Source organism: Cylas formicarius, unplaced genomic scaffold, assembly GCF_029955315.1.
Source record: "Cylas formicarius isolate icCylForm1 unplaced genomic scaffold, icCylForm1.1 PGA_scaffold_1__22_contigs__length_36826433, whole genome shotgun sequence".
Lineage (NCBI taxonomy): Eukaryota > Metazoa > Arthropoda > Insecta > Coleoptera > Brentidae > Cylas > Cylas formicarius.
Window position 1 is genome coordinate 32,369,329 of NW_026844264.1, and position 72,089 is coordinate 32,441,417.

Consider the following 72,089-nt stretch of genomic DNA (forward strand, 5'->3'; position numbering starts at 1 on the left):
GGGGACCCCGATCGGAGGCGTGTCCCCGGTCCACGTGCAAAAGAATACACGTGGACGGATCAGTGTAGCAAAGGACTCGCGGGTGGGTGGTCGCCAGGATCAAATCAACTGACTCCTCCTCGAAAGAATCCCTCGTGCCTTCTCGTGCGAGATCGACCTCGCGACAGCATCCCCCTACTCTGGATCCGATCGTGGAGGTCCACAAAGTAAATACTCGACCTCAGGTGGATAATATTGTTTATTTTTTGCTATCGTCCGTGTCTCATCCGCGTAAGTGATTGCGTGAGTGAGTAGTGGTTGCGTCGTTTTCGTCGGGCATCTTCGGGGCACTCACGATGATTTTTTGCGCGATAACGAGGACGGTGATAAGCGCCCTGATTGTACTGGGCGTTGTGGACCTTGTGACCGGTAACGTTGGTGATATGGTGGCCCACTCGAGGAACAAGAACCGGGGGAAAGGGAGCATGTGGTGGTACGTCTTAGTTGGTCTGAAATCAAAGCTTTAATTATTTCATTTCATGTACTTAAGTATAAGAATATTTTATCCATATCAAACAATAAACGAATGTTTTGTACCAAAAAAAAATTATAATAATAAAATATATTAAAAGAAATTCACAAATAAATAGGGGAAATTGTGCATCTAAAAAAGAATAAAATATGTGAAGAAGGAACACAAAATTTTAAATGAAAATTTAGTATTGGCCCAAAGTTAAATATATTTTTATGAAATTTTATTCTTTTTATTTCACTTCCACTTACTGGGTATTTTTGAAATTTGTCTTTTAAACGATGCTCTCAGTTATAATGACATAAATAATTAAATATGACTAATGTAATCATTATAACTGATAGTACAGATAACAGGAACATATGAAACCTATTAATGAATAAAAGTTAATGAATTTTTATCTATTTTATTCTTTAGCTGATGGCCAATCCATTCACTTATTTAATTACACCGATAACAAAAAGTAGATGGGTAAAAGAAATATCTGGAAAAGATAAAATATATGAAACCCGAAGAAGAAACACAAACAATTTTAATTAGTAATCAATGTAATAAGACAGGGACAGCAAATATGTAAAATATATAAAACGTACGTATAAAACGTCTGTATATTCCATTATTTAAATTTAAGAAATGTTTATAAAATTTCATTTAAAACGCAATATGTTTAATGTTTCTGTAATGGTTGTTAGATGATAATAATTTGTTGTTTGTTCATGCATGATGTTACCGCCCCCTTTTTGCACACATTGCAGCAGAGCTAGACAAGTCGACTGCAACAGGTGTTTGCACACGTTATTTAAACAAGGTGAAGACAAGTAGACAATGGCTGCTGTTATTGTAATCTATAATGACAACACTAGGGATGTATTAGAGGTGTAAAAATGACAATACAGCATTGGGTGTGTATGGGTGCCGTCAATTAAATCCTTAAGATTAACAACACCATCAGGCCTTTCCTGGTGACTAACAGCGAGAAACTTGCACTTTCAGGCCATAAAATCTATTTTAATGCAGATTAGTTATCCCAATATCCCTTGCAATAATGTCAAATGGTGCAATTATTTAAATTTGTTTTCCATATCAATAACGACCGAGGTAAATTCGGCATTAACCCAGAAGTAAGGGGGCAATAACACGGCTTTCTACAAAAGTATAATGCATTCCTTGTGCATTGATATCGTAAACTGAATTAGCATATTTAATGGTTTCACCTTTCCGATCGTTTAATCATTAGAAGTGATATCGCTCGATTTGGTAGCCTGAGTAAGCCTTGCAGAGTAAATTTGGCCCTATTGGAAAAGCAATAGTTGCATCTGGCATATCAATTTTTAAGAATATGTTTACTTTAGTTCATAAGTGTTTTCAATGAGCGATTTTCAATCAAAAGTGCATTAATGTATTGTATGTTTTTAGACTTATTTTTCTGTGAGTCATTGTAAAGGAAAAATGCAAAATTTAATAAAGGAAAATGGATTTTCGCGAATATCCACATACTTTTTTTTGTATTTGGGGTGTTTGCGGATGATGCAACTGAAAATCTATCTTCGCTTCCGAGATAAAAAATTAAAAATTCCTGTAAAAACCACGTTTTCATTTTTAACTCTTATTAGTTTATTTTAATCTAATTCTAATCTACTCTAAAGTCGATATGGTTTTTCAAAAATTTTGAGTTCCGAAAACAATGCGTTTTTTCTTAAAATTACTGAAAGAACATTCTGAAAATGTATCCACGTTTTTAATACCTAAAATCTTAATTTAAATACCTACTTTACACACTAGTTAGAATACATTAAATTTTCCGTTATACTCGATATCACATTGGCAAGATTTATTTGTAAATTAAACCCAACAAAAGCAGATTTGCTTTATTATATTGACTTATTAAAACAATTGCAAACAAAAAGTAAAAATATAGCTAAACAAATAGCAGTTAATGGAAGAATTGAAAGTTCTTCTTGATCTATGGTCTAGTAAATTTAAAGCGTGAAACATAACCACACGACACTTTTATTAATAGGAAAGCCGATCAATCTCAATAATGATCTAACGAATTTGCAACGATCCGTGTCAATGGTGTACTTAGTCGGCTTGCGATATGACGAATCGCTAATGACTTGAACTGCGCCCGTCGTAAATCGTAACAATTGTCAGGGACACAGCCGTTTTGCATATATTTGCATCGGGAATAGAGTTATAATTGGCCAGCGGCTTGTCGTTAAAAAGTCGAACGACCGGAGACAGATATTTCGCACAATTATGCGGGATGAGTAAGGAACTATGGCAATTAAATGATTGAAATAATGAATTATATACTCGGATGGCAATCATCTTATAAAAATCTGCACTAGTGACCCTGCCTATGTTTATATTCCAGCAACAAGAATTTATAAGTTTCTTTTTTAATTGAAGCACTATACAAGGTGATTTAAATGATATATCATGTTCCTATTAAAATATTAATTACAATGAAAAATTCTTCCATTCTCTTAGATCCTGAGGTTAAATATAGGCAATACAAGAAACACTTTTGACAAAAACAGAAATCCTGATCTAACTCTCATTTTATTTTTGACAGTTTGACAGAATAACGGTTTGACGACGCTTGGAAAATTGTGACATATTTAAATAGATGGCTCTGAATTTTATTTTGTTATTTTTCTCTATTTTTATTATTATTATTATTATTATCATTATTATCATTATACTATAGTTGTTCATGTGTTTGGTTTGTTTTTGGTTTCTGTTGGTGAGTTTTCTTTATTGATAAAATTTAACGTGTGTAGTTTGCCATGTGCCATTTTCGGGGAAACCTGTCACCTGTTTTTTTAAATTAATTATTTAAAATTAATTGATAATTAAATATAGAAAATCTAGAAAATTAGTTAATTAATGGGCTATTATTAATACATGTCTTGTGTTCAAGAAACTCATATTGGAGGGAAAAGTTTACTCAATTGTTAATTGACAATATTTTACACCATTTGAAAATATGAAATTTTAATTATTGGTGTTTTCACCGATATAAGGTCCGTGTATATTAAAGATTGAACTACTTGTCTGTAGAAAATTATTAAGACTTTCGTAAACCACAAGTTCAAATATGACTGTAATAAAGATTTTCTCGAAAACTGTTCAAGATATGTATAACAAGAATATTTGATTTACTTAACCTATTCCGGGTTAGAGATTCGCACTGTATATTGTTTTGCATTCTTTGTCGATTTAGGACGTGATAGTGATTTTTTTTGCGTGCCTTCAATTTGTTTTATTATTGTTGCCGCACAGTATGAAATACATATAGCAAAGCTTTTATTTTTAATTGCTTCATCCTTCAATATTGAAAATACAAAAAAATGTTCAAGAAAATCCAAATTTCGAAACCTTTTTCATTTACATTTACTTTTGCTTAATTCACTCATTGAAATCAAATTATTTGCTAAAGTTTGTGAGGTTAACATATTTTCAAAGAGCGATATTATTTATAAGCCAAAGTTTCTGGGATCAATTTACATTCTTGCTTTCCTTTTTAGCTTTTAGTCTAGCCGACCTTTAAAAAGAAATTAGCAATACATTTTCTCATGTTTCGTGTGTTTTTGAAGCAACGTGGAAACACCTTACACAAAGAAATTAACAATAGGTGTGGTTGTATAATGCCAAGTTTTCATTATTTCTTTGGAAAGTTCACACACACTATTAATAAACATATGACTCTGCAGAATTATACTATAACGCTTTTTTAAAATAAGTGTAGGCGATATAAAGTTCTAACCCCCCCCCCTCCCAAAAGGGATTTATTTGGTACTAACCAAAACTAAGCTAATAAAAATCGTTTCAGTAATAAATTTGAAGATATTTTTTGATTTATTTTTACACAAAACAAAGCAAAATATATGCTACTAAAATTATTATTGTACGTAAATCATAGGCAATCGGCATGTTCAAAATTTTAGTTGGTAAATTGGTTCTCAATTTTTTTCGTAAATAAAATGAATGTTATCTCATTCCAGCCTGCAAGTATTCAAAAAAGCACACAATAATAAACTATAAAGTTAATAACCTAATAACTTAGAACTAAAACTGGGATAAAGTTAAAGAAACCGCAACCTGGATAAATGTGAACGACTAATAAATTCTCGTGCGGTTTGCAGAACAATAACAAAATACTCCTCGGCGCTGTGTTCGATCTGCATAAAAGCGTATAAAACTACAGATTCCTGCGGGCACCTATTTAATACAAGCTTTTACGCCCGATATCTACTAGAATCGATAATTGCCATAATAAATCTCGCGCCTGTATAGGACAATGCGTTTTCTCATACAAAACTTTGCGGAAACCCGGCCGTTAATGACGGTTAAGGTATGGCTTCCACGGTAAATGTGACAGCGTTTAGCGACTCTGACTATGCGGAAATCGATGGCAGTTCGGGCGACGTTGCTCGCCTGCGCGTCTATTGAAGTCTCTCCGTTTCGAACTGTTACGTGCAAGATCGCTCCGCAAGATGTCATTCGCTTTGCCATGGGAAATTGATGGTCAAGTGTAAATGAGTTGTTGCGTAATTACCGGATCATTAAAAGTTACTTTTATGGCTCTATAGAGTAACGTGTATGTAAAAAGGTGCGCTGTAATTAAAACGAAATTAGAAATATTTGGTAATTGTTGAATATAAGAACACGATATCTGTGGGGACTGGGTTATCACAAGCGTACCTCAGTTATTACAGGATCCCAGATCAAAATGCCAAGCTTTTATTATTTTTTTTTTAGGATCTTCTTCCTTTTTTACTTTCAAATAGCATTTAAACTAGGAGCTCATTAAGAGTCGCAGAAAGCTCCTTGGAGCGAGTCCGTGCCTGCAAGGATCACGGAGCCTAATTAAATAACAATTTTTTTTTTTTGGTAAAAGATGATACATAACTTTAAAATAATTTAAAACTAATAGGCCATAATATATTTTTCTACCTAATTCTTCCCTATAATGTTTATTTCATGATGTATCAGTACCAATAATTGAAAAGAACCACCTATTTTAAAATGAGTAATAAATTACATAAAGGCCAGATACTCTCCAGTAAATTTTCAAAACTCGTTACTCCCACTTATCATGTGATATATTTCATTTCATATTATTATTAAAAGGAGACGAAACATTGAATCTGCCGTTTTTCACGTTGATCGACTAGCATACAGTGTTAAATTAAAAAATAAATATTTAAAAAACACTTGTATTTCCATAATTCTTTTTAAAATGACAGAACAACAAAATAACCTTAATATTTCTCTTGCCATGCCAAATTATTTTTTCATACAATTTTTCGCAAATTATTTTGTTTTACCCTTTAACGAATCAGTTCAGTGGTTCATTAAACCTCAATACAATAAAATCATTATTTAAATTAAATTTAATCTAATTAAATTACACGGTAGCTGGAATGAAACTCTTTTCCAAAAATTAATTTTTTTTTCAAAATTTGTGTGTGTGTGTGTGTGTATTAAATAAGGCCAGATGCAATTTCCAAAAATATAATCCAAATTGGATTGAATTGTTGTTTACGATGTACGGCTCTTAAATCGTTACGTCTAGTTTGCGTGTGACGTATTTCAGAAATGTTTTATTTCCGCAGATCCGAACTTCCCCTCCGACAAGATGTCGTAATTCGATAGCCATTTAGAAAGCTTCTTAAATGTACAGATTTTCATAAACCGCAAAAAATACGGTTCTTTCGCGCAGCTGCGCTCACGGTCGGATACTGTGACCATCGTGTGCCCTTTGACAAACTCAGGCAGGTGGTGCTTGTCAAATTGCCCTGTTGAATTTCCAACCCCTCGTCGACGTAGCAGTCAACAGTGCTTCGAAAGGACTACGAGACACACTGTTCGAGTTGTTGACATTTTAAACATAGTGCTGTTGTTTATTTTTGAGTAAACGGCATTGTGATGGAAATGTCGCCAGCTTTAACGCCTAAACTCCTCCACCGGACGGCCTCAGTGACGTAATCACTGATAATGGCGGTACTTCAACTGTCAAAAAAAAATTGTCTTAACATTCGTACGTAGTTTGCGGGACATTGAAATTAGTGACAAATACTTTGTTATTTTATAGGCATAAAGACTGTTGCTGGGACTCGAAAGAAGTGAGTGGCTATAAATTAAAACATTTTAAATATTTTCGTTTGATTCTGCTTTATTTTAAATTTTAGATAGCGGACTAAAATGCTTTATTTTAATGTCGATTTATCCAATACAAGAACAAAACTTCATTTTTTTTGTGAGAAAAACAAATCTGTATTAAATGTCAAATTCGGTTAGCTTAAAGTGTTTGGAGAAAATGAAACTGTCGATCTAGAAAATTAATAATTATAAAATACAGTACCTAAAAGAGTTTTATTATTATATTGTTGCAAAGGTGCTAAAAAATTCAAATTTGTTTTATTTCAAAAGAACCTCTGTATGAAACATGATAAGAATAAAATTATTAGAATTTTTAAATAATTTGCATTTGCATTTGCAGAAGTTGAAACTGCGACGTTCATTTTTAAAAAAATTCGTTTATTCAAAAATTCAAAAATTAGAATAAAAGTAAAAAGTTTCTAATTTTTAATTCGACTAACGATTTCATTTAAAATTATTTATTAAAATTTTATTAATCTTTGGGATTTGACAAGGATTATACGGTTTCTTTTTAAAATAAATTTTAAATTGTTCACTATGCTTATGATCTTTTTTGTTAATGCCTATAACAAAATGTTATGAAAAAAAAAGATTTACTCACTCATGAGAAATATTGTGGTATTTTTTGTTGCGCCATTTTTTTTTTAAATTTAAGTAGCTCATATCAAATTCTATTAACAAAAATGTCCACTTTACACTAGTGTTTTAGAGCGACAGGCGCCAGAGAAGTTGTTTCGTAGCCATTTCAATAAAAAAAAATACAATTTTTTAAAATTTTACCATAACTAATAGATAAGATTTTTTTAAAAAAAATTTCAAGGCCAAATATTTCTATCACGAATGTAAATAGTAGATAAAGCCGCGATCAATAATCAACTAATACTTGTTAGCAAACAAAAAATGCCATCACATAATCGACAGAGTAAGTCGGTGTAAGGAGGAGCACACCAGAACACCAATGAGATCGCTTGCAGGAAATAAGGTGCTTTATCATAATATTCAATACAATGGTAATTTACAAGTCATCATCTGACCGCTACCTGTTTTCTACCCTATTTTCTAGGGAAACGGCCATAAATATGAAGAAGTCTGTGAAATGCGTACAGCACAATGTTGAAGGTGTCATGAATGAAGGAATGAGGTAGGAGAAGAAAAATTATGATGTTTTATGCGCTCGAAGTGTGAACTATAACTAAAGCAACCAGCAAAATACTAGAAATCTTTGAAATGTGGTGAAATAGACCATGTTACGAATAAAACTATCATCAGAAGAAGGGAAGAGAAGAAGAAAGCGAAGTAGAAGAAAATTACAGTACTTGGGAGACTGATCATTATTCAACAACAAGGTTCTACCGTGTACACAGTCTGATTTTCGTAAATCTTTTGCAACTGTCACTGCGCTTACTACAACTGATGCCCTGTTTTGTCAGACTGTTTTGACAGATTACAGAGCTCTAGATACCGTTGATATCGAAAATCTTTGTCGAAAGTTCTTCAACAAAGATAAATGTAGTGCACTTTCTGCGAGATAGGTTTTCTTCATCTTCCTTTTGTTATGAAATATGTATCCCTTAATAATTAAGCTGATGACTCCCTACTGTCTTACATTTTTCAAACAAAAGTATTTGACGGAGATATATCGCAGAAAATCTTTGTGGAAAGTTCTTCAACAATATTAAATCTAGCACACTTTCAGCGACATAGGGCGTACATCAAAGCTCTATTCTTCCCAGCATACATCTCTGTTTTCTTCATCTTCCTTCTAATATGAAATATGTATCCTTAATAATTACGCTGATGACTCTCTACTGTCTTACATTTTTCAAGCAGAAGTATTTGATGCAGATATATAAAGGCATAACCTATAGCGTAATCATCTAAAATTAACAATGGTTGAGGATCATATAGAGTTTAAAACTGAAGCAAAAAATCTGGAGTTGTGGATAGATTCTAACCAACGCCCTTTAGTAGATATTATCCTTTTTTTTTAAACTGTCATGATTAAATTGTAAAGTTGTTTGCTTTTTGTATAATGAACACACCATAATTGGAACAAAAAAAACGAAATAAAACATAAAACTGGATAAAACACGGTATGACACGGCAATAAAGGCAAAGGAATAAATTCGGGAAAGCGACTGACAGCGACAAAAACGGACAAAGTGCACGTCCCCACCTGTCGTACCTTGTCCACACCCATTAAAAAGAAAATTTCGAATCCTCGTCTACGGACCCCAAGTGAGAATTGTCGGTAAATAATATACCCGTTTATTTGCGTTTGTCAAACAAGCGCGGAACGGAGCAAATAAAAACTTATCAGTTGGTTATTTGAAAAATCAATACGGCGTGTTTGAAATGTCGGGTACACTCAAACGCGCCTATAAAACCGGGCCCGGGGAAGCTTTAAAACTTTTTAATAGTCGCCGGTTCGATAAATCGACCGCCGTGACGTTTAAGAGAAAAAAACTGGTAAAATTTCGTTCAGTTGAAACGTAAAAAGAAAATAAGTTGCTTGTTCTTGTGGGATACTTAAGTATGTGACGAAACTTCGGAAGTGATTTTAAGTCCAAACGTACGCCTTTGTGTTTGTTCATTTTCAAATTGACCATTTAAAGATAATAGTTTTGAGCTTCTTTGCTATCGCTCATCGTTTATGAAATAAAAAGTATACACTGAGCAGCAGAAACTCAAAAGAATTTTCTTACATAAATATTTAGCATCAACGAGATACCAAAGGTCAGCGCCAAACAAAAAAATGTATTCTTGGTTGTTTCATCCTACAAATATAAACAATTGAGTAGAGCCCTTTTTTGTCCATGATGTATATAGTGCTTTGTAGAACAAAATAAATTAGAAAAAGACAACAACAATAAAAATACAAAAACAATAACTAAAGGAATAAACTTATGATCGACTGATAACAAAGACAAATAACATTAATGTGTCATTGAAATTGACTGGATGTCATTTTGTCATGGCCTACTCCATTTAAATGCTGAAATGTATTAAAAAGCCATTTTTCTGGATAAAAACATAAGTAACCGTATTGTATCGTACATCGTTGAATTCGCAATGAAAAGCACAACCTAATACTGTATGTACTTTTTTTCCGTCCCATAAGAAAAATCAAAGTTGATGGTGGTTCCATGGAATCGAAACGCTGTATTGAAAATTTGTTAACGTCAATTTGGAGAGATTAAAAAGTGCCAATGGAAAAGTGTTTTCCGTTTTTTCATATCTTTTCAAATAGCTTTAAAAAATAATAAAAACGAAATCGCAATATTTCGGTTTTTCTCGGATATTTCCGGAACGGCTTGGAATTTTCAAATTTGTAAAACGGGATCTTGTTCGGTATCAAAATGCGCAACTTTTGTCTAATTTAACCGACACTGTATCTCTTATAGTTTCCGAGATCCCCATGCTGTGCATCCTTATCTTGGACACACTGTATAGTGTTTTATGATTTTCGTTGCTTGTCTAATAATTTCAAGACTTTACAAAAATAAATATTACTTATACTTATGTAATTAAATGTTTCTTAAACAATTTTTTTTGTGTGCATTAATAAAGTATCTAAACCACTTATTAATCTGTTGTGAGTTGCCCTTACTAATAATAAAAAAGTATTGAGATACAAAAAAAATCGGTGACTTTTAGCAGAGAAAAATGTCCTCGTAATGTGTTTATCTACACAGCCATCAAGTTGGGCTAACCCTCCGGTAAACAGCCTGTATATTGGCTAACTTCTTCTTACCCTTTTCGATAATTGGTTCGTTACTGTTTCCGGTTCGCCTTATAAGAATAAGATTAATAAGAATAATAAAAGTCATGTATTGGGTAACAGGGCTATACAAATAGATAATGTAATGATTGATACTGAATCGTAAATTAAATACCTGGCTGTATAATAGTAATAATGATAATTTGATATATAATATATAACAAATAAAATTTCCAAAAAAACAAATATACTGGCACTGGTTTTAAAAGACCTAAGCGCCTGGACTAAACCGACATCATATAAAACCGTCATAGCTCCACATCTCTATTTTGATATTGATATTTTATAAAATAAGCACATTGGTATTCATACAGAAAATATTAAATAATTTATTAAACAAACATCTTAAAAATTGTATATTTGTTAGGGACATTGACAATTATGACACGAGGGCTAGGAACAATTTTTATTTAAAATTGTCGAACGTTAATTACAGTCAAAATAGTTTATTTCGTGAAGGTTTAAAACAATACAATGAGCTGCCAGAATATATAAAAACAGTAGAATCTTATCTCAATTTAAACAAAAATGTATAGAATATATTAAACAAACCATTATTCTGTAATATGGACTCAGTTGAAATTTGTTTAGGACATTTTTGTACTAAATTACCATTACTTATAATGTAATTGTAGTTTGCTTTTTTATTTTTAAGTTACCTGCATAATAAAACAATTGAAATCAATTTTCGAAACTAAAACATAATAAATGTTTCAAAAATTTCTTAGATGCAATGAACACGCCAAAAACTTCAATGGAACATCCAAATTTTAGATGCACAGGTTAAATAAAAACAAATAATAGTTTGTTTTATTAAAAAAGTTTAAACTTTCAACAAATAAACTTTGGGCAGCAAACGTGTTACCAAAACGGCCTTTTTCCGTGTTCTTCTTCTTGGCCAAAGTTTAAGATTGAATTTGTTAAAATTATATCAAACTTTAACAGTTTAAGCACAATATATTCCAACTTTATCAACTTTATTTATACCATATTAACTTAATTTTTTTTTAACCTAAATATTTTGAAACACTTAGTACGCTCGGTACGTCTTGCTTTGTTATATGGTTTGTTATTAGTGTCCTTTGTTTTATCATTGTGAGTTAACAGTCTTTTCAAGCAACTTTCTTACTTTTTTTGACTATATTGTTGTGTTTTTAATTGGACAAAATATATCCAGTATATGCTAACTTCTGATTGAGGCATGTAATTTTGTATGTACTGTGTTCTTTCGTCGCTGCTATTGATTTTTAGCCCTTAAACTGTGTATATAATTAATGTGCTTCGTAGAAAATGTCATTTGAATCCACTCGTTGCTGCAGTAAAGTGGTTGTGATTGCTATATATATAAGCGATTTCGGAAACTGCCATCTGAATAGTTTTCGTGGCAAATATATAAATCCGTGTAACTTTCTATCGAGAAAGGGGATCTATGTATAACGCCGCATCTCGACGAACTTATCGCGGTGAGAAAATAAAAACCACGGCGGAGCGCGCGATCCCCAACACTATCTGAATCTTAATTGCGAAAAGCACAATTCCAAAAATGACGAACCGAGAATAAGAAAACGGCGTGAGAACGTCGATCTTCGGTTGTTTGTTATCGCAGCGTGGAGGCCATACGTTAAGCCCTTATCTTTAGATTCCTCCGCCAAAGGTATGTCAGCAGGTCCGACAAAAACCGGCAAGGAACTACCGTTCAACAGACCAACGAGAGATTCCATCGGTGGAGGCTGACGTAAAACTTTTAGAAGAAAGGCCCACACAACTCGTTAATCCTCTAGGAATATGTTCTAAATACAACATATACAAATGCCTTTCCGAATCGTTCAAGCTCTATTTTGATATGATTTTAATTACTGATCATTATCCTAATACCCGAAGTTGAATCGGTTAAGTATATAAATCATTTAAAATTTAAAAGAGAGACTGAGCTTAGCTTAATATCTGAATTTAAACGTTTAAAAAAAAAGTAGGCTGGAGACTCCTAAAAATACTTTATTTTTGAATTACAGCTTAGCTATGGACTTCTCTTGATAAAGAAACAAATATCCTTGATTTACGACGGCTGTATTCCTTAAAACATCATGATTATTAAAAGCAATAAAATTAAAATAGAACCATACGGCCTCCCATACACCACTAAGTTACAAGACCAGGGCCTGGCAACTTTACTAAAAAAAGATACCAAAGGTCTTATGTATTACATACTATTAAGAATATTTAAACATCCACGTACGATTTATGTTTTATAAAACGTCTTTGATGAAAAAAAATGTTTTAATTTAGAACTATTGTTACTGTTCTCTCGATTATGGCAAAATATCTTAAGTACGAGGTGTGTTCATAAAGTAATGACTTTTAAGTTTTGTCAAAACGTATTTATTTATTTATCAAAATTGTCCCCTTGAATGTAATCCCCCCCTCAGCCAGATATAATACACTTGTACCAACTAATCCTCGAAGTACTTCTGGTAAGCACTTTTTGCTACAGCATTGAGTTCGTCCAGTGATTTTTTTCTTTATCTTCTCAATCGTTCCAAACCTCCATTTATTTATCCATGATATGGCACCAGTTATGACCTTTTCGAGCATATCAGGATCATCATTTACGTCGTTCAACAGCTTTTAAGCGGTGATCTTTCGACGGTCCTTTTGTTCAAAATTAAACAGTTCATTTTTATATCCATCTTAATTTTAAACGATCTGTATTGGGTCTGACCTTGTAAACTCTTAATCTGGACAGTTCTTGAGTTTTAGGAAAGATTTTTTGCAAATATTCAAAAATGGGTGTGTTTGATAAAGAAACTGACAAAAAAGCAAGTTAATAACATAGAAATTTGTTTTTATCTGCAGCACACCGCTAGGATCAAGTTTTGAATAATGATTTAGAACTCTCTCGCATTAAAAAGAGAACATATGCGATACAAAATCGAAGCTCCTCTTTGCAAGAATTGTAGCAAAGTTACATCAGCGGACTCAGAGGACTATAAGCGAAAACCAAATTATGCTTCTTAGTTAGATTTCGCTTAGAACCATGACGCGTCAAAGCTATATGCTGAATAAATCAATGTCCGAGACCCGTCTTCTTTATCAATAAAATGTAGACGGCTGCAAAGTGCTTCGCGGTCGGCATCCTAACCTTGACACCTGACAAAAAAGCTATGTCCAAGTAGTTTAAAAGAAAACTAGCCAACGTAATTAGCTAAAGAAACCGCATAGTGCCTTGCTTTAAATTCTCCTCTGCATACTTGAAATTATTCACAGGAGATTTCAAGTCGGGAAGAAAAGGCAAAAAGCGCAACAAAAACCACGAAACGCACAACAATAACCGAAGGCAATCTGCACGAAGTGACTTTTTTTTAAGTTCTGACCGTAATTGTTGCTCATACGGACTCTTAAACAGGTATAAGTATATTGTTACAACTCATTAATTCTTTGCGTTTAGTTAGATGGGTTATTAAACCAGTTACGGGTTTGCTGGTCATTTGTACTTCGAGCCGATTTGCATAATTCTTCGATGTGTCGTCGCGCCTAAAGCCGTTCAGGTTCATTTTAGCGTTGACCATTTGGTTAGTTGTGAACTTTTGTGCTCTAGTGTAAGAGTATAAGAGGGCAGTAGTAAAAGATATCACCATCGAGCTTATCCGATGAGAGGCATATTATTAAAAATTAGTTTCCATCACAAACTTGATTGGTGGTAGAGAGAGAAAGAGAGAAACAGAAAAAGGACATAAACACATAAATAAATAAATTTCAGAACAATTGTCTACTTACTGGAAGTTATTGGATAGTATGGGCTTCGATACTGTTAATGTATTGTAATGTATCCAGAGTAGATCTAAATTGCTTCCATATATTTGGGCAGCGTATTATAAAAATGACTTTGCTATTAAAAATCTTCTTGACAACTTTCTAAACTAAATTTAGAAAAATACGTATTGCATTTTTTCTATTAAAATGCTCTATTTAAGTTTAAACGTACCAACGACCAAGAATTACAAAAGTATGCCATACGAGAAACATGACTTAAATATCTCTTTCATATTTTTCACATTAACAAAATGTAGATAGTTTGTTGCAAGGTTATAAGGTTGCAAACTTTATATGTCTATTTTATTTTCTCCTGGAATTTCTTTTGCACTTTTTGTTATTCTCTTTTGATTTATTATATCAATAAATCACTCCATTTTTTATAATAATGAATTGTTAGTCTGACAGTTTCAACGGACTGAGTACGTTCCTGCTTCTTGTTAATATATCAGTGTCAGAGCAGTATCAACAATAACATTTCAAATTAAACATTGCAACAGGATTCATTTTGCTTGTGGTTTCTGACATCTTGGCGATAATTTTCCAAGACAGGTTCAATCTTCCACTGGGAGATCTTCAGCGTGTTTTTTGAGGACACCTCAAATTAACTCAGGAATTTTGGACATGAATGTCATGGAATAAAATCTAAAAAAAACTGTTCTACTTCACAACTTTTTGTAAATGAAAAAGTTTTGTTTTTCACGGTAAACTATAATATAATAAATTAAATTAAGAAAACCAAAAAATGCTTCAGCATTTTGGTTGCCAATTTTTTATACGTAGTGTGTTTAAAGATGATTTTAGTACAAGACGAAATGTAATTTCTTAAAAATTGCAGGGGAATAGCCAAAGCCGGAGAACCAAACAACCTCTCGCCCCTCTCACCAGGAACGCTCTACATGGACGCCTCCGTTCACGGCACACTGAGAAGGAAACAACGCAGATTGGCAAGAGAAAATGCCGGGCTCCTAGAGGCTATAGCCAAAGGCGCGAATTTGGCTATAAACGAGTGCCAGTACCAGTTCCGCAATCAACGATGGAACTGTTCCACTCGCAATTTTTTAAGAGGAAAAAATCTATTCGGGAAGATTGTGGAAAGAGGTTAGTACTTTCGTTATTATTTAAATCGCTGCCGCATTGAATTTTGTCCAAATAGAAAATATTTGTAATACTCAGTTCAAAAACGAGAGTTGATACGACTTGGTAGCTTTATATACGAGATTAGCGCCAAAATTTCCCGGCCTGATATACATGCAGCTCCAGTATCTCGATAACACTTTGTCTTCTTTTAAATAAATGTCTTAGTAGGCTGCGAAAAAAAAATTGAAGTCTTGCGTCAAATAGTTTTTTACTGACAGCATTTTAAACAAGACCTGTCCAAAAAAATGTCGCAAATAACGCAAATTGAGTATAGAGCAGTCATAAAGTTTTTGACAAAAGAAGGGTTAGCACCTAAAATTATTAAAGAAACGCTGGATGGTGTATACGGCCAAATTTCTCCTTCGTATTCTGTAGTGAAGGAAAGGGCAAAACGTTTTCCAATAGGGCAGGAGTCCCATGAAGATGATTCAAGAACTGCTCGACCAGTGGAGATCATAACGGAAGACATTTTTGCGATTGTGGAAGAGGTGGTATTGAGTGATCGACGTTTAAAGGTCAAGGAAATCTCAGAAATTACTAAGCTTTCTAATACAAGTGTTCGTCGAATCCTGGATGATTATTTCGATGTGCATAAGGTTAGTGCAAGATGGGTTCCTAAAAACCTTTCGGCAATTTAAAAACAACGCCGTGTCGAGTGTGCGCGGTCTTTTTCGAAACTCTGTGGGTCTGAACCGAAGCCTGTGATAGAAACTATTGCAACGGGAGATGAAACTATGGTTCTCTATTATGACCGTCTATCGAAAAAAGAATCAATGGAGTGGCGTCGTAAGGGTGAAGCACCTCCGAGAAAATTCAGAGTCTGCCAGTCAACGAAAAAGATGATGGCCACGACCTTTTGGGATTGTGAAGGAATTCTTTTGATAGATTTTAAAGAAAATAATACCACTGTCACATACTGACTACATACGTGTAAAACGTCAAGGAAATCTGACCAGAGGGCGCGCGTCTTTTGCACGATGATGTACCTGTCCATACTGCTGGTGTTGCACAAGCTGTCATTTTGTGAGTTCCAACAGATCATCCGGTTTTAGCTCATTTTGCAGACAAACCAAAAGAATATTTTTTGAAGGGATTGAGCTGTTAATAAAGAGATGTAATTAGTGTCTTGAAGTTAGGGGGGGATTATATTGAAAAATAATAAAAAATAGTTACTCTACTTTGTTTCTTTCATTTTCAGGCCGGGAAATTTTGGCGCTGCCCTCGTATTAACCCCGGTTAGAGGTTCTCGCACATTTGTCGCACCTACGAAAAATTGTTTATAATTGATTGATATCAGGATAATTTGCTATGCTACCTTGAAATACAGCCTACAGTAGCAATATATAAATTTTGCGTAAACTTGCGTAAATAGGATTTATGCATATTTATTTTACACATAGCAATTGTGCTACCAAATTATGTTTTCTGCATATACCATTTGATACAAATTTTAGAATGTTATTTTATCAGGTCAAGGATAACAAAAGGTCAAATTTACAAATGGTTTCACAAATTCAAATAGTTTTCCCGAATTGCTCTACAGCTTTTGAGCTTAAGAAGCTCGTTAGGAATATTTCTATTTAATAACTTGTGAATTACGAAGTCACTGTGCTCTGAAAAGTTGTTAGGTTAATTCAATTTTTAAATTTTGCTTAAATGTACTACAAATAATAATAAATAAATAACTGCAATGTAGTAGTGTCTCCATAAAAACAGCCAATTTATTGAAATATCCTTAACAGGGATCTCTGTCTCATTCAATGGAGCTTTGATACATCTGATCCATTGATCTGGTATTTTTGATTTTTAATTTTCCCTAGAAAACTTTTCGGAAATAATTGAATTGCAGCACTAGGGATGGTATAAGTCATAATTTTCGTATCAGATAAAATTTGAAATTCAGTTTTGTTAAATATTATTTTTTACCTTGTTTTTATCTTCTATAAAGATGAAGATATAATTTTCAATAACCAGTTAAAGATTTTGGGAAATAAAAAAATATTTTTCTTCTCGTTAGATAAATTTTATATCAAATTTATTATATTATTAATTTTATTATATATATATATATATATATATATATATATATATATATATATATATATATATATATATATATATATATATATATATATATATATATATATATATATATATATATATATATATATATATATATATATATATATATATATATATATATATATATATATATATATATATATATATATATATATATATGATGACACTATACTCCGGGATATCATCCGTTCGCTCGTTGAACTCCGACTGGAATCCTGCAGACATTTCGCCAAAATCTCACTTGGCATCTTTAATGCTCGCGCTCCGAAAACACTTCGAACACGGAGGGCGAGCATTGAAGATGCCAAGTGAGATTTTGGCGAAATGTCTGCAGGATTCCAGTCGGATGCAGGATTTGCAGGATTCCAGTCGGATGCAGGATTCCAGTCGGAGTTCAACGAGCGAACGGATGATATCCCGGAGTATAGTGTCATCATATATATATATATATATATATATATATATATATATATATATATATATATATATATATATATATATATATATATATATATATATATATATATATATATATATATATATATATATATATATATATATATATATATATATATGATGACACTATATTCCGGGATATCATCCGTTCGCTCGTTGAACTCCGACTGGAATCCTGCAAATCCTGCAGACGTTTCGCCAAAATCTCACTTGGCATCTTCAATGCTCGCGCTCCGAAAACACTTCGAAGTGTTTTCGGAGCGCGAGCATTGAAGATGCCAAGTGAGATTTTGGCGAAACGTCTGCAGGATTTGCAGGATTCCAGTCGGAGTTCAACGAGCGAACGGATGATATCCCGGAATATAGTGTCATCATATATATATATATATATATATATATATATATATATATATATATATATATATATATATATATATATATATATATATATATATGTATATATATATATATATATATATATATATATATATATATATATATATATATATATATATATATATATATATATATATATATATATATATATATATATATATATGATGACACTATACTCCGGGATATCATCCGTTCGCTCGTTGAACTCCGACTGGAATCCTGCATCCGACTGGAATCCTGCAAATCCTGCATCCGACTGGAATCCTGCAGACATTTCGCCAAAATCTCACTTGGCATCTTCAATGCTCGCCCTCCGTGTTCGAAGTGTTTTCGGAGCGCGAGCATTAAAGATGCCAAGTGAGATTTTGGCGAAATGTCTGCAGGATTCCAGTCGGAGTTCAACGAGCGAACGGATGATATCCCGGAGTATAGTGTCATCTTAATATATATATATATATATATATATATATATATATATATATATATATATATATATATATATATATATATATATATATATATATATATAGGTTTCGGACTACCCACTAAAACCCCCTGTTGCTCCAATCGTTACACCCGGAACCGTCGTCGACATATCTTCAGGTGCAAGCAGCAGTGTTTGTTTATCCCTGTTCCTGCCTTGCTTGTTTTTGTCTTTCAAGTTCGTTTCTCTCTTTTTCGCTTAAAATTTTTCTTACCATATCTTTCACAACCCGCCAATTTTCTGCGCTTTCCACCATCTTCGGTACAAAGGAATCTACATCTAGCGCACAGCCTATTGCGCCATATGTTTCCTCCCTTAGTTCTCTCCATTTCGAACACTCGAAAGATATTTATTAATTTATATTTATATTTATTTATATTTATTAAATTTATTTATTAATATTTATTTTATTTATATTATATATTTATTTATATTTATTAAATTTATTTATTTATATTTATTTTATTTATATTTTATATTTATTTATATTTATAATTTGTATTTATTAATTTATGTTTTCAAAATTATATAAAATTTCAAAAATATGTGTGTCATAACAAAGATTCATGTAGGTTTTTTCAACCAATTCTGGTTAAAAAAGAATTTTTGAATTTTATCAAACAGTGGTACTGGAAAGTTCGCAAACCATTAACTCCATATCTGAAAAATTAAAATATGTAATAAGTTTGATAAACGTAATTTTAGTCACTAGTTTTATTTGGAATAAGTGGAATTAGTACTTAATAAACGATAGACTGAAGACATTTATCAAGGTGTTGCATACTTTACTTTTGGTAGGACCATTTGTTCTTGGAGGTGTTTTCGGTAGGTTTTTGCCACTGATATTATTTTGTCGTCTTAGGTCACTAAGTAAATACGCATATAAGAAGGATATAGATTTAATCAAACGAACGAAAAAACATCAATTAAAATAGAAAGATGAAACTAATATGTAAATCCCACTTAGACTATGAATCTGTGTTTGTGTAATAATTTAACATTAATTAGTTAATTGCTTAATTTATTAATTTGACTTGGTTAATTTAAAAACGAAGGGAAAAGTTTCGAATTAGAAGAAGGAACAAAAAATACAGGGCATGGGTTCTAGGAACAGAGTCGACGTTTTATGCACCATGGCATATTTTGAAAAATTCAGTATCCGGTTTTGTTACCAAATTTAAAACCAATAATCAGAAATTTCGACGAATTTTGTAGTTTAATCATGATTTCTTAAACGAAATACTCTGTAAATGTCCAGACCCGGTATAACCTGTGGCCTTTATGCAAATTTCTGTTCTCCGCATTCGATGCCAATACTAACAAAATCATATAACTCAGGGGTAACGCACCTTCAACCTTTCTGAATCTCATCAGTTTGACGAAGAAGCCATTTATTTTTCGTTTTTGCATTTTATTATATTATATATGTGTTCTGGGCGCTAGATATAAAATTTTTCATTTCGATTTCTAGTGCTCCATAGGTGAATCCGTATCTTCTGATTTTGCTTTGCTCGATATTCCAATAAGGAGTTTCTGTACAGCTTCTTATATTTAATATTGCAAATTGTTCAAAAAATTCCTTATTTGGATAGTAAGTAAAAAGCATAGCATGTTCTTCTTCTTCTTTTCACGTATCCCGTTGGGCACGACTGCGAAGGGTGTAACACCTTGGTAAACTTCTTTTAATTAAAATAATTAAAATTGCGTTTATCAAACCTCTTGCATAATACACTTTTACTGCAGGCTGTTAACAGACATATCCAAGTGGTCAACGAAAACATATTTTTTCCAGTAACTGTGCAATTTATAAAAGGTGACAATTCGAAGCTTAGCGAATCCGATTGCTACCGAAGCTTTTTAGTGAAAGGCAGCGCCATAAATCAGTGGTGCGACGTCAACGAAAATTTGAAAACACATAATGGGTACCAAATTATCCACAGTAATAATTGCGACGTTAAGGCGTAAAGTCACGATTATTACGGGTGTCTGGCTAGGTGGAGTAAAGTTTCACACATTTCGGGGGGGCATGCGCCCGTAATAAAAACACCGTACGCCAAAAGGGACGTCGTTGCGAATTAAAAATATGGTTTCGTCAGCTGCCACGTCGATAAATAAGAGAGACATCAACTCGTGTAAAGACGCGAGCGCGGTTTTTGCACCAATACCGAGCCGTATCGCCGAGGTATAATAAACTGATTGATTTTATCTAATAAAATATCGTTATGTGAGATAATAAACCCGGTCGAACGTCCGCTATGACAGGTCCGTATGATCGCCGTTGTTTATGGCGATGTTTACAGCTCGGAATTCCATGTCGCGCTTTCGAATATTTCAACTATCGATCGTATTTCAGTTTTTTCGATATCGATATTTGCTTCGAACGTCGTCCATCAAATTTCGTACCAGGCGACCCTCAATCGATCCGTTCGCAGTAAAACGAACGTAGTTTTTCTTCGAATGTGTTCAAGTATTTAAGAACTAATTGGTCTAACTGCTAGCTACCTTATAATGAAGATTTTCTATTAAATTTTTTTTTTCTTTGCCTCTGCAACCATTTCGCATATCGACGATAAAGTGAGTGCTGCGAATGGAGATGTTTTATTTATTTCATTACACATTTTACATTTTACAATTTAAACATATCATTATTAATAAAATTAGTCTTCAACAAAAAATTAATTAAATAACGAAAGTTAATTTTAGTCACTTAGTATTTTATTTTTAATGAAAAAGTATGTGATATTAAATTTTTGTGAAAACAGGTGAGAATATCAAAAACTGACACTTAGGTATTATGAAAACCGTTATGAATGTAAATAACGGAAGTTCATTTTGATTTCAAAGATTACAAGTTAGTATTTTATTTTGGAAATTATTTATTTACATATTAATAATATCACCTAAAGTGAAAATGCTTTAATTTTTAATGAAAAAATTAGTGCCAGCACTAAATATTTGAAAGCTGATGGGAAAATCAAAAACTGCCAAAAGGGTATTGTAAAGAAAACAATAATTTTAAATAACGAAAGTTCAGTTCGATTTAAAAGATTATTCGACAAATGAGTGTTTTATTTTGGAAATTAAATTATAATTAGACATTATGATGACGCATAAATGAAAATGCTTTAATTTTTAATGAAAAAATAAGTAATAATGCTAAATATTTGATAAAGGTGGGGATATTAAACATAGCAATAAGGTATTGCGAAAAACTAATATCATTCGGCATTCTGGATAACAAATTGGTGTTTTATTTTGTAGCTTAATTAAATTTAGATATTAATAATTACAACGTAAAGTGAAAATGCTTTAATTTCTAATGAAAAAATAGGTACCAATACTAAATATTTGAAACGGGTGCAAAAAGTAATAAAGATAAATAACGAAGTTTCATTTTGATTTTAAAACTCATTCGGCATACTAGATAACAAAGTAGAGTTTTATTTTAGAAATTAATTATAATTCTCGATAACACATTACTGTGTTATTTTATGATATAATTATAATTAGATTTTAATAATAAGACGCAAAGTGAAAATGCTTTAATTTCTAATGAAAAAATAAGTGGCGATACTCAATATTTGAAAAGGGTGGAGATATCAAAAAATTGCTAGGTATTTCAAAAAAAGTAATAAAGATAAATAACGAGGTTGCAGTTGAAGTCTCATTTTGGAAATTAATTATAATTAGACATTAAATGCTATAATTTCGAATAAAAAAAAATAGTCACAATATGAAATATTTGATAGCTGGTGTCAAAACATGGTAATAAGGTATTGTAAAAAAATAATGCAGGTACTTTCCAATTCAAAGATCATTCGACATTCTAGATAACAAATTAGGGTATTATTCTGGAAATTCATTAAAATTAGATACTAATAATTACACTTGAAAACGCCTTAGTTTTTACTAACAAAATAAGTGACAATACTAAATATTTTAAAACAGATGCGGATATCAAAAATTGGCAATGAAGTATTGTAAAAAAAAAATTAAAGATACTAAAAGTAAAGTAAAAAATTTAATAATTTTTTCGTTGTTAAGGTCATTTTTATATTTTTGGTTAGAGAAAAGACTTTGCAGAACCATTTTCATCGAGTTGTTGGGTTCTTCTTTGACTAAGGTAGTAAAATTATAATTTTTCGGACTAGGTCTGCAGTTCAGGCAATGACAATGGAAACTGCACTCATTTTAACTCCAAGTCTATTAAATTTAAGTTGGAGTTATTTACATTTATTTTCGACTCTGTTGTCCATACTCGACCACCTTCCTTCCAGAGCTCCAAAGCTCAAATAACTTCCGGTGAAACCTTTTTTTACAAGAGGGCTAAAAATAAGAACATTATATACAATTTGACGATTTCAAAAACGAATGTAATCATCAAGAGCAGTTTTGTAAAAAAGAAAAACAAAATTTTTAAAATAACAGGACAGAGTTGTCCCCCAGACAATCATTAAGTTCACAAACTCGTCCAAGTTAATCAAAGGGACGTGTTTATTCGAAAAATTACTTCGGCTTAAGTGAAAAGTGACCTCGATGCGCTGTTGCCGGTTCTATACTGTCTCGATCTCATACCGAAATGACCGTTTGTTTTTCTCCTCTTAAAATTAATTACTGACTTTACGAGACTTTTTGAGTTTACTGCTAATCTGTTGCGTTGCACTGGGGGTTCTCAGAAAACTTCCGGGTATGGGTACGCAGCCATCTGGCAACGGTGCCTTTGGACTACCGACCGGTGACAAAACGACGAAATTGAAAAAATCAGTGAGCTGGGTACCGACCCGAGAGTCAAATTACCTATCAATTGGGACTAATAGATCGGCCTGATCAGGTCAAATAACAAATAACAACGTCGATCGCTTTGATCGGATTGTGATAAGGTGGTAATATCGTTGGCATACCAGCAGTCAGGGGCGTATGAAAAAGGGTGCGTTTTCGAAATAGAAGTGATGAAAGATTTTGAACTCCATTGCCTCTAGTACCGCTATTGAAATTTTAAAAAAGGAAAGAAATTAAATTAAATTAATTTGTGAACAATTAATCAAATTGTACTATTCGGTCTCTATACAAAGCTCCACTCTGTATAACGAATTTCCCAGTCTCTATACCCAAAGACGAAAGGGCACATCAGGTAACAAAGTAAAGAATATAGGCCGAACGTTGCTTTAATTCGGGAGATAGAACGGGGAGAAAAGAAAAGTGATGTGGGGCGTGGATACGACTGTATCCACGATACGGAAGTGCAAAGAAGAAATCATTCAGGCTGAAGCGGTAGGCAGTTCTAGTGAAAAACTAAGAAAGCCAAAATCGTAAAACTAAAAGCAGAAAAGTTTGCTGAACAGATTGACATTATCGATTTCAAGGCTTCGGAAGGATGGTTGGGGAAGTTCAAACAGAGACAAATTATTGATAGAGAAGTGGCCGTGATGTCCACAGAAACGTCACTAACGATTGGCTGGAGAAGACGTGGCCAAAACTAGCAGAAAAGTACCCCGCTGACGACATTTTTAATGCTGACGAAATTTTTTACAAAATGACGCCAGATAAAACTCATAACTTTCGAAGCGAAATTTGTGTGGGTGGAAAACTTTCTAAAGAACGTATAACAGTGTTAGTAGCTGCCAATACGAGTGGGAGAGAAAAAAGAAAGCTAGTAGTGATTGGAATATCAACTAACCCACGATGATTTAAGAACATCAAGCATTTGAAGATGAGATACGGAAATGGGATGCAGAATTAAAAGGGACAAAAATATTACGGACATTTCTTCCAGCCAAAACAACAACAACAGCATTAAAATGCTAGATGCAGTCAACTTTATTAGTAAAGCTTGGAACAACAATTACTTTTACAAGTGAGGAGTTGCAGACTTGACTATATTACATCAAACAAGGGTGAGGAAGAGCACCAAGAGGAAGAAGAAGATGAAGAAGTTGATCTGGATGCAACACCAACCATTCAACAAGCCCAATATTCAGTTAAGCTGCAAGCCCAAGTACGAGATACGTATTGGCATACTAAAAAAATGCAAAAGAAAATGACCGATTATTTGAAACATTAAATATTATATAAATATTATTATTAAATATTTAAGTAAAATGTTCCTAAGCAGATGTTAAAATATGTATATAAAATAATTAAATATTACAGATATTACAGAACACATATGCGTATGGTTATTATTCAAGTGTCTATAACTCCTTATAACGAAAACTAAACTAAAAAAACTAAAGTATAACGAAAAAAAAGCAGTGCCTTCAATTTCGTTATATAGAGTTTCGACTGTAAATTTAAAATTTTTAGCTTTTTTTTCTGTATAAGAATATTTTGGTCCAGATTTTATTAGCTTCCAAGGTATTCTTAAATAAAAATTATACAGTTTTTTATTTTTAATTATTGAGTGTTGATTGAATTATTTTTTGCAAAGATTCTGACTAAAATGTTATTTCAAAATAAATTTTAGGGAGCAGAGATTATTTAGCTTGTGTAACAAGTGATAATAGAAATTCAATAACCTATTACGTTGCCTTTTCTTTTTTTAGTTATACTTTTTCTGCTTTTTTGTTCTTAGCAGGGGCGAAGCTGAACAGCAACAAAATGATCATTTTTAATCAAAAATTATTGTTTGAGATTCGGCAGTCATCGCAAAAATAATAAAATGCTCAAAACCTATTAAGTATAGTTGCCGAAATATATTTTCGTGTTGTGTTGGATGAGCCTACTCTGTTAGACTTTTAAAATATTTTTATGCATATTATTCATCTATTCTATTGTAAAAATAACAGCCTCAAAGGTACTGATATAAAATAAATTTTGTTTTGAAAGTTTTAAAATCATATAGACTGTTCGCACTATTTCACCAAATTCATGTTTGTAAACAGTACTCAGATAACATGATTCACTAGACGTTTCATATATCTCAGGATAGATGGCGCTCGAGTCATATAAATTCTCAAATCTAGTTAAATTTTAAAGACAACACTTATTGAACTGGAATGCATCGTTAACTAAAAACATTAACCAGTAAAATGTTAATTTTTTTTTAGTTTTATCAAAGAAAAAAAAAATGTAGATAAATTTTATAAATGGACATTATACGGTACTGACATTTAGCTGATATAAAAGTTATTAACAAAATGCATTGTCATAAGTATAGTATAAAAACTGATGGTAGCAGAATAGTACAATTGATTCTTTCTGGATTCGCTTAATAACACTTAAAAATATTAAAATTAAAATCTTCGCTCCGCCGCTGCGTTCGGTAAATTCGTCTTCCCCGTTTAAAACTAAATACCTTTCGTTTTCGTATCCATAAATCGACCAATTTGACGCTGTCATTCGAATTATTTTAATTAACCGCCTGACAAATTGATGTCTTTAGACGCGAGATGCACCGGATCGTCGATATTCGGACTTTCAATAAGTCCTGGCATTAATAGCCCATCCATTAGTTAAATTAGAATTACGTGTTCCTGGTTTCGGGCCCGTCGATAAACTCGGACCGCGATTATTTGTCCAAGTGTTTTATTTAATTTGAAATGTTTATTTAACTAATTTATCCCGAGCGGCGATATCGACGAACTTTAATTTGGAACCCGGTTTAAGAATAATAATTAAATCGGTTTTCGCTTTGGCAATAGGCTAGCGCACTCGACAATTCGATGTTTGTATTATAGATAGATAGATAGACATGTATTTCGCTTTTCGATACTACATATAACACGTATATGGTTATATTAAGCACGTCACATTACATTAAAATACAGTGCTTAAACAATACATTTAAAAAAAATCATCTACTGAGTAGAGACATCTATCAGTTAAGAAGATCTTAATTCTAATTCTAATAAAAAAATGAATATCTCTAATAATTATTCTTACCGACACCACTGAGATTTTCTTCCCCATGAAAGAAGTAATACTTAATACAAATGTAATTAAAGTTGACTCCAAAACTTCAGTTAATAAGAAATAATCTTTTCCTGATGAAACAGCTAAAACCATGACTACTTCAATGCACATCTTTCAAGATATATTAAAAAATGAAATAAAGAAAGCAAAATGCAGTCTCAATAAGAAAATAATTGAGGACGATGGAATATAATCAATCGATTTAAAAAACGAGTTACCTAAAACCCTCAACGATCAAAACTTTCTAAATTAAAGATCTTTCTTTGTTCAAATTCTCACAAGTGACTTTCAATGAAGTAAGGGATGTTTTTGATAAATTAAAAAGTAAAAATGGCAACCGTGACAATTTTAAAGAACATTTTAGTATACCCGCTTATTCTTTTGATAAATGCCCTAATCAAGAAGGGAGTGTACTCAAATATTTTTAAAATATTAAAAAAAATTGCAACACGTAAAGATTGGGAGTTTGCTGCAAACAACTCTACACTTATTTCTATGCTACCTTGTATATCAAAAATCATTGAATCAGTATTAAAAAATCAAATTAACAAACATTATGAGAATTTCAATCTTTACTTTGGTTAGCAATACGAATTCAGGGAGGGTAGACCAACCGACTCCGCTATCACCAAGTTGGCTAAAGAAATACATTTTTGGAGTTTTTTCCTTGAAGTCCTACCAGGGACGTATTTTCTCCTCCAATTGGTCCAATGGGTGTTCTTAAAGGACATCTACGCATTTAATATCAATTTGACAAAGCTTTCAAAAATTCGAAGAAAATACAGCCAAGGAAAACGACCTTTTATTTATTATTCTAATTTCTCCCTCATCAAAAATTGGGTTAGTGTTTTTAATGGTTTTTGGGTCACCTGGAAAATAACTTTAATGAGAGCATAAGTTTACTGCATATTTTTACAAAATTGCATAAGGCAGATAAGAGCTTTTATTGTTATCCACCCATTTTTTGACACAGTTTCTTCTTGTAGATTTCATCAAAAGTCTGAATCTAGTTTTATAGCTGTCATAGTTAGGTTTTAGAATATTATTATATAATAATTGAACTACTAATTCAGAATTCTTTAAGTTATAGTTTTGGAAAATAAAAACTGAAATATTGAGATAACTCATATCAACCCACTTAGTTATTACAAAATTTATAGTGATAAGACTTTATAATTACATATTGATTTGTAATATTCATTATTTAAAACAAAAAATATTTATAATAAGTAAAAATAGGATATAGAAATTGGAGATAATGGTACTCAGTGAACGACTTAAATTCTTAAGGCAATTTTTAATTTTTTTATAGTCTATATATTTATTAACGAATTTTGTACGGTGTCATACTAAATTATTTTCATGTTTCAAGGGGTTTATGTTTATTTTTATTAGCTCAAGGTTATTTTACTTATGTACGAAACAAAGTTAAAAGAAGTTCGCTTGTATGCTTTGGTATTTTTCAATGTAATCCACAAACTCATAGCAAAATATCTATTTTTTTTTAATTTTATTTTTGGGTTGTAAATAATGTTACATCATTCAAATTTAAGCTCCAGGGGTGAAAATCCTAATACCGCAGGTAAGGTCAAAATAAAAGTAAAAACCAAAAACATTTCAAAGTGGGTCAAAATCGGTGCTAATTAGAAAGAGCTTTTCATTGACTTTTGTTAGGCGATGAAGAACTATGCAGTAATATAAATTTGAAAAACGTTTTGCTTGTAATTTATCGGTAAATTTTGGACATCTTGCTGCTGTTTACCATACAGGCGATTACCACCAGTCAAATGTAATATACTTAAAGGGCGGAGTACTAAAAATAATGTTATGTCTTTCAAAACCTGAAAAAATAATTAACATATCTAAAAAACTATTGGCACTAAGGATAGGCAAACATTAAGCATCCTACCATGAAATTTTTGTTGTGAAATGTGTGTGAATACCGCTTACAAGTGTCAAAAATTCCCCCCCGCCCCCCCGCCCCAAGCGTAAACAAAAATAGTTACAAGTACGCTCTAAGACGCTTAACACAAAAAAACAATAATTATACGAAAAATCGCACGTACTTGAAAAAAACCGTTTCGAAATAAAACCCAAGCGAACCGGAAGACCCTTTATAGGTAATAATTTATCCCCGGGGAGTCATCCTTCGCCGTCCTTCACGAGTTTTACGTTACCATTGATCGCGTTTGTCGAACGTCGTGTTCATTCACCGAAGAGGCGTGATACATCTTAGTCCGATCATTATTCGCAGATGAAAGATGTAAAAATAATTACACGTCTCCCCGCATTGTATCGGCCTTTGATAATTTTAAGTGGCCCTAACATGATGGCTAATTTGAATGGATGGGATGAAGAGTTTTTTTTCTCCGTCAGGATTTGTCAAAGGGTCGTTATTGACAAAGGGTTTCGGTGTGTGTGTCCAGATGTTTGTTTCATCAATTGAATCGCCCCTTTTGTACGATTCGTTTGTGGTAGTGGACATGTACGATATTGAAGTATTCTCTGCGTTTGGGGTTTTCGCATTGAGTCGAACGACGGAAGCTAAAAAAATTGCATTCATTTTTTGAAACATCAACTAAAATAAAAAAGAACATCAATCCCCAATACACCAGGGATCCAAAAAAAATACTTAAGTAAATTATGAAAAAACAAAAAGCCTATGTTAAACAAAAGGACAATTTAATAGCACCCCTCACACCGACCACTCGCGAAGGGGAGGAAGCAACTTGGAAATCTTAAATTGAAACCCCCATTTGTCTTAAGTTTTTTTTTTTACTCTAGGTAGATAGCTCCATAATAGCAAAAGAAAGCTATTAATCCTATTTGTCAAGAAAGAAGAAAAAAACTTGACTTGAATATACAATTACAAAAGTGGGGGTTTCCATATAAAAATTCAAAGTTGCCCACGCGCGGTCACCCATATTTAACGCCATTGCCATACGGTTGGAGAAATTGATACATACATTTAGACCTTCAAACGTCATATAATATACCGTAGACAGAAACTTCATTATGTCAACATATTAGAAAAAAAAAGAGATACCATAACCTAACCTATTCCTGGTATTCGCGAACGATGTGGAGATGTTTGGCAACAGTAGCATTCACCCGAAGAGCACTTTTATAAGGTTCGAAAAAGAAGCGGAAAAAATCGGCCTAAAAATAAATGTGGACAATGGGAATGACCCCATCAGAACTTCTCTATCGATCATTATAATTTTGATCGAGTAAAACAATTGCAATTTATAGCCACTAGTATTATGGAAAGCTATATAGAGACAGATAACTCTTCGTTCTTCAAGGTTTGATGAAATTTAAGGAACTTCAAATGGAGGTGCTGAGTAAAATATTAAAATTGTATAGAGATACACAAGAAAGACATCCATTAAGCCCACCACACCTTAGTTGTAAAGATAACACCAGTACCGATTCTCTTCACAACAGCAACATAGCTTTGATAATTGAAAACTTTCGAAATGAAAACGGCACTTGAAGACGAAGAAAAAATGATAGATAGATCGAGGCAACCGTCAAAAACCCATCCAGGGTTGTGAATCCAATATTATGGTCACCAGTTGGGTTATTCTGTTAACATTTCGGGTTTTTATTTATAGTTATTCTCTTTTAACGTAATTGAGAGAGAGTGACAGGTCACAATTGGTATACATTTGATGTGATGTGAACAGAAACAGAAATAAATTGATGTTTTGCAAATAGGCTATCCATAAAATATGCAATATCCGTTTGCTGAATCTCTTTCATCACAGTACTTCAGAAGGGATATTTCTTATGCTTGTTCTAGTAAAAATTAAACTTATAGCTTAATTGCTTTCTTATATTTCCTGTAATTCTTGTACACTAAAACATATTACCTAAAAATGTTCGTAGCTATTTAAGTGTACCTAAAAATCTCTTTAGTAAATTCACATGTAAATATTTGTGAGAATCTACTTTCCAGTTTGTTAAATGTCAAATATATAGGCATCACTGTTTCTCGAAGTTCCTATTAGCACCTCATATTTGCCACATTTGATGCAATTTGCGACAGAACAAAGTATTGAAAGCACAAATTATAAAAGTTTGTGGATACGGTACGGAGATATTGACACAAAAATGAAAACATAAAAGGCACAGGGCACACTGCGACAATAGTAAGATTGATGTTGCGTTCTTATTAAAATTAATCAAGTTGCCAGAAGAATTACGGCAATGTAGCCACTCAGTCAGTTCGGCCGCTATATTATCTTATAGCTCACTCGTTTCTTTAACAATTATTGGGTCGTTCGGAAAGTCATTTCGTTTTTTCTTGGGGAACATGAAAGACAGTTTTCGTATAATGAATAAATATTTTATTAAATTATATATTGGCCATTCTGGTCCAACACCTTTTGCCATCTTTCTGGCAGTAACATAATTCCCCTCTCATAAAAGTTTTGGTCCTTGCTGGCAAAAAACTGGTTCAGGTGGTTTTTGACATCTTCATTTGAGGTAAAGGTTTTGCCATTCAAAAAATTTTGCAGGGACCGGAACAAATAGTAGTCGGAAGGCGCCAGATCTGGAGAATATGGTGGATGTTGCGGTACGTCCCATTCAAGCTGTAAAAGTTTTTGGCGAGTGACCAAACTTGTGTGAGGTCTCGCATTATCCTGGTGGAACACTACACCCTTCCTCTTCATTAATTCGGGCCTCTTCTTTTTAAGTGAATCATTCAATTTGTCCAGTTGATGACAATAGACTTCTGAATTAATCGTTGTATTGTCCGGCAAAAGCTCAAAAAAAACGATTCCTTTGACATCCCACCAAACGGAGAGCATCACCTTTTTTTGGTGAATGTTGGCTTTTGACACGCTTTGAGCCGGTTCATCTTTTCTGCTTCATGACCTCTTGCGTTTAACATTGTTGTACACAAACCATTTTTCGTCCCCAGTAATAATCCGCTTCAAAAATGGATCATTTTCTTGACGTTTGAGGAGCAATCACACACGTCAACGCGACGACACAAATTTCGCTCCGTAAGGACATGGGGCACCCACACATCGAGCTTCGAGGTTAAGCCCATGCCTTTCAAATGGCCATAAACAGTCGAATTCGACAAATTTAATCTCTCACCGATCTCTCGTGTGGTTATTCGCCGATTTGCATCAACTAATGCCTTTATCGCATCTTTGTCAGCTTCGACCGGCCTTCCAAACCGTGGTGCATCTTCGACATCAAAATTGCCGGAACGAAATTTTGCAAACCAGTTCTGGCACTGGCGTACTGTTAACACGCTTTCTCCATACACATCCGTCAATTTTTTTCTCGTTTGGACAGCATTTTTACCTTTTCTTAAGTAAAAAAGTAAAATATGACGAAAATGCTGCTTATTGCTCTCCATATTTAAAAGGGCACCAACCAAAAACTACTGCGTAGAATTAATAGACCTTTTTCACACACAAGCGTTGCAATATCAGCTCTCAAGACATATAATGGTTATGCGGCTTAAGTGTGAAGTTGGTTTCGAAAAAACGTAATTAAGTCCTCTGACGGGAAAAAACGAAATGACTTTCCGAACAACCTTATATATCTCTGAAGCAAAGAACATCATTTTCATAAATTATTGTTGATAGAATTTATATTTCTTTGAGAAAGAAAAGCGGTTTAGTATCACAAAATTGGCTAAGAGAATTATGATTTTAGTACTTCGCTATTTTAATTTTTTGAAAATGACTACTTTTGCAGTAGTTTGGTGTAAAGCAAGAAATAGTTTTATATAAAGTCCAGCTTTTTAAAAGCTCAAAAATTATGTATCCTGAGTTTATATAATTTTTTTTATTTGAATCTATAATCTATCGACTGCTATCGACCAAAACGGTACGTACCAAGCAACATTGTCCGAGGACCCCGACAGATCCCACTCTGACGATGGGCGGCTAGTCCACTAACAAAATGTCTGGTCTAATGACATACGGCAAAGGGCGACGCGTGACATGTCAACCATTATTATGCAAATGCTAAGCGCGGCGTTTTCAATTTAATCCCGTTTTTATGAAGTTGTAATACCCGATGTTCTAAAATCGTTACCTCTAGTTCTCGTTCTCAACCATATGTGTAACAGAAAAATGCAATACGGTTGAATGCAATGTCTCCCCGTAGGTATCGAAAAGCGGCCATAAACAAAAATGAAAAATCTTCAGTTAATGGTACCTTTTAAGCTGACACTTTCATGGGGTTCGCGTGGGCATCGTCACCGCGGGGGTGCCTGTTAAAGTATTCTTCGATGGTGGCAGGTAAACCTTAACGAACAAAATACATCTCCATCGCTTGATTTAGTGCCCTCGCCGTTTTTCTCTCTCCTTAATAAATACATATAATGGATTTTTTCTGTTCGCTTTTTCATTCATATCGTGACCGAAAAATCTTGTTTATTGGCCCGGTGAAAGAGCTTTATTGCTACCGACTACCGGTATGAATGATGGACCGAAAATTCGACTACTGATGGGTTTATTGCCTTCGATTTATCCAAAGACCTTATAATACGTGCACTGAGTCTATTATATTCCAAACGCAAAGATAGATAGCCTATTTAAACTAGTAAAACATCGACTTAGTTTTAACTTTTATTTAAAAATTTAATTTATAACGATTATGACCTGTCACTCTCTCTCGATTATGGCAAAACAGTATAATCATAGATAAAAACCCGAAATTGAAATAGCGATTAATGACCGTAATATTGCATTCACAACCATGCATTTTTTTGATCGGTTTCAAGACTGCAGTTCTGAACAGATTGGTACTACTGGTGTTGAACCATTCGATCAGATTTCTAAACCAGGAATGTCTTCTCTTTCCCACTTATCTTCCACTTATTTTTCTTCTCGTGATGAGTTTTTGATATGTATAGCAAAATCCTCTTTCTAATAAAAATTGCTAATATTCTGCAAAGCTTCTATTTTCTTCACATAACATCTTATGAGCCGTAGGTATTTTCAGTTTCAAGTTAAAATGTCTACTGCAGAATACTTAATCGTCTTAATAAAAGAACTCCAAAATTTTTCGACAAGGGTTTGTATTTCCCAATAGCTGTCAGTATGTTCATTAAAGAGAGTACTAGAGAGTATCGTAGCATATTTTCTAGTTCGTCTTAAACGTTCACTGATGGCTCTTAGGTTGTTCCCAACGTTATCTTTAGACCTAAGGCGTGGTGAACTTAAAGGATATCTTTCTTGTGGGGTAGCTTTGAACTACTTCGTATCTGTACGCAATTCTTAAAGCTCCTATCAAATATCTTTAATCGTTCCTCATTTTCAAGTGTTCAGTCTAGGTAGGTGTACACATTTAGTTCAGTTTTTCAAGTAAGTTCCTTTAATTTCATTAAAGCTTGAAGAACGAAGTTTCCGCTTCGTTATTAAAATTTATTATTATTTTATTATTATTATTATTATATTATAACAATTATAAGTTACTATGTTATAAAAATATATTATGTATTTTTATAATGGTCCCTTATTTTTTTTTCCTAATTTAAAAGTTATATCAACGGAATATTATTCATTTACCCAATATTCCAAAATGATTTTATTTGGTATATTACTATGGTGTACTATATTATCGAGAGATGTTTTCGTGGGTTTGATTTTTAAAAGTCTGTCTCAACATAGACATCAGACTCCTTAGATGCTATATTTTCTCTATACCTTTCTTCGAAACATGGCTTTACAGAAAAATATTAAGGGTTTCATGGTTGTACAGAGTGACCAACGAAAAAAGTACTGGAACGCATACAAAGCGAGCTTGAAGCTTGTGCGCCCGTTTTTTTTTGCAATCCTTTTTATCATTGTCATTGTATTCACTATTTGTAAATTGTGAATAATTCTATATCGTTTGACAAATGAATAAATCAATAAATAAATAAAACCACGACCCAATTAATCAGAACAGCAGTCACCAAAATCGTTATAACTAGGTTAACCGCCAATATCCGACGAAGAAGAAGAAGAAGAATTCCTTTCTGCGATACAAAAACATCTCGTATTCCACTACGACGATCCAAAATAGCATTCTGTACCTATGAACCTATTCAAGGTTTGTAAAATAACGTAGTTTTAATGTTCTATTTTCTAAATATTTACCAAGGGCGCTAATTCCGTCACAAATCGAGTTTAATTTATTTGCAAATGGTTCATGTGACACCCAAAAACTTGACGTTTTCCCTTAATAACCATATCCCGTGCCATTGCGAAGCTGTGAAACTTCCCTCTTGCAGGTTGTCGCGAGACAGCTTTCATTTACGCGATCACCAGCGCCGCCGTCACCCATTCGATAGCCAGGGCGTGCAGCGAGGGTGCCATAGAGACGTGTTACTGTGAGAAACACAGACGTCCTCAGGTTTTCGGAAACGGCAACGCGGCGATGTCGAACGTCAGAGATTTCGAATGGGGCGGCTGTTCGGACAACATCGGCTTTGGATTCGACGTCAGTCGCGAATTCGTCGACACCGGGGAGAGGGGCAAAAGTTTACGGGAGAAAATGAATCTACACAATAACGAAGCAGGCCGTAGGGTGAGCATAAGTGATTGTAAAGAGTAATAAAACGAGGAATTACGTTCAATTGCGCGCAATTTCCGATATGATACTAATTTTTAGGCTTCGATGTAATTTTTGACCTGTGACACTTTAATGATAGAACAATAATTAAACATACTTACGGTAGCACCTTTATAAGTATATGTGTCATTCCAAGGAAAGTTCGATATTTTTAAATGATAATGTATAGTAAAGGAAGCAGACGTCGAGAAATAATTTGAAATAATGATTCCATAAAATGTTCGCTGGGCATCGTTGATGATGGAATACAGTGTGTCCAATATAAGGATGGGGAGTCATGGAGTCACCCGAAAGCATAGAAGTTGCAGGGTCGGTTAAATTACGAAAGTTTTTAACAAACCTAAATCTGTCCTCCAAACGATGTAAAAAATGTGAAACAAAAGCTTTTTAAAATATACTGTAGGCTTTGCCTGCCTTCTTACTGATTCTATGTTTCTATGTAGGGTCTTCGATTGCATTGTATATTATATTTGGTTTATTGGCAATTGGCAACCATTCTTCCGAAAATTCTTATTTGGCCTTAAGCTTTTAAGGTAGGTGTCTAAATACATCTGGTCTGCTTTTCGAGTTTTACTCTGTTACAAGATGCATATAACACTATATTCTCAAAACAATATTTTATCTCATTTTGACATACATTTAGCCTCTGGACTGTAATTCCAGTTGAACTGTGAATAAAGGCATTTGTTCATCAGGACATGTAAAGCCCTACGTTTGTAGCAATAATAGGACGGTCAAAACTCTCTCTTCTTCTGATAGCAATCATGGCCTACTATAAAAACAACAAAATTTTGCTTTTATGACCGAATGCATTATTTAATATTATTTTTATGCTCTATCTAACAATGCAAATATTTAATATGGCGTCCATTAGAAAATTTAAGAATCTGTGGTGTATCTTGGGAACAAATGAACAAATTTGTTTCAGGTTATATCATCATATTAAAAAGCATCTTGAAATAATGCACCAATCCTAAAGTTTCTCCAAAACGATTAATGCTGCGTATCTCATAAAATTCTTTTAAACTTCCCCATACTATCTCATCCTGATGAATATATATACCGGATACCGTAGTAAATGTAAATTTTAATACTCTCTTTACTCCAGAAACAAATTCTTAAGTAAATAGGCTAGGAGAAAACGCTGCAATTCGTTTTCGAATTTCTGAAACTGCTACCAGATGGCGTAATGGCCATCTTATTTTAGAAACCCGTTCCTAAATTTTATTTAAATATATTATATCTCAAAATCATATCTTGATATCTCAAAAATCTTTGAATTTTGGGAAGCATTTCCCGTTGTCTCGTCTTCTTTTTCTCGTTTTGAAATATTTGCTATTATCACTTATTATTTCATTAAAAATTGAGTACACTTACTAATCATTTATCTGCGAAAATTTTCGAGCACCCAAACTTTCCTTGCGGTCTCTGGTTTCCTTTTTTGATTACAAAACGTGGAGACTTAAAACGTATTCTTATTTTGAAATATTTTGTTTTGAATCACATAAACAAAAAAAAAGTGGAAGCTTTTCCTAAGTGGTAAAAAACTCATCGAAATTAAGCCTAATGGCGACGGACGAGATAAAAAGGATCCCATTTTTCCCGGGAACAAAGTTATTGAAACATTCCTGCCGCGAGTACCGGCGGCATTTTTTCAGAATGTCTGCATCCCATACGAGAAAAATGCCGTAGCATATATATCTTGTTTTCAGCGTTGTTACTTACAGATCTCGATATATGTGAAAAGATTTACATTCCTTTTAAGTAGTACAGTTTCTCTTTTTTAAGGCATCGCTTACGTGCTTATGGCCGCAATTATTCTCTACATGCAAAATCATTGCAAAAGACCCGTACGTGTTTATGACGCTAGAAAAACTTTTATTAGGATCGGTTTGGCTTTATTTGTTCATAATGGTTATTGTCCCAACAGATATAAAAACGTCGAGAGATATATAAAAACCCAATAATTAAAGCCAGAAATGGTTTATTAGAACAACTAGGGTTCCCACTCAAGGATGCTGTTCTAAAACCCATCACGCAAACACGAATATAAATTCCGTCGTTCTATTCTTTAGGAAAAATTAAGAACACTCTTCATTTCCCATATCTCATTTGGAACGAGTTGATGTTATTACCGACCATGCGAGGCCTCATATTGCACTATTAATTTTAATAGAATATTTACTTCGGTCGTAAACAACTTTTGATCTTGCACATTGAATTTAACTTGCAACTTATCAGTCTCATTAACCTTCGGGAATTTAATGCACTTCGCATTGAGTACCACTTACGTTTTGTGCCACTTTTTCTATTTTTACGATACAGTAAATTGATATTGCTCTTCTTGATATGCATCTTCTGATAAGATTTATAGTGTGCGCTGGGTGTACTTAATGGTGTAATATTTAAAAAAGCATTTAGGATATTACTTGGAGTCACCTTGTTTCGCATATATTTTTTTGAACTCTTGTTTCTTCCCTACCCTCTAAATATTTTTATAAGTATTTCTTTATATAAATTCATAATGAAAACCAACAAATAGCAATGATTGCTTTTTGATTCCTTATTGCTTGTTGAATATTTTAACTTATGTTAAGTCAAAGTTTTGAATCAATAAGGAATTGGAAAGCAGTTTTGCATTCATAATGATTCATATTCCATTAATATTCAAAAATCGATATCGGCCTTTCTGAAATGAGAAATGGAAACTATTCTATAGTATGTTTCTGAAATTCTCGAATACTGAAACCATTTTAGTAAAATTAAAATAACAATTTTAATTAACGGAACTCAGTTTAACTGGCAACTTTTTTGAGGCCAGCCAACATAGTGACTCAGTAAAAACTGCTTTATGTTAAGTCTATGTATTTGTTTAATATTTTAACATTATATATATATATATATATATATATATATATATATATATATATATATATATATATATATATATATATAACTTTTTTTTTAACGAATGGCATAGTTCGAATCCGAACTTTAATTTTTATACGCCCCTTTATGTTCGTTAATGCGTTTCTTTAATATTGTGGCTCTTGGTCCTACATAAATTTTGGGACGTGATCAATCAATATTCAAGTTTCTTAATTTTTCGTAATTTAATTTTATTGTTTTCTTAAAAAAATGTCCAATGGTGTTTTCAGTTTTAAAAGCAATATTAAGACCAAAGTAAGTCTCGAAATTTTCTTGCTAGATTCTCCTATGTATTTAATGGTTTTATAAATTTTGTGGTCATTGTTTAATATGGGATAAATAGAGTTCAGAATTATTTGAACCTACTTTTTAGTTATAATCTTATTTTTCAAAGAGGGGTCGTAACCATCGTTAGAAGCTACCATGAATCATTAAAAACTGTGAAAATCCGACCATATTTTGTTCTAATTTAATTGTGTTATTGTCAGCTCTTTACTTATAATTCCTTTCTACTTTTTTTTTGTTCCGCAGATGAAATTAATATCCACTTATCTACGTATTATAGAGACCCTACATCTTTTTGTTTGCGGTTGTTCCGAAGGCGATCGGTCTTTATTGCCTCTCCGTTCGAGACGATTTACTTTTTCCGCGATCTCCTTATCAAGCGACAATTGTGCAATATTCATGAAAAACACGCATCCGCGACAATTCGGTAGAGGAAAGGCGACCGTCGTCCGTCGAAAAAATCGCTCCGGCTGCGTTGCGAGTTTTTTTTTTTAACGCACGGTTACGACGTAATTTTTCTGTGATTTCACGTAGACGGTTAAACTGGCGGTCGATGACGGTTTAACACATGTTCTGCTCGCATTTAACCGTGTAACACGGTGTTTCGCTGCGGGACGCTTGTCGGACACTCCGAGGGACATCTGTACGCAGTGGGACGTCCGTCGATAACAATATGGCACCGCTTTTACGCGCTACGAAAGCTGAATTTAGATTTTTTGAGGATTACTACGGTATAACATATAGCTCGTCAAAAGGGAAAGATGGAATAAAGAACATGAAAAGATCTGTGCTCGACTGATGATGATGATGATGGTACATATCCATGTCCGTTATTTCCCATATTTGGTTTTTCTTCAAACGCCCCCAAACGTTTAGATTGTGACCTAAAAAAAATATCAGATACATTTCAGCCCTTAATATAGATATTAACCCGTGCCTAAATCATAATCCGTTTCCCATTGAAATAACATGAGATTTTGGCATATTTGGCAGTTTATTTTTTTTAATCGAAAAAAATATAGAGAAAAATACAGAAAAAAATTGAGAAAAATTGTACTGAGAATATCACAATAAAAACAAATCTTTAAAAGATATGCGATCTAAGGATCCTATGTTGACACTCAGAAGATTATACAAGTCAATATTGTTTGGGATAACAAGGTGTTAATAAATTATAGAATATGAATATAAAGCAGCTGTTCTCATTGCTCGTTTCTGCAATTTAAAAATAACACCCGACAGTACCGCTCCATAAATTGAACGAGCATGATGTAGTATAATAACGTACTTATCATCAATCAATCCTCTTAGTCGCCTCGCAACGAACAGTCTACTGCTAAGTTTTGCTTTCAATTGACCCACATGTTCTGACCAATTTAGTCTGTCATCGATTACAACACCAAGTAGTTTAACTGAACTACCATTCCATTCCATTTGGACTAGAAAAAAAAATGTGTTTCAATCTCTCCTCATAACTTATGAAGTAATTGTTTGTTTCCAAACCGAGCTTCAAAAATTGTTGTCGAGTCTCTCGATTCCGTATACTCCCTTCGTCGTTACTGACTTACCGCATAATGAATAGGATCTAACTGTCATTTATCATCTCTAAACCGTCAACATCTTCATTTTGTCACCGCTCACGGAAAAACAAACACCTGTTGACAAAACCTCGCCTTCGCCGTCGTCGTCGTTCGAACAACAACGGAAGTTATTAATGATCCAGTTCGTATTTTCTCTGGCACTAGTAAACGTCCCCTTTAACAAATCGGCCGCTCCGGGATCATTTTTCAACGTGACAGAGGCCGCGCTGGATCACGTCCCGTATGTTTATGATTGCAGAGGATCCAACCTCGGCTTTGAAGTTGATAGCGCTAATGAGAAGCGAGATATTCCCGACGAATTTATCAGCATCAATTAATTCTGCGATAGGACCGGGGCGGGGTGAATTACAAGCGGCTAATTTTGGTTTATTAACGCCGCCGAGAGATAAAGCTATTATACCGATGGGGTTTTTGCTCCGGTGAGCACTTTGAAGACGCGATGCTTCCTAGATACGTTTAAGTGAGCCCGAGTTAATTCGATTTGTAAATACGGAAACTTTGAACTTTGAACTTTGTCTTGTTTGGTACTAATGAATTAAATTTATTATATATTTTTTTATAATATATTTAATAAAAATAGTTGGAAATTTGAGGTAAAAATAAATGGACATGGGTTTTGAGAACGTTGAAGATTTTCTCTTGTTGAATAACATGACTTATTAGTATTGCCCTAATGTTTTTTTCTACATCTTCCCTATCATCCTGGAAAACAAAGCTCTTCAATACAGCAACCCCTACGTTTTTTCTTTGACATTCAACAAGTCGGGCATCCCAATGCATCCTAAGCGATTTAAGGACGCACAAATCCAAGGGTTTAATTTGGAAGCTTCTTCTTCTTTTCGTTCCCGGTCCTAACTGATGTTCTTGTTAACAGCTGCTCTGAATAATTGGTTTGATGTCATTCTCCTTCTGCCCTTGATCTTTCCTTCTGTAGCATCCCATATGTAGATCCTCTGATCACTTGGCCAAAGTATTCCAATTTTCTTCTTTTTAGAGAGTTAATTATTTCCTCCTATTTCTGGATTCTCTGCAGCAGTTGCAGATTGGAAAACCTGTCAGAGCAGGAAATTTTCAACATTCGCCGATAACACAATCTTTCAAAAGCCCCGATCTGCCTTTTTCAGTGTCCATGCTTCTGACCCGTAAAGTAATGTTGAAAAAAACGTAGGATCGAAGTATTCTTATTCTTAATCCGAAATTTATATCTCTGCTGCAAAGACACTTTTTAAACTTTGCAAATGCACTCATGGCTATTGTTTCGTGTAGCCATGTTCCTAAGCAGTTATATTTTCTTACTCTTTCTATTGAGTTGTATTTATGTAAGAATTCCGTTTTCATTTACTTTCTTTGTGATAATCATGTATTCATTCTTATTAAGGTTTAAGTTTAGTCCATATCTTTGACAAGTATCATTTAGCCTCTGTCTGTAACTGTAACTTGACTTGGCTATTGTTCGATGATCGGAACATTCTGTAGCATTTTGTTTCTTAGATAACGTTATAAATGAAGATGAAAGCCATTGTCAACTCAACTTCACTTGAGTATATGATATTAAAGAAATTTACGAGGATCATAATTGTATCTTCATCTATAATTTGAAGAAGCTCGATCGGTATCTCGTCAGGACCATCTGTTCTTTCTCCTTTCGTCTGTTGAATGGCATGGCCAAGAATCAGGAAGCTTAATATAGTCAAAAATGACTAACACTTTTGGAAATAGTTTTTGGATACAGTGGTCCCTACCCATCCTTTAGATAGCGTAGATAGTATTTGGAAACTATGTGCCTGGGGGAGCAGTCCACTGTTTCCAAACATGTTGACCTTTAAAGATAATGACCTGTGGAGCTCACTACTGGCGCTGTAGCTCATTACAACTGTTTGGCAGGTCCACCAATAGTTCTTGTTGATGAGGCTCCCCGTTGTCCGGCACTTTTTGTTTTTGATGGCTCCGTGCAAACGCTGCTTACATCCAGGTTGTAAATTTATGATGGACGTTCTTGCATTTACAGTTTTTTCAAGAAATTAATATATTCCTAGATTTTTGTATTTTAATAGACACATTATGCTTGCGGTTAAAATTAAGAAATCTTGTGCCATACCATATTTAAACTGCACAGCTACAGTTTGTATTTCTTCTTCCCGGGACCTGCCAAAACCCCATATTTCCATGGCATGGAGACCATTTGATAGTTTTTCTTCTTTTTTGTCATCTGCTACATTTAAGATGATCGTAAAGGGTAAGTAAAAATATTTGGGGATTCATTAAATGTAGTCGGTACTATTTGTGATGGCAATAAAATATCAGACAGAACAATATAGATACTTGCTTTCCCTTAACTTCAACAGATGTTGTTCCGCTCTAAATGCCTATCTGATGATTGCCGACACTAACGATCATGGTTATTTCACTTGGGAGTAAGAGGAACAGAATCAGCTTTACTTGGCATTTATTAATTTAACTAGTACGCTTATACTCAAAAATTGATTAAAGTATTTTCTATTTAACAATGGATCAGGGAATTCCTTAATGATATGCGCATATTTAGGTAGGTGAATCTGAAAAAATTATGTTAAAAACACTGTCCATGCAATAAAAAATTAACTAATACTATAATAACTAATGAAGAGTAAATATACAAGTAAACCATATTTAGTTTGCATTTTCGACGAAATATTTTCAGTATCAGAGTCAAAATTGTAACTGCTACTACCAGAAAATGATGTTTCGTCTACATTAAAACCAGTGCCCGTATCATTACATCTCTCGTTCTTAGTATTCTTTTATAATGTTTTATTTATGAATTATACAATTGATAAAATTTTCTTTGTTAACTGTCTGGATAGATGCCTTCCAAACAGATACCCGTGCACTGAGCTCGCACCAATTCCATTGAAAATTGATAATTTCTTCTTTTCTTGTCGATACATTTGATACACTTTCACTAATTGAAAATGGTCCTACAAAGATTCGTTAGTGTCCATTTCAGGCAAGACTTGCTTAATGCAAAATAAACATCTGCTAAGGTTTAGATACTGTAATATACTTAAAACGCGAAAGCAATAAATGCACTACATTTTTGGTCGTATTATAAAATACTCAGGCACCTTCTCTCTTGCTTTTATGACCGACTATGCCATCGCGAATCGTATCGACTATATAAATAGATTCATTTTTGCTGATGACCTTGGTCTAGAACTTATAAAACACATTCTTGCACATTTGCAATGACTACTCAACCAAATATATTTATTGGGTTGTTCGGAAAGTCATTTCGTTTTTTTTGGGGAACATGAAAGACAGTTTTCGTATAATGAATAAATATTTTATTAAATTATATATTGGCCATTCTGGTCCAACACCTTTTGCCATCTTTCTGGCAGTAACATAATTCCCCTCTCATAAAAGTTTTGGTCCTTGCTGGCAAAAAACTGGTTCAGGTGGTTTTTGACATCTTCATTTGAGGTAAAGGTTTTGCCATCCAAAAAATTTTGCAGGGACCGGAACAAATAGTAGTCGGAAGGCGCCAGATCTGGAGAATACGATGGATGTTGCAGTACGTCCCATTCAAGCTGTAAAAGTTTTTGGCGAGTGACCAAACTTGTGTGAGGTCTCGCATTATCCTGGTGGAACACTACACCCTTCCTGTTGATTAATTCGGGCCTCTTCTCTTTAAGTGAATCATTCAATTTGTCCAGTTGATGACAATAGACTTCTGAATTAATCGTTGTATTGTCCGGCAAAAGCTCAAAAAAAACGATTCCTTTGACATCCCACCAAACGGAGAGCATCACCTTTTTTTGGTGAATGTTGGCTTTTGACACGCTTTGAGCCGGTTCATCTTTTCTGCTCCATGACCTCTTGCATTTAACATTGTTGTATACAACCCATTTTTCGTCCCCAGTAATAATCCGCTTCAAAAATTGATCATTTTCTTGACGTTTGAGGAGCGAATCACACACGTCAACGCGACGACACAAATTTCGCTCCGTAAGGACATGGGGCACCCACACATCGAGCTTCGAGGTTAAGCCCATGCCTTTCAAATGGCCATAAACAGTCGAATTCGACAAATTTAATCTCTCACCGATCTCTCGTGTGGTTATTCGCCGATTTGCATCAACTAATGCCTTTATCGCATCTTTGTCAGCTTCGACCGGCCTTCCAGACCGTGGTGCATCTTCGACATCAAAATTGCCGGATCGAAATTTTGCAAACCAGTTCTGGCACTAGCGTACTGTTAACACGCCTTCTCCATACACATCCGTCAATTTTTTTCTCGCTTGGACAGCTTTTTACCTTTTCTGAAGTAAAAAAGTAAAATATGACGAAAATGCTGTTTATTGCTCTCCATATTTAAAAGGGCACCAACCAAAAACTACTGCGTAGAATTAATAGAACTTTTTCACACACAAGCCTCGCAATATCAGCTCTCAAGACATATAATGGTTATGCGGCTTAAGTGTGAAGTTGGTTTCGAAAAAACGTAATTAAGTCCTCTGACGGGAAAAAACGAAATGACTTTCCAAACAACCTTATACTTTTTTTTTTTTTGAAGAAGTGGTACAGTTATTGAGGGTATCAAATAATAGATATTAATTTTAACACATTCCGATAATAGAGTGAAATTCCGGGGCTCGTATCTTGGCTGCTCTTTCAATCACCGTGCACCTTAATTAAAATTGAATGAGTCGTTCAAAAACGCTTGCGAGTAATTCAACTTTATATCGCCAACGAATTAATGGCGTATAACCGTGACCACCAACTTGACGCCCGGAGCAAATGTCACTTTATTAGTAATGGTCGCTCCGTAACAAGTTAATATATGCGTTTTAATATGAGGACGACCACCCGGCAGCCATTGCGGCTCCTCGTGTCGAAGAAAGGTCGCCTATTCTCACACCGCGATCTCTCTCGGGTTATAATATTAAGTTATTAACATAAATGACACATAAATAGCCGGGGGCCAGCGGGAGAACGAACAGTCCTCGCATCTGTGTTTGATATGGTTTTAATTTAACGTTTTTCACGTCCCAGATTGCCCGCTTTTGTTTTGCTGCGCCGCGGCGTTCCGCATCCATAGTTTCGCCGCCCATTATGTTATAGTAAGAGTGCTAGACTGATTACGCAGGTCTACACCTTTTTTGACAGACGATTTTATTTCGAACATTGATTTTATATCATTTTGAACAAAAATAACAATCATTACTATGTTTCCTAGGCTCTCGTCATACCATAGCAACACAAAAGGTTAAACATTTCTTCCTACCTAACGGAACAAACGGTATGAAGAGCACAAGACTTGACTTGCTCGCCAATATTTACACCAATATACATTTTTTACAAAAGAAGCTATAGTTTGCCTTTGCTTTACTACGACATAACTATAACATACGTATTTCATTTAAAAATCATGCGAAACATGGAACAATCATATTCATGTCATAGGTATGTATATTAATAAAATAATATATTTATGACGTGATAGAGCAAAAATATGGCGTTTTTTGGAAAACTCACACTGTGTTATTATTAACAATAACAACAGAGACGTCGATAATGCTAATTGCACCTCAGAATTAAAATGTTTCTGCAATACAGGGTCGTTTGGATGATTGCCACAAAAATAACTTGAGCGTAATGAAAATGGATTGAAACCAAAAGCGCCAAACGCCGAAAGTTAGGAATTAATTATATTAAAATTTAGGTAGTTCATTTTGGTAAAAACGTTAAACACGTCCCATTTGAGAAGTAGCATACATGAATATATTTTTGAACCAAACATCGTGTATATTATGACATTTCTAGATTTACCGGAATATTCTAGACATATTTAATGCAGTACAAGAATAAAAAATGAAGATTTTTAAACCGTTGAGTCAAGTAAATGCACGGGCCGTGCTGCACTGAGTTCTTGACAGCACACCGCAATTCAAACACCCATAACGTTATTCGGAAAAACCGGAATAATGAACAGGGTTTTCTGATAAAACATATTTACGGCACCCTGGTAAATATAAATGGCACGAGTTTCAAGAAATGCAAAAAATTAATTACCTAAATTTATTTTGCACTTCTGGTGCTCACTGTATAGGGAATATAAATATAAACAAGTATTGTACCAGTTCGCACCTTTGTCTTTATATTATATATTAGGAAGTAGATTTCATTCGTAACTTCTGGGAATTATGACAATAATCACATATGTGTGACGTGATTCATATTTCATGTTAAATTGATAATTTCTGAAATTTTTGTAAATGTTAGGACAAGTGATGAATTATAATGCATTTCACACAATATATTATTCCTCCTGCGTCGGTTTTTGTTGACTCGAACTTGCTAACGTTTCGCCGATAATCCTGTTGCCTTCTTCAGAGCTTGACTGAAACTGACAGTTTTAGTTAAGCTCTTTTTAAAAAGTATTACAGTAGCCTATGAAAGTTTCTTTAAAAACACGAAATATATTTTTTAAACGGTTACACAATATAATAAGGTAAAAATTACTGCAGTACTGAATCAAAACGCCAAATGATAAATTGAGTCAAATTGAACTTTTATTGTCAATTTCCATAGGCAGAGGGTTTCAAACTCTGAGTAATAATTAGAGGGTGGGTGTCGTTAATGCAAGTCTATAACATATACGAAGTTTCCACAATATTTCGTGTTGTATTTTTTTTTCTATTGAAAAGAACAAAACCAAATTAGTGATTCTGGTTAAAATGAGGTTTTAAACATTTCGTAGGTATAGTTATAATAGATGGAATCAAAAGCCTTCATCATGACTCGTGCAGGCTCGGTAGTATGATTTTTATCTACGTTTATGTAATTTTCTAGTCGATTTTACAATTTCTGTATGTGTATAATCAATAGAGTCAAAAGCGATGATCGTGCTGTCCCAATAGTATGATTTTAATCCATATTCATGTACTTGGAAAGAAAGGCCAATTCAACTTTTTGCGTCTATTATTGTATATTATTCGTGCTTTCTATTCAAGCGTTTTCATGTAAAATGCGTTATGTTTCTTTTATTCTATCAACGATCTTTAAAAATTAGCATTTCTATTTTCGCACCTCTGTTTGTAGATTGAACGGTACATCCTATTTCTACGCACTTGTTTTTCATTGCACTTCCCGTTAACTTTAGTGCCCTTCAAATCTAAATAATCGAATTGAAGTATTCGGCCGTATCTGAGTAGTTCGTCAAAGTGTAAGCATTCTCTAGATAATTGATTTTCGGTTGAGGCGATTGAGCATTAAATCGAAGCCGCCGGTCGTCTCTTAATCTAAACGCTAAACACAAAATTAACTTCATTAATTCGCCCGGCACACATGCGTAAATAAAACAAATATCTCGCCGCCTAAGTCTTCCGTATAAATCTCTTCACGCTTGACTACTTCCTTACATAAGATCTTTATAAGAAAGTAATTTATGCTGATATACGATTGGCTCGGGGCCCTATACGCCATGCGAGTTGTTACCGTAGATAAGCCGCCGCGTAGACTTTTGACGATTCGTTTTTTCTTTTTCGTTCCAGCACGTTCAGTCTCAGATGAGACAGGAATGCAAATGCCACGGCATGTCCGGCTCCTGTACCGTGAAAACTTGCTGGATGCGTGTGCCGAATTTCCGCGTGATCGGCGACATCTTGAAGGACCGTTTCGACGGGGCTTCACACATCGCGGGCTCCAACGTAGGCACCCCGCGCAACAACAAGGCTCACTCCAACAGGCTGCCGAAAAATCCCAAGCTGAACGCGCTGATGACCAACAGTATCCACACGAAAAGGGAAAACCGTAGGAAGCACAAGTATGGTTTCCAGTTGAAGCCGTTCAATCCCGAACATATGCCGCCCGGCGACAAGGACCTGGTGTACTACGAAATGTCTCCGGGGTTCTGCGAAAAGAACCCGAAGCTGGGCATCCAAGGTACGCACGGTAGGCAATGCAACGACGACTCGATAGGGGTGGATGGGTGCGATATAATGTGTTGCGGCAGGGGTTATCGCACTCACGAAGTCGTAGTGGTGGAAAGATGTAACTGTACCTTTCATTGGTGCTGTGAGGTGAAGTGTGACGTTTGCAGAACGAAAAAAACGATCCATACCTGCGTGTAGGTCGACGTTTTGATAGGTCCTACGTATCCGCCGGGTGCTTCCAAACAGTATTAAATGTATCACGTAGACATTGCGCAAAGACTGATTCGAATTTATTATTTTATTTCTACAACTGGGTCCGATAAATTCCGGCGATCTCTTGCGAAACGAAAAATGTGTATATTGTTTTGTACATGCGCCTTTATGTATAGCCAGCCCATTGTGTGGTCGGGATACTTGCCCAGTGATAAATTCGATTACGATTAAATTATTTATTTTATATTACCGTTTAAACCGCTTCTAGTTATTTTCATTATTTATTGTTTTTTATTGTAAATAGATCGAAAATCAGCGTAGTATCTCAGTTTCTGTATTATAGAGCTCACTATTTATGTGTCCGTTGTATAGAAATGTGGATGAAAGCGGCGCGAAGATCGACATGCAAAAATGAGGCTCGTCATCACATAACTAGACAAGTACTACTGATTTGCGATGGAACGAAACCTACTACGGTTGGGAATGGTTATAATTTTTGATTCACAAAAGGTCTCGGCATATTTTACATCCATTCTCTAACCTTTTTCTTAAATGAGGGATAATTGTCTAACACTGTGGTCCTCTTGGCCTATAACTATGGCAACCATTTTAAAGATTGCGACACCTATGGCTGTTTATTCTCTCTTATTGTAAGAACTAATTAACGTTCTTAATAATAATAATGATTATAAATGGGCCCTGCAGACCAAGTCGGTCTTCTCAGTCATGTTTTTACACCGATTGGATGAGTAAAATGTGGTTTTGGGTTTCTATTTCTATTACATTCTCTGGATTCTTAATCGCTGGATTTTTACAACTCCTATTATATCTGGATTGTTATAAAGATCTTTAAATTCCTTGTTTTCACATTTAACCCTCTTTCTTTCCACCTTCAATCTTACATAGTACTTTTCTCTTCCAGAGTGCTCATCTGTTTTGTTGTGCCTTGTCTAGTGTCCATACTCCCTTTAGCTTTCCTTTACTCTTTAGTAATTTATTCAATTGAGTATCTCAGGATGTCAGTCTTTACCATGAATTATTTTTAATATATACTTCATTCACTTCATTTACAGTTGCTCCCATACTGCAATACTAGGGTTTTTAACCGATCTATGCTAAGAAACTCTTAAGATATTTTATCTTAAACGATTGTGTTCGATTTTTTTCTGTAACATCCTGAATATGTTTAGCCAACCGTAAAACCTCATCAGCAATATTTCCCAACGTAATTCTCTTGATCTTACGTTGTGCATCTGGTTCTATATTCCTTACGTCTGCTTTAACAGAGCAAATTAAAATCAAACCAATATTTTTTTTTCAGGTCTTGTCTACTTGCCAGAAGTATACAAAATCGAAGCGTAATGCTCAAAACTCAGTATCCGACCAGCTCTTTCCAAAAAATACATCCTAAAATTTAAAAATACACAAAAATTGTTTCCCTGGTCCCTCTGATTGTTTCCCTGCTTTAGGGTTAATGTCAAGTATCGATCAAATCAGATAATTCTGCTATAGCATCTTCCGTCGCAATCCATCATGCGCCACTTTCATCTAGTGATTTGTAAATATACACACTGTAGATAATAAACTAGACGCTATTTTTAATGTAGTTACTTAATTTATAATAATTAATATTGCAAACGTACTTGTATATGTCTTAATTATGGTGTACAAACGACATAATTAATAAACAATTTTCGATTATTTACGCCTTTCATTTTGTCCCGTATATTTGCAGTATAAACGCAATGCACAATAAGTGTGAAATTGAAATGCAAATCGAGCGAATTTTCGATTCGACGCAGCAATGAAAAATTTTAATTACACTCCCCCTGTCCACACGCTGCTGATTTAAAGTTATAGTATAATTATAAAATTTCGAAGACAAAAATTTACATGCCGACTGTTCAAAAAGCGTGACAACATATCTATTTCGATCCGGTGCAAATACAAATTAGAAGAGAGTTAAAAATTAACATAATTTAAGACATGTATTTTGAATATAATTTTTGTACCACTTTTTGATATTTTTATACCCAAAGAATTCCACAAGAATTCCTGGAAACGATAGTGGGTCGGCAGTTGAGAGACTACCTGGAGCGGAACTGCCTACTCTTCAGTGGACAGTCTGGTTTCAGGAGCAAACACCAGTGCGAATCTGCGTTGCAATATCAAAACTAATTCTGAGTGTTTTTGTATATTTCAAACGTGCATTAGAGACTATTGACAGGGACATTCTTATTACAAAATTAGGTTTATATGGCATTAAAGACTCTGCACTAGAATGTATAAAGAACTTTTTATCTGATAGATCTCACCAGACTAAAATTAATAATAATGCTTCTAGTCATAGGGATAGCGTTGAACTGAGGTGGCTTTTAATTGATGAAAATCCATTTATCAAAATAAATAAGAACTAAAAGTTTATCAAAATAAATAACTAAAAGTTCAGATTTTCACGAAATTATATAAGATTGTTCGGAAAGTCATTTCGTTTTTTCCCGTCAGAGGACTTAATTACGTTTTTTCGAAACCAACTTCACGCTTAAGCCGCATAACCATTATATGTCTTGAGAGCTGATATTGCGAGGCTTGTGTGTGAAAAAGTTCTATTAATTCTACGCAGTAGTTTTTGGTTGGTGCCCTTTTAAATCTGGAGAGCAATAAGCAGCATTTTCGTCATATTTTACTTTTTTACTTCAGAAAAGGTAAAAATGCTGTCCAAGCGAGAAAAAAATTGACGGATGTGTATGGAGAAGGCGTGTTAACAGTACGCCAGTGCCAGAACTGGTTTGCAAAATTTCGATCCGGCAATTTTGATGTCGAAGATGCACCACGGTCTGGAAGGCCGGTCGAAGCTGACAAAGATGCGATAAAGGCATTAGTTGATGTAAATCGGCGAATAACCACACGAGAGATCGGTGAGAGATTAAATTTGTCGAATTCGACTATTTATGGCCATTTGAAAGGCATGGGCTTAACCTCGAAGCTCGATGTGTGTGTGCTCCATGTCCTTACGGAGCGAAATTTGTGTCGTCGCGTTGACGTGTGTGATTCGCTCCTCAAACGTCAAGAAAATGATCCATTTTTGAAGCGGATTATTACTGGGGACGAAAAATGGGTTGTATACAACAATGTTAAATGCAAGAGGTCATGGAGCAGAAAAGATGAACCGGCTCAAAGCGTGTCAAAAGCCAACATTCACCAAAAAAAGGTGATGCTCTCCGTTTGGTGGGATGTCAAAGGAATCGTTTTTTTCGAGCTTTTGCCGGACAATACAACGATTAATTCAGAAGTCTATTGTCATCAACTGGACAAATTGAATGATTCACTTAAAGAGAAGAGGCCCGAATTAATCAACAGGAAGGGTGTAGTGTTCCACCAGGATAATGCGAGACCTCACACAAGTTTGGTCACTCGCCAAAAACTTTTACAGCTTGAATGGGACGTACTGCAACATCCACCATATTCTCCAGATCTGGCGCCTTCCGACTACTATTTGTTCCGGTCACTGCAAAATTTTTTGGATGGCAAAACTTTTACCTCAAATGAAGATGTCAAAAACCACCTGAACCAGTTTTTTGCCAGCAAGGACCAAAACTTTTATGAGAGGGGAATTATGTTACTGCCAGAAAGATGGCAAAAGGTGTTGGACCAGAATGGCCAATATATAATTTAATAAAATATTTATTCATTATACGAAAACTGTCTTTCATGTTCCCCAAAAAAAACGAAATGACTTTCCGAACAACCCAATATATTATGACATGACAATTGTTTCGACAACACTGTGTCTTTATCAATGTGTTGATAAAAATATAAATATAAATATATATATATATATATATATATATATATATATATATATATATATATATATATATATATATATATATATATATATATATATATATATATATATATATATATATATATATATATATATATATATATATATATATATATATATATATATTTATTTATTTATTTATTTTGATAAATGGATTTTCATCAAGTAAAAGCCACCTCAGTTCAGTTATCGGTTCTAAGGTTAACTGTCAAAAATTTTATAAGTCGGGGTATTCTGTGGTTATATAGGTGATGGATTTGAATGTGGTAAAATGTTGAGTCCCCTGCACACTTGATAAGAAGGTTGCAATATATCTTACTTTTAAAGTAAATGGGTATGAAAAATCAATATACCAAGTTTGGAGAAATAATGATGGATAATTAATCAACATTTAATAACTTTGACGTCATATTTAAACAATAACTTTGGATTGGCCTATTAAGATTCCTTTAAGTTCTTCATCACGCGATATTAAGTTGAGTTGTGTATATCTACTGAAGGTACTAAGACGTAAGTAAGCAGTGTAGCAGTAAAAATTTGAAAATTTTGGTAATTTCAGCACTTAAGTTTCGTTTTGCCATGGTCGAGCAAGAAACAAAATCATTAAGTTTTTTGAATAAAAATAATTGTAAAGGTCAATTCGTTTCCCTTTGAAGCCTGTAAATAAACCCACTTTGCTTACGAACTTTTAATTAACTTGAGTTTTACTATTTTTTAGTATCAATTAACAAAGTCCTTGATATTCCCAAAGAGTTTCCATCTAAAGTACCAACACTATAAAAACTGAGGATTCGAAACTTTACCAGCTATGTGAATCCCTCGTTCTATCAAAATTTAATTTATTTTTTTTTAATTAAACAAACGTAGAATTCAATTAGTGCAAAATGACTGTCTCCGACTTATTTGTGAAATTTGACGTAGACATCATAAGTCACTTAAACTTTGTGATAGCTGTTATTGATTTGATGATATAATTATAGTCTCTATCATGTCTAATCCCTAACTGTATAGCAAAATAACTTTAAAAAGAAACGTACATAACCTTAATCTTAGACAGGCCAAGAAGGTAGTCGCACTAATGCATAGAATTGAATTTTTTAAACAATGTTTTGGTTAATTAAATCTGCAATGTTGCTTTGTCTAATTCAACAACATATAGTCACGTTTCTTCTTGATTTGAATTTCTTTTAACATTTTTAAGATTTTTTATTAACAATAATACATGCCTATACCTAATAGTTATTTCAATATTTTACATTTTTCTAAAAAAAAATAGGTTTGCAAAAACATTTGCACCATTATTTTTCAAAGATCATATTTGGTATTAACGTCATTAGAAGATGACGTAAAAAGTATATTCGACGAAATTTGGATTAGATGCTACAGGGTGTTCAAAAAATATTTGTATCATTTTGACTTGTAGAATCCCAATTTTCTTAAATTGCAAATCATATGTATTATTATATTTATAATGCTTCTTTCTATCTAAGACTACTGCTATAATGTTAGTTGATTTGACCTGTTTTTTACTTAACTCAGCATGTTAAATAAATGAATAAAATAAAACTATTTTAGAATGAGATTCAAAATGGCAAATTACTAAAAAAAAATTTTCAGCTTCAGATATTTTCATTTCGTTTATTGTTAACACTAAAAAATTTATTTATACATTTAAAATGATGCCCGTTGTGTTCTCAGAACGGAGAATTTCAATTTAGTCTCGCCGATCCGCAAAAGTGGGTGGCATCGAAATTTCAGAAAGTACTTTAATGTGATAATAATAGCTTAGCAGATGACATTCGAGACAGATTAATTTGTGTCGCGGACTGGTTTTTCCTACCGGCGATATTAGGTCTTGTCCCGGAGTTAATTAAATTGAACCGGAACATTTACTTGGGGATATAATTTTTCGCAACGGATAGCTCGTTGACACGCTTCTATAAAAACAAAAACGTTGACGTTTTTGATTTATTTTGCATATTTACGTACTAAATATACACGATTCCTTCAACCGGAACACTTGCGAATTTAAATGAATATATAAGTTAATTGTTTTTGATTTCCCTTAATGTTTATGTATTAAAAATACCACCAAAGTTAGGGTATTGGCTGGTGATGTAAAATTTCTAGGTCATACTGTGCAAAAAACTTTGTAAACACGGAATTGGTGCAATTATTGTGTTAATCAATGACATAATGAATTTTAATCAATCCAGTGTCTCGAAGACTGGATTCAGGTATAAAAAAATTGGAAATAACTCCACAAGGCATGTTTTTTTACTGTTTGTAACTGTTCAAAAAGCGTGAAAACGTATCTTTTTCCATCCGGTGCAAATAAAAATTAGAGGAGAGTTGGTTAAAAATGAACATAATGTAAGACAGGTATTTTGAATAGAATTTTTGTACCAGTTTTTGATAATTTATAAGAATTCCATAGGGGCGCCTGAGATTAGAATCATAGAGTGAGGTTTGCAGAGGATTCATAAACAAGTTTTTTTCAGCTAGCATGTATGAATATTTCACAATAATATTAATTTTCTCAAATTCACTTAACCCCGTAATACAATTTCTTCTGATAAGTTTTCAATATCGTTATAACTAGTTAATGGCAGAAAAATCGCTCAGTGGGAAATTATTTTGCACATAAATTGTAATTAGGGGGTTAAACTTTGAATGTACACTTTATAACAAGGTTGCAATATTACTTGTAAAGTAAACGAATTTGAAAAATCCATATGCCAAGTTTGAAGAAATAATGATGGAGAATTAATCAACATTTAATAACTTTGACGTCATATTTAAATCAATAACTTAGGATTGGCTTATTAAGATTTCTTCGAGTTCTTCATCAGACAATATTAAGGTGAGTTTTGTGTATTTACTAAAGGTAATAAGACGTAAGTAGGAATTCCGTTTAAGGAACATGAAACAGCGGTTACGAGATTTGTTTGGAACACTTGCGAATTTAAATGAACATAAAAGTTAATTATTTAATATTTCCCTTCATGGTTATGTATTAAAAATACGAAGATAGTAAAAATCAGCTAGGCACGCAGTTAGGGTATTGAAAGAAATTTATAGGACCGTTTAAAAATTTAATGTCCAGACAATCCTCAAACATAGATTTAGTAGGTCTGGACCCTGATCGAAAAAATTTCGAAGTATTCCAAAACAAACTTTTTCAGTCCAGTTTCGCCAATAATTTTCAATAATAAACTATTTCCATTCTTTAAGCCTCAATGTAAAAATAAAAAAAGTTTCATTGTCTTAGCATGGGTTTTACACCAGGAATGTGAATAATAAACATCAAAAGTCAGTTCAACGAACTCTTGGCAGCAGTTGACTAAACTCATGTTTTAGCTTATTTTAGTATCATTATCAAAATATAAGTTTTAACTTTGACACAGTTAATATTAAAAAAAAATTAAAATTAAATTAAATTAAATTTAAATAATTCCTAACTGGCACATTTTCTAGCAACTGCTCTACTTCTGTCGCAAGGAAATTTAAATATCGTAGGCCATTCAAGAATCCTTCGTATATAATTAGTCCGACTACTCTATTGTTCAACATACCACACCATACATTAACTGACGCCCATCCTTGGATATTCACTGCTTCCATTTTGTGTGGATTATTGGTGGACCAAAAATGTTTATTCTTCCTATTAAATACACCTACTGTCATGAACGAATCCTCATTCGTAAATATTATTTTGTTCAGAAAATTTCCATCTTCTTGAGATCTACACATTACAGTGCAAAATTCGAGCCTCTGCTTTTTATATTGGTCGATTAAGTTTTTTATTTTTACTTATGAATTTATACTTTTTAACGTCAGATATAGAATATTCAGGATTTTCTAAAAATATGAAATATAAAAATTAAGAAAGTAGAACTCACAGTAATGATGTCAAGTGTCGTTATAGTATCATGATTTAGCTTGAGGTCTTCATCAAAATTGCTTTCTATTTTCTTGGTATTCCGTGTGACACTATTTATGTCCTCAAATTGCTTAATTAGATTTTTAATAGTATTTATTGAATGAACTGTTCTATTCGGATTATGTCCGGTTGAATAATACATATTTATTATTTGGCGTTTTCCTTCCTCAGTATAACCCATTTGAAATATCTTAAGTTATTTAACTAATGCTGTAGTAGTTGTCAAAAGTAGAACATGTTATATACTTTTATACACTTTTATTTTAAATAAACTAAATGGATGAACGGTACTAGATTTGTGAAAACCATGTGGTTTTGGATCTATGTCATTCTTTCCCACAAAAAACAACTGGGAATAAATTGCAGCCTCAAAAACCTTGGCAATTAGCGGCGTCCGCAGAATCACCAGACTTTAAAATAGCACTTTCCAGCTTTTTGGAAACGTCCCTTGACCTAGAAATTTATTAAAATCCCTGCAAATTAATCCTGCAGATGGGTGTCAAAATATTATGAATAACCCTGTACAGAGAAGCGAATCTGGGACACATTGTACATTAATTATAACGTTTCCGATAATTTTAAATTCAAAAAATCTGAGAATCCGGGCCTGTTATCATGCTTACTCTCCGCTGCCCAGCTATATTTAATTAAACGAAAGAAGACAATAAAAAAGCATCGGCAGGAGCATCGCTTCAGTTCAATCTTTGACTAATCCCCCGGTTCGGTTAATGACAAACGCCCAAATGGAATCCGATGGTCCAGTGACAGTACCGAACTGGTTCCCACGGTAACGGCGAGCGGCACCCGAGAGCTGGACCCTCGGAATTCGGACGCGGAGAGAGATGCGGCCGGTAGCCATGATATATATCACGCGCTCGCCCGATATTTCGGTTCACCATTATGCGGAATTTCGGTTGTCCATCACTTGTTCAGACACGACGACAGTTAGATGTAAAAAGCTCGCGAAATTGAGAGCAAAAAACATTATTGATTGTCATCGTTTCTCCGAGCGAATTTAAAGACCATGTTGGTGAAACGGCGAGCAGTTTTTGCACGAGAAAGTTCGAATTCGACAAGATGGAAACCCAAGAGGGTACCGCACCACGCGTTGCCCCATCGAACACCTTTACATTGAAGTAAACAGATTATTATTATTATTATTATTATTATTATTATTATTATTATTATTATTATTATTATTAATTTTATTATTATTATTATTATTATCATTATTATTTATTATTAAATTTATTGTATAAAGGTTGGTTCAAAAGCCAACCATTAGGGAGATATCGCTATAGATAGAACACTGAAATAATAACGAAGTAGGAATGAATAATAACAGTAAGCACTATTTTCGAAAAATCATAGCTATAATAGTACCGAGCCATTTAAGAATGCTTGTGAATGGAATCGCTAGGTCTATATAAACCTAACAAATACAATCAGAGTTAAGAGATGAAGAAGTTTGTGCAAGGGTACAGATATAAATTTGAACCTATCTGTTTTAAGTACTTCAAGTCAATCAGATCATTTAAACATTGGCGATCAGTTGCAATTATCCATTGTTTTGTTTTGCAATTAAATTGTCTAAAATCTTGGGTTTCTCGTATACATGCTGGTAGCATGTTGCATGTTGTAAATTCAGAAGTTATAAAGATTGTTAGCATACGTAATTTAAAATTATATTATAAATATATACGGCGGCGCAAGAAAGCATGACGAATAAATCATAGATTTCTTTAATTTCTATTTTCAATTTTGTTTTAAATTCCTTTTAAAATTATTCAACTTTTTTATTAATACCTACTAGTTTTTGTAATGTTTTAATTTGTCTAAAAAAACCCTAGTTTTCACACTAGCAAAAAAAAAACACAATAGAGCCATTATTTTTGAAAGTACATTACTGGTATTTAGTTTAATGTAATTTAATTCAATCAACAATTTTTAGTAATTTAAATTTTTGATAGTTTACAATTTTAAGGGAAAAAACAGTCCTATATAACCGTTTTCTTATCTCCTTTTTCCTTGCTGAAACCTGGAAAAGATATCATCATTAAAGATTTAGTCACCATTAAATAAATAGTAATTTTTTCACATCACATCAAATATCAACTAAATAAGAACATTGAAATTCATTCAAATTCTTGCACAGGCACATGCCACACATAGGCGTGAAAACACCTGTAGTGTGCAATTAAGAAATGTTTCATTTTTAATGAAATTAAGCCGACCTCGTCTTGCTGTTAGCATAAAATCGCTGTCAATAATTCGCCCAAATATGAAAAAAATTTGTTAACACGACAAAAGGTAGTTACTAATTTTTGGCTCAAAGCGTTGCTATTTGTAGAAACACAAAAGAAAGTGACGCACAGGTGTAACTGCTTTTTGTTTCACCTTCGCAAACCCATTCGAGAATTCACTAGTTTCAAAATAAGATCCGACGTTATAAACACATTATTCAATAAGTCACGGTTTCAGTATTTAGTCGTTCACGAACACTTTTATTTGTTGAGAACAAATATTCTTATAAACTTTCACTTGCAACAAAAAAATAACTAAAACTAAAGTATTTCTCGATCGGCGTCAATCTGGGCATGCGCATAAGCTTACTACGATGCTCTGAGGCGGCGGTGATTTGCCGCAGCATACTTTGATTTCCCGTATGATGACAGCATCCGTCCGCGGCAGGGACATTTGCCTCTGGTTCTATTTGTGCGTCGCTCCCTGCCGTTTGTAGTTCTGTTGGGACACGATCACGCATGTAATACAAGTCTCTTCTAGTTAACAGGGGTACATTATCTTCTGCTTCTTATGGCGCCGTCTCCTTTCGAAGGTTGACGATCCAAATAGCTAACTCCTAACCTTTTAACAACCCTATCCTCATCTCCATGCTAAAACCTCAAGATTTCACCATTAAAGCTTTAGTCAGCATTAAATAAATAAGAATTTGCCTACATTTATTTTTTTATTTATTATTTTCATATTTAGATCAGTGTCAGTCTCCTAGTTTTTTAAGAAATAACTAGAAGAGATGTATATTACATGCATGATCGTGCCCCAGCATAACACCAAACGGCCGGGCGCGACGCACAAATAGAACCACAGGTACACGTCCCTGCCGCGGACGGATGCTGTCATCACATGGAAAATCAAAGTATGCTGCGGCAATCACCGCCGCCTGAGAGCATCGTAGTAAACTTATGCGCATGCGCAGATTGACGCCGATCGAGAAATACTTTTTTAGTTATAGTTATATTTTTTGTTACAAGTGAATGTTTATAAGAAAATTTGTTCTCAACAATTAAAAGCGTTCGTGAACGACTAGATAGTGAAACCGTAACTTATTCAATAATGTGTTTATAACGTATGATCTTTCTCGAGTGGGTTAGCGGTTTTGTTTGCGAAGGTGAAAGAAAAAGCAGTTGCACCGGTGAGTCACTTTCTATTGTGTTTCTACAAATAGCAATGCTTTGAGCCAAAAATTAGCAAGCTCCTTTTGTCGTGTTAAGATTTTTTTTTTCATATTTAGAATAATATTTTTAAGCATTGGCGGTTGAAGCAATTGCGATCATTGCACATGGGAGAACTAGGATGATTTTTTTTAAGTAAAACTTTTTTATTATTTAAAAGATTTATTTTGTTTTTTTGTTTATAACTAATAGTATATTATGCAAGAAGTGCGGTAAACGGCATTTGACACGAGCGGAGCGAGTGAGTTAAAAAGTTTTCCGAACGTGTTGACTGCAATACGGAATTTGTCGGAAAATATCATTGCAATTTGTCTGAACTTTATGATAAGCTTAACCTTTTTGAAGAATCCCTGTGAGTGGGAAATGTACATTTTATAATTCCTTTCTGTCCTCCGTGCGTCAGGAAAAAAGCGGACGGCTTAAAGTAACGCTGCGCAAGCTAGATCGGTGTATGATTGGGTATTGTAAAGAAAGGGATTAGGACTACAGAAGATATTATTGAGGAAATGTGGAATAAATCGAAAAAAATTTTTAAAGAAATTCAGAAGAATAAGCTTTCGGAAGAAAAATCCAATAAAACAAAACAAAAGTGGATGACAGAAGAAATACTGCGCCTTATGGATCAGAGGAGACAATACAAAAACAAGAACGAAACAGAATATAGGAGAATCCACTCAGAAATTAGGTCGAAGATACGACAAGCAAAAGAAGCCTGGCGGCATGCTGGAGAGTGTAAAGAAATTGAAAAAATGGAGAAAAAACATGATGTATTTCACCTAAACAAGAAAATAAAGGAAGTAACTGGCTCGAGGCGACTGACACTGAACGGTGTTATTGAGGACCGGGACGAAAACAGACTCACTGATGTTCATCAACAGTTGCAGAGATGAAAAGAATACATTCAGGAATTATTTGACGACAATAGGAATTTCCAAACTGATCTTGAAAACATGACGCACACTGGACCACCAATAACTAAAAGGGGAAGTCAAAAGAGCAATCAAACTAGCAAGGATAGGAAAGGCGCCGGGCCCAGATGAAATTGAACGAAAGTACTTAAACTGCTAGAAGATAAAGGAATAGAAGCAATGAAAGAGCTCTTCAACGTTGTTTAAAATGCTGGAATAATGCCCGAGGATTGGCTGAAATCAGCCTTCGTTATGCTTCCAAAAAACAACAGAGCAACAAAATGTAATGACCATCGGACTATCAGCCTGATGAGTCATGTTTTAAAACTATTCTTGCGCATAATACATGGTAGAATATATAGCAAATTAGAAGAAAGAATTGGTGAAATCCAGATGGGCTTTCGTAAAGGCTTGGGAACGAGAGAAGCCCTGTTTGGTGTGCAAGTGCTCATTCAGAGATGTCGAGACGTGAATTATGATGTATATCTATGTAGTATTGATTTTGAAAAGGCTTTTGACAAAGTACGACACGATAAACTGCTTCACCTTCTTAAAAGAGCTGGGTTAGATACCAGAGATGTCCGAATTATTCAAAATTTGTATTGGGATCAAAAAGCAGTAGTAAGAATTGAACCGCATCTCAGCGATACTATGAAGATCAAGAAGGGGGTGCGTCAGGGATGCATTCTGTCGCCTTTGTTGTTTAACCTGTATTCTGAAAAAAATTTTGACGAGGCCATGAGCGACAACATTCCAGGGGTGATCATAAATGGTAAAACTGTTAATAACATCAGATACGCCGATGACACTTTAATCATTGCAAATATCAACGAAGATCTGCAATTGTTGATGAATCAGATTACTAACTAGTGTGCTCAGTACCGACTTAATATAAATGTTAATAAAACTAAATATATGATCATTAGTAAACATGTCTCACCTCAGGATGATGGCATATATGTGGAAGGTACACCTTTGGAACGAGTTGGGAGGTTGATCTACTTGGGCAGTAACATCAACGATAAATGGGACCCATCTAATGAAATTAAAATTAGAATAGAGAAAGTAAGTAGAAAGTTCTCCGTAACCATAATTTAACATTGAAACTGCGAATGAAAATAGTTAAATGTTACGTAATTCCGGTTCTCCTATATGGACACTTACTGACGCGACCATCGAGCGTCTAGAGGCGTTCGAAATGTGGATGTACCGTCGTCTACTCAAGATCAGCTGGGTGGATAGAGTGAATAACGCAGTAGTACTAGAGCGAATGAACAAACATCCGGAGATAATTTTAACCATGAAGCAGCGTTAGCTAGAATACTTTGGACATATTATGGGTCACCATGAGAAGTATGCCATACTGCACCTCATAATGGAGGGAAAAGTGAATAGCAAGAGAGGCCCTGGAAGGAGAAGAACATCATGGTTGAAAAATCTAAGACAATGGTATGGAAACTGCTCGATCGAACTGTTTCGTGCGGCTGTTAATAAAACAATGATTGTCAACATGGTGGCCAGCCTGATACCAAACGATCGTGAAACGGTCACGGCACTATGAGAAGAAGAAGATTAAAAAAACTTATTGATTGTTTTTGAACCTCCGAGCTTTCGAAATACTGATAAGTTTTCCCTTTTGCACCGTAAAAAAAACGGACCTTCGAGATCGTACGTCGGATTCCTAACAAAAACGTCTTCGAGATTTATTAACACAAAATCCATGGGACATCAGTCACGGGAGGACAACGAAACTTGCGTTGTGTATTTTAAGTATAACTGATAAAAACTCCGAGAAATTAGTAATACAAATATGTATGAGTTTTTGCGGATTTAATTTCATCGCTTGATCAGTCAAACTGGACGAATCAACGGATTTTGATTGACAGGTATGAGCTTGATATGTACGACATCGTCTTGAGCATGTCCTTTTGCAGCCGACAGAGTCTCTGATCTTACATAAATTCAGCTAAAATACGGCCGAAATATTTATGAATGGAAATCGATGGGCCATTTACATTTTATGTGCACGTATTCGCGATGTACGGTTTTGACAAAATGTCCGCATAATGAGATATTGAAATGTTGTCGCGATGCGCGCTCAGTGTCGCCCATCAATATCGATGTCAATTATGGTTTTTCGATTCGTGGAATTTATACGAAAAAAGTGGACATGACGAAGGACAAACTTTTTAAAGACCGTAAGTTTATATACGCGGTAATGTTTATTTATTTATTTAAACGCGAAAGAAAGTGGTCGAGATACTTCCTAAAGGTTAACGCACACTAAACGTAGCCGCTTTTTGTGCAACGTTTTCCCTGCACAGAATAAAAACGAAAAATACTACCAAGACGGCTTGTATGAATTTTTCTTCTAAAATCTTGCTTTTAATGACCATCAATATAATAAACTCTGATGGAGACTGGTTTAAACGGAACTACCGCCTATACTTGTTTGTGCCCATCGCCTCAGTTTTGGCATGGTAAAAGAAGCTGTGGCCAGGCTAGTCAAGATCTGGAGAGACCAAGATATCAGGAAAATGATCAAGATGAGGACAATTTTTTCAACAATTGGGAACTCAAGATCATGAAAATCCAGCGCGGCATAGGCAAATAGTTCGGTCACGTGATGATGGACGACAGGATGGAAAAAAAAATAGTTGATGGCAAAAGAAAGTCAGGTTTATACGCCAATTCAAGGACCTCAGAAAGATGGAGGAAGAGAGAGTGATAGATGGGGAAGGGGACAAGGGAGAGAGAGAGAGAGGGAGAGACCACCTCAGTGATCGTAATCTTCGTGCAATACTCAGAACTGCAAAGTTTTCTTAATTAAATGCAACTGCGCAGGAAAAACGGAGCGTCTGGACCGGGCTTAATATTGCTGCGATTTTTATGCCGGGCATAGCTCATAGGCAGTATTTCAATCAGCTATTTTTGTTGCTCCACGTATGCAATTCTTAAACAATTTGAAGATGGCCAATATTTCGAAATGTTACTAGGATAAAGACATGGTGCTATAGTGTTTAATAGAGCTACTTTTAGGAATTTTCTGCTTGTGATAATTTTTTTTTGTCATTCAAGAGGACTAAAACCAAAATGTAGCAAGTCTCTGTTACTATTCATTTTATTAAATGATTTGATTTTCGTAAACTAGGCACTTAAAATAGATTTCATAGAAATTTAATTAAACTTACGGATTTGCCTTTGATGGTGAATATGGTGACACTGGCCCGTCCGTTTGAAGGAACGTATCAAATCTAATCGGACCTGTATTTAATTTTCTCATAGGAAAAAACTTTCTGGGGCAAACTAGTTTGACCTGAAATTAGGTACATTTTAATATATCACTTTACAAATGGAATGGAATAACCGGACGGAAAAGGCGGGTTAATATCGGTATCGTTTTAAATAACTCATACTGTGATAAGAATGGTAGGTATTCTCTAGGTCAGAGCTATTATGCACTGTTTAGAGAATTTGATACTATATTTGTATAAAGTGCATAGAGAAATGAAATAATGTTTAAAGAAAAAGTATGTTCTGTCGTTATCAAATCGGAATTTTGTAAAATTTCTAGAAATTATATATAATATACTTTATTTTATAAAATGCCTGATAGTTTTAGGGAATCTATATAGGCGTTCAGAATGCTATGCAATTCATACCATTTCATAGAAATGACATTGAGAAGTTGAAAAGGAATGTGTACATACATAATAACCACAATTTTGCACTTAATTTTGCAGACGACCAGATAATTCTGTCTCAAAATGCTTACGTTGTGCAGTTTATGTTCGAAAGGCTCTATGAAGATTATGTAATGCATGGGCTACCCCACCATGGTAGGGAGCACTCAATATCTAGCATACAGATACATACAGATGATAATTTCAAAGTCATTAAAAATTTTGGTGTCAATATAGTCAATATAGTCAATAGGTAGTCTTAAATCCCTGGGTGTTATTGTCTTAAAAAATCGGAGTTATGTGTCAAGGATATGAAATTGAATTGCTCTGTCCAGCGTTAGGGAAGGAGACATCATGGATAGAAGTTTATTAAAATGGGTCGCAGAGACGCAGCAGAATCTTTTTAGGTTTACACAAATGCAACTTCAATCCTTTAACCACTTCAAACTAATATCTAGTAATAAGAATGAAATATAATTTAAGCATATAAGCAACATTGATAAACGAGCGCTTGACAAATTATTGGTTATAAAGACCCGCGAAGGGCTGAGTACTGTTGTACAGGATTAATTACCATTTTGGTTGTGATGCTTTACTTTACAATAAGAGATGATATTTTGGTATTCAATGAAAAATGTCATTTTCTGAGAAAAAGAATCCGATGTTTATTTCAATGTAAAAGGAAAGGTGTGCCATTAATAATGGAAAACAATATCATCTCTTCGAGAGTTTTCCCCTAAAAGATCGATGGTTTTGTTGCTTGTGTGGTATGCAGTAACGTCTTTGAACTTTATAAACATTAAGTTTTAATGGAAAAGACGAATGGAGAGACGTGGGTTTCCTTCAAACTTCGGACTACAGCAGGAATATTCTCAGTTGTTCTTGAGCTACTCGCACGAGTTTTATTCTTCACATCATTGACTTGTCCCCACAGTTCGAATTTTTCCACCAATTTCTGTACTGCCGACGGACAAGGTGCTTTACGACCACCGAAAAATGTTTTACTTTGACGAAGCGTAGCTGCCCAATTATGACCATTCTAGTGAATTTTAATAATCTTAATGTGTCGTTCAAGCGTGTATTGTGTTGGCTTGATGACCATCGAAAAAAACCATTTTTAATGTAGGGCTGGAAGCACTTGGTAATACAAGTAATAAAGATATTTTGCAGATTTTGCTTGACCTGGAAGTAAGATCTGCTCCTAGTATGATGTGGTTCTTGTCACACCTCTGCAAAATATACAGGTACATCCAAAACTTATACATAAAACACCAGTTGTCCGACTATCATATGCTCGCAGTCGCATCATCTGACAAGTTTCATTGTTACACCAGTCATCCGGGAGACTGACAGCGTTACTGATTTATTTTCTATTATTAAACCAATAAATATCGCTTCGGGGTAAAAATTCCTACAAATTTATTGCAATGGACAGCAATAAAAAGCCACTCGATGCATGACAGTAACAGACGAAGTCTTATTTTTTCCGGGCTGCCCAGAAAAACCGGAAATTTATGCCGTGCGAACGCGAATGAACACAAATATAATATTTCTTGTACGAGTACTCTCGACACCATGTAATTTCGATGATAATTTCCAAGGCAAGCTTCAATAAAAACGGGCACTGTTTTGCTGTTCTGAATTTCATATCAGGGACTGCACATCACTGTCGACAAAAAGGGGGTTTATGTAATCGTTGCTGCTAGCTCACCGCTTTCGACCTGTAGAATTTTAATTCTTTGCAAGTACAGGGACAAAACGAAGATCACGCATTCATGTTGGTTAATAATAAATAAACAGTTATAGAATAAATAAATAAATAATAAAATAAAATAAATAAAAGAATAAAATCTCTAATTGATCGAACAACAGCAGAAATCGACGTAAAACCGCTCTTTCTGGGTCAAATAGATGCCGATTTCGATTAGATTCCAGTCAGAATCTGATTTTTTTCCTCTTGTTGTCCCGAATTCTACCTAAAAAATGGAGTTATGAACTTAAAATCCCTATTCGGTTTTCCCTCTTGATTTCGGATAGATCATAGTCAAAAACGGCATTTTCATAACTTACCGGACTAAAATCTACATTACAGCTGCAGATAAATATAAAATACCTAATTACACACCTATCTAGTGTGCGGGAAGCGTCACTTTACCACGTCAGTTTCGTTTCCCGCGAATCCGAGACACTTCGGACAAAACCGGGATTTTACCGCATGGATTTGGGAGCCATCGGATGGTTTAGAAGATATTTCCCACGCTTTGAATTTTGACGTTTGTCAATTCTGACGGTCATGTCAGGGAATGTACTTGTGTTGTTTTGCGAAAATGTACCCAAAAATTAACGGTCCTAGAAAAAGTATAGTATGCAACTTTTTAACTCACTCGTTTATTAAAAACTCGCTCCGCTCGTGTCAAGTAAACTCGTGACTCAAATGCCGTTTACCGCACTTGTTGCATAATATACTAAAAACCCACTTTCTTGGGTTGATAGTAGGTTTTTCTTATTTACTTCAACAGAATCGTACATATCGTATCTAAAACCGCATCAAAACTGCAGATATCAGCTTAAACTATCATTTTTTGATCCAAACAGTTACCTTCTCATGTCAATATCGTTCAAATACTAGTCAAAATCAGCATCTTCGACTTTTTTTGTAACGAAAACGTTAATAAACTTTCATATATCGACGTAAAACCACACTTTCTGCATCAAATAGCTACCGAAATCTACGTTACAAATGCAGATATGAACTTAAAACCCCTACTTCTGGGACAAATAATTGGTTTTCCCTCTTGATTTTGAGAAAATCATAGTCAATAAAAACATTTTCATAACTTATCAGACTGAAATCTGCAGTAGACCTGCAGATAAATACTTAAATATCCACTTTCTTGGATTGATAGTAGGTTTATCTCATTCAAACGGATTCCAGTCTAAATCGGCTCTTCGGGCAAATATCGTATCTAAAAGCGCATCAAAACGGAAAACATCACCTTAACCTCTCATTTTTTGCACCAAACGTTAACTTTTCATGTCAATATCCTTCAGATACTAGTCAAAACCGGCATCTTCAGTCTTTATTGTAACGAAAACTTTTTGTCTTTCATTAATTCAACATTCTAGTGCCCTTATTCTTTACCTCGACAGAATAGAAAATGTAAGAGGAAGATGCGTGTCATTCCGTTGGAAAACAGAATTTCATTGACTGAATGTTGTCTGAAGTTATTTTGGAGAATTATACAGGTCTACAAAATGATACCTTTTGACACATGTTTTTCTTTGAAAACTGACTTGATATAATTTTGGTAGGCTGATTCCAAAAAATCGATGCATTTATGTGTTTGAGGTAAGGTTTTTTTGCAAATATTAAAGAAAAAAAAAACGCATTTCAAAAATAATTTATTTCTTATTCGGTAAAAAAGTGGAATCCTAGTTAAAAAAAACCTTACACACACTTTTTTGAGGGAAATCTTCGTTTCTTTTTCCAGAAAGCTGGGTTATCCGGACATTCGGCTGTGTGTTTTTAAGGCCATGTCCGGTTTTAACATCCTGCAGTAAAACTTTTTTGGGGTCAACTAAGCTATGTCTTAATACATGCTTATGTCAGGTGTAATTCTTGCTCTAGAGGGCGACTAACCAGAATTGCAAATTTGACAAGAGAACCCTTTTAATTTTTTGTCATAATTATATTTCATCCATTTAAACATCATAAGGCTTTTTACGCTTTAGTGGAGTTTTTGGGTATCAAAAATTTTCGAGGCACATATTTTTAAAATAAATATAATTCATTTAAGTCCAATCCTTTAGTTAAATTAAATTAATAACATTGAGTTACTGCCCATTGTATGCAAGGCTGCAATATGATAACAAGAAATTCCTATAGAAATTCATTGAATGTGTGGATATATGAAAGTGTTAAAAACTTGACCGGTGTCTTGTTGCTGATACCACGAATTAAAGGTACAAAGGTCATCATACCATCGGAGCAATACTAAGAAACCCAAAACAAAAAGTTACTCTGGAAAACCGAGGAGTATCCAGTGTAGCATGCGGATCGTGCATCCGGACGTATGTGGGACAGACCAACAGAAAGATTTTAGGACCAGGATTATACGAGAGGCCATCGAGATACAAAAGTCCGGACACCCGAATATGATAGACAACGCTCTGCGTTTATGAAATACGTGGAGAACGATAATCAAACAGCAGAGCGAGACGCAGCAGCCAACGGGGACATCGCAACTACGATCGGGCGAAATTAACAACGCGACAATTCGGGGGGCGGAGTCATATCCCCTCCCGCACAAGCCGCACCGTTACCTCCTCCTGCGCAGGGTATAAATACCGCACGCACCGCCGATAACCTCCCAGTGATCGTAGTGTTTTGGGAGCGCGAGCATTGAAGATGCCAAGTGAAATCTTGGCGAAACGTCTGCAGGATTCCAGTCGGAGTTCAACAAACGAACGGAATGATCTCGGTGCGATTTAAGTTTATCCGAACTGAATAATAACATGAAGCGGTTCTTCTTACCAAGGTGACACGTCAAAATTTCGCAATTGCCGTTCCCGTAAAGCATAACCATCGCAAATAAGTTCTTGTACCTCTACAAGAACGGGAATTGCGAAATTTCGACGTGTCACCTTGTTAAGAAGAACCGCTTCATGTTATTATTCAGTTCGGGTAAATTTAAATCGCACCGAGATCATTCCGCTTTTTAAATCTCCCGATATCTACTAATTGATCATTTTACGCTTTTTTGCGGACCTATCATTCCAGATTAAATTTAGCGTAACCATCGTATATCGGTATCAGCTGCGCTTCTTGGCACTGGTCGCCTTTCATTACTTCTTTTTTTATCACGTCCACTTCATACACATTCATTAAGCAAGCATTAAAATGTGTATCTGTAATTCTGTTGTCACTTGTCTCCTCCGCTATAGTATTATTTCAGCATGCATTCGGTAGCGGAATATACTGGAAGATATGAAAACGAGGGTCTCATTGCAGGTAAAGTCTGTTCATAGATATAAGAAAGTGACTAACTGATACGAATTAAGGAAAGACCCGGGCAAGCTGTATGAATGAAATATGGTCGAACAGGTCCGTACTTTGATTAGAATTTAATTATTTGCGGTTTTGTTAGGAAAGATACTAAACAATATTTATTTATTTATGTATGTATTTATCTTTAAATCTAAAATAAAATTACAAATTATTTGTATTACCTACTTAAATTACTTAAAATTATTCACATAATATATCAGTACCATTATCGCTATCATCGCCTGTTCTAATTATTATTTGTTCTATATTATTTGCAATATGGATATACGATTGTTCTGCTTTTTTCTATATGTTTAACAGAATTTGCCCAACTGTGTGGAGGGATGTTAAAAACTTCGGTTTTTATAAGTTTGAGGACATTGCAGTTAACACGGGGAAAACATTGTTACGACGAAAGGCAGATTTCAGTTGGTGTCAAACATGTTCAATGGGATTAAATATACAATAGTAAGGTGGAAGCCTGAAAACTGTATGCCTAGATTTTATATTATATATTTATAATTATCACAGACGTATTTCTTTTTTAGGGTCAACATCTGTAGAATCTTAATTAATTGCTTTTTGATATAATCTTCGTGAAAATAAATGTCGTTATTATACATGTAGTTTTGGATTGTTGCTTTTGTGTCACATGAGGAAGGGGTTTTACTCAACTGTCTACCGTGATAACTTGCATTGCATTTGGAATCCTAGCATCTTTAGAGAAAGCATGCAAAATAGTTATTATTTTACCTGTTTTCGATGGTGCGTTTGTTTTACACTTATCAGCTGTACGGGCCACAATTTTACCTGAATTTAAATTCCAAAACTAATAATTCTGTTGCATTGTATGTTAATGACCACCCTTGGATAATCCCATACAAAAGCAATTGGTCACTTTATTATATCTATGAACAGACCATACATCTCAATGACACACATACCGTGAAAATCACATGGATTTAAACATCTAAAAATCAAAAATAAATTAGTAAGTTTTTCTTTTAAAGAACCGCTTGGTCTTTACGCGATATTACAAATGGAATATCTCCTAAACAAAATAAAAAATAAGTTCTGCAAAAGAAGTACCCCATATTCAGTAAAATGGTATATAAACACTAAAAAGAACTTATAACAAAAACGTAGAGAACAATCATCTAATAAATTCAAGTAGACACTTCTCAGTTAGGGATTGACGGAATAATGGAATGCTTAAACGTCTGCTCATATAAAATTTTGAGATCGTTCGGATTAAATGAGCACTGAGTGAGTAATTTCACTACAGAACAAGTTGCATATAAGTTGCTAAGGTATGTATAAAAATAGCATTAGGATAATAATGGAATTAAACTTATTACACCAAACTACTTTGCATCTTTTCACTTTGCAAATCGGTGATGATGGATTGATCGAAGAAGCTTACTTTGACTCATGGAGTCAACATATACAGAATAACATTATGTGCAATCAAAGGCACAAATTGTAGTGTAGATAGTAAGGATAATGGAAGTTTTATCGAGAACTGAGATGTATCGCTGAAAAGGATAATATTGTGTAAAAAGTAATAGGTGTGTATAAAGAACAAAATACATTCGTACCTTTCAAAAGGAAACCAAAACTTTATACGCTTTCTTTGAATACCCCATACCAACCCAAAACACAATACTGTGGGACATCACACTATCACTCCATCACTCCATTCCAGGAGTATCATGTTGGACTGATCGAAGAAGGTTATCTTACAGCATGACGGGTCAATTTTTTTTGTTTTTTCATTGTATAAAACTCGGTTGTTAAGAGAAAACCATTTTGCACATCACTTAACATTTGTGGGACTTATAAAAATTGTCGCACATTTAACTGATGAAAATAAATGTTACTCGGCCTGATTTTTTATTAAAAATAGTAGTTTTGCGCTGTCCTTCAGACTGCACCATTTTACGAAACGTTTTTTCGTTACCCGGAAGAACTCGAACGCGGACAAAAAGCAGCGAGATCGTTCTTTCTTGTAACGCGTCGTCTGATATTCATCGAGAGCTGAGGAGATGCGGTACGAGTGCCCCCAAGCCGCCTCCGAGCATGAGAACGTGCGTAGCGGTCCTTATCCCGGACACGATCAACTCCGGCCCTTGTATTTAATATTCTCGTAACGAATCGAGAACCATGTCATTTCGGTTGGAGTTTTATGCGTTTCTTGTGAAATTTACTGTTTCAACGTTTCAATGACGACCATCGCGCATACGATATTCGTGGGGCAAAATCGGGAAACGAAACTAAACCAATCCCGCTCGGGCTTCTTTACCGCCATATTGCCACCGCATTTTTATTTACGTTTCGGATACAAATTGCTCGTATCTTGTTATGGGTATACGTGGACCAGAAATATAGTGGTTTTACCCTTGATTAACGTTGCCTATTGTTTATAACTCCAAAATCGCAGTCGCTACTGAGCAGACCCTCACCCGTCACCATTCCAGGACCGTCCTAGGAATTTATCTATACTAACAAGCGGGGTATAAGTATGTCTTCAATCTTTTTCGCCTAGCAATTCTTGAAATATGTATATAAAAAAATTAGTGCAAAGTAACAATTTATTGCGTTCTATTTCATAACATCTCTACATAGTATCATACAAAATATTAAATATAATAATAAAGAATCAATCACTTAAAAAATCATTACTATCGCTATTGTCTTCGCCTAGTTCAATGATCAACTCCTCCATAAATATTTTTTTCTTTTATTACTTGTTTTTCACAGTTAGACTATCTTTGTACTGATATTTTAACTACCTCTGGCCGAATTATGTTTATGGAGCTCTCACTCAAATTTTGGTGCTTTGTTATTTCTTCTTATATGTGCTTTTAACTCAGACCAAATCATCTCAATCGGGTTAAATATACAATGATAG

The 72,089-nt window shown here is 34.2% G+C and overlaps 1 protein-coding gene across 1 annotated transcript; it reads left to right on the top strand.

Annotated features, from left to right (window-relative positions):
• Positions 1–306: 306 nt before the first annotated feature.
• Positions 307–48,979, top strand: LOC132696999 (protein Wnt-1). The gene is made up of 4 exons (XM_060662226.1): positions 307–472; positions 15,112–15,374; positions 34,994–35,289; positions 47,684–48,979. The coding sequence occupies exons 1-4, from the start codon at positions 336–338 to the stop codon at positions 48,260–48,262; spliced, it is 1,275 nt and encodes a 424-aa protein (XP_060518209.1). The 5' UTR covers positions 307–335; the 3' UTR covers positions 48,263–48,979.
• Positions 48,980–72,089: the final 23,110 nt, after the last annotated feature.

Bases quoted from the DNA above. Each gene is read 5' to 3' on its own strand.
- LOC132696999 (XM_060662226.1), top strand. From the start codon at position 336: ATGATTTTTTGCGCGATAACGAGGACGGTGATAAGCGCCCTGATTGTA. The intron at 473-15,111 runs GTACGTCTTAGT...TAAAAATTGCAG, and splicing joins GGGAAAGGGAGCATGTGGTG to GGGAATAGCCAAAGCCGGAG. The intron at 15,375-34,993 runs GTTAGTACTTTC...TCCCTCTTGCAG, and splicing joins CGGGAAGATTGTGGAAAGAG to GTTGTCGCGAGACAGCTTTC.